The 67,856-nt window shown below is 41.2% G+C and overlaps 1 protein-coding gene across 1 annotated transcript; it reads left to right on the forward strand.

Annotated features, from left to right (window-relative positions):
* The first annotated feature begins 14,799 nt into the window (after positions 1 to 14,799).
* Positions 14,800 to 52,613, forward strand: MEP1A (meprin A subunit alpha). The gene is made up of 14 exons (XM_004424442.2): positions 14,800 to 14,868; positions 14,955 to 14,979; positions 15,072 to 15,122; positions 20,030 to 20,070; positions 20,592 to 20,667; positions 30,304 to 30,421; positions 34,230 to 34,405; positions 38,760 to 38,981; positions 40,193 to 40,342; positions 43,597 to 43,812; positions 47,658 to 48,131; positions 49,367 to 49,540; positions 50,061 to 50,361; positions 52,423 to 52,613. The coding sequence occupies exons 1-14, from the start codon at positions 14,800 to 14,802 to the stop codon at positions 52,577 to 52,579; spliced, it is 2,250 nt and encodes a 749-aa protein (XP_004424499.1). The 3' UTR covers positions 52,580 to 52,613.
* Positions 52,614 to 67,856: the final 15,243 nt, after the last annotated feature.

A 67,856-nucleotide genomic window follows, 5' to 3' on the forward strand; every position in this document is an offset into this window, starting at 1 on the left:
ATACCTCTTGTCAGGCCATGCTGTAGTGGCGTCCCATATAAAGTAGAGGAAGATGGACGCGGATGTTAGCCCAGGGCCAATCTTCCTCAACAAAAAGAGGAGGATTGACAGTGGATGTTAGCTCAGAGCTAATCTTTCTCTCACACACACACAAACACAAACACACACACAAAGGAAGGAAATCCTCTCATACTCGGTGACATGGATGAACCTCAAGGACATTATGCTAAGTGAAATAAGCCAGTTGCAGAAAGACAAATACTGCATGATTCCACTTATATGAGATATATAAAATAGCCAAACGCATTGAAGCAGAGAATAGAATGGCTGTTGTGAGGGGCTGGGGTGAGGTAGAAATGGGGAGTTACTGTTCAACGGGAATAAATTTCACTTATGCAAGATGAATAAATTCTAAAGGTCTACTGTACATCACATCTATGGTTAACAATACTGCGCTGTACACTGAAAAATCCATTAAAAATATAGATCTAATGTTAAATATTCTTATTGAAATAAAATAAAACTCTACAATGAATATTGGGTACACAACTTTTTACTTACACATATTTTCACTTCTTTTTGGTAAACACCTAGGAGTGGAATTGCTTGGACACAGGGTGGGTGTATGTTAAACTTCATCAGAGTTTTATTTTTAATTTAGTTATCCTGCATGGAAAGCCACAAAAGCCTTTCGCTAGGTGTGTGCACTTAAGGACTTTGATCATCACACCTTAGATGGAGAACAACTCGTAGTGATAATAAAGAAAATGAAAATGATGATGAAGAGGAGGAGGAGAGGAGGCTCATGGTGATGCTTGTGTTTTGTCGTACTTGCTATGGGCGGCTTTATACATATTAAGTTATTAAATCTTTACACAATACAGAGAGGTAGGTATTATCATCCTCATTTCACAACTGAAGAAACCGAGGCTCAGAGACATTAACCAATGTTCTCAAGGTAACTCAAACCCATATTGCAAAAGCCCATCCTCTTTCTACTAATTCTACAACCTCATATAAGAAGCCCTTCTCGTGCCAGGCCCATGGCTTAGCGTTTAATTGCGCACGCTCCGCTGCTGGCGGCCCGGGTTCAGATCCCGGGCGCTCATCGACGCACCGCTTCTCCGGCCATGCTGAGGCCACGTCCCACATACAGCAACTAGAAGGATGTGCAGCTATGACATACAACTATCTACTGGGGCTTTGGGGGAAAATAAATAAATAAATAAAATTAAAAAAAAAAAAAAAAGAAGCCCTTCTTGTGGACATCATCTCTCATATCTTCTAGTGATGCCCTGACCAGCCTTCTGGGGGGCTGATTTGCCATTTATGAGACTTTTTGAGTCCTCCTGGTGTCCAGTTTGCTTGACAGCTGCTCTCTGGTATCAGAAGTGCTGACCTAATACCCATCTGCCAACAGGGTCCTTGTGATTATCAGTTTATTTGGCGCCCTCCCGCCCCCTCCACTAAATCTCTCAACTCCTTTCTCTTCCCTTCCCTTATCCCTATCAACTTTGCCCCACCTCCTTCATCATCACCACCAGCTCCATCACCAAACTCCATTATAATTTATCTAAAGCCCACAAATGTGCATCCTTGAATCTCTTCTCTCAGTGGTTAGAAGAATCTTCTTTCCAAACTGCTTATTTACTCTCCAAAACATTTTGTAGTTTTTGTGAAGAGTTGTGCCCAGAATCATTTTTATAATGAAAACATTTGACCTAATGGCCTTACTTTGATAAAGCCACCATGTAGCATAAAAAGTATGATGCTGTTGAGTGCAGACATGCTATTTACGTGGGTACCTTTCTTCTATTTGATGGGAATTTCAAGTAAATACATTTCAGAAGAAAAAGTGGATCTTTTTATGATTTCATTTGACCTTTTTTCTCCTACAAATATCCAACTATAATTAAGATAATTAACACACATCCTGAGTCCTGATTTTTCAGCAATAAACTCCTTCCCAATAACAATAGCCTACATTTAGATTGTATTTCAAATCATTTTCATGTACTTTAAATTAATCTCTATAAAGTCCTCTGAGGTAAATCAAGCAGAAGTGATGGGGAAGTACAGCCATTAAGTAGGAATTTGGTAAGTTAAGAAATTGGGGATTCTCTACAGTGTTGAATAGAACCTCAGGTCTAGCTCCACCAAATGCCATATATTTTGATGGGGTTCAGGGCAGGCCGCCCCAAGATGTGCCACTCTGGTATGAAGATTATTTCGAGCTGAAGACTCAAAGACTCAGAAAGAAACTTTGACATCCCCCTCCCACTAAATGCCTAAAAGGATTTAAGATAGAAGTCCATCACCATAGATAACTCTGGGCATGGATAGACTGGGAGGGTCCTTGCTAAGCCCATTCTTATCAAAATTCTGTTTACCAAACATTTACATTTGTAAGGGAAATCTCCATTTGTAAAGGTATCTCCCTCTCTGTACTGGGAAGAAGCAGGGATGACCTCATCTCCAGTAACTTATCAATGCAGAAGACAGGCTGCATAATCTTACTGTGCTTTTCCAGTAATCTCCCATAACTGACTCCCCCCACCCCCAACATCCTCCTTTGTCTTTACCTAAATCTATTTAAGAAGAGAACCTCTGCCATTTTGTCGAGTTCCCCTGTTTTTCCGGATCTCTCCCATGTATACATTTTATAAAGCTTTGTTTGATTTTCTCCTGTTATTCTGTCTCATGTCAATCTAATTTGTAGCCTGGCCAGAAAGGCCCCAGAGTGGGTAGAAGATAGTCTCCTGTCCTTCAATTTCATCACCCCAATATCATGAGCAAAATCACAAATCCACCCCCTTTGTGGAGACACTCTTTTTAAAAGAATTGAAATAAATTTTTACTAATAATTATCTTTTGAAATAACTAAATAAATTACAAGTGCAGTTTAAATTGCCGATCATCCTGTGCTTGCTGGAATTTCCCTAAGTTTAAGAGAATGATTTCTGCGACACCAAGGCTTTCATGTCCAGTTTGCTAGAAAATAGGCGCCCTCTTGTGGACCATATAGTACTAAAGAAAGACATTTCAGTCAGGAAGTATTCAACAGTAGAAAGACAGTAGCCCTCACCAATGTACACACTGAATCCCTAGCTTTGAATTATAGAAGCAAATGAAATCTTAGAAGTGGATGGTAAGTTTATTCAAAGCATCATAGAACCTTAGAATTTGAGATGTTACATCATCAAGGTGTGACATCATTTTATAGATAAGGAAACCAAAACTCAAAGAAGTTGAGTGACTTGTCCTCAAACCACAAAACATCACAAATCTGAGATTCCGCTAAGAATTTATGACCTTTCATGAAAACAGCGTTAAATGCTAAATGTCCATAAAAGACCATGTAGAGATAAGTGTCAAGAGGAAAACGTATATGTGGTATGGCAAATATAAAAACTTTTAGCAATACCTTACTGTTCTGCATTCCTTGAACGTTCTTGAAGTCTCTGACCCTACATAGAGTGAATTGGTGGGGAGGCTGGTTGGGAGGCTGATGCAGTTGTAGAAGGGAGGGGCGATGCTGACCTGTGATGGGATAGGAGCTGTTGGGAAGCGTGTTAAGTGGAGTTTTGAGAGTTGGTTATGAGGATTAACCCACAGAATTTACTGAGATTAATTGCCATGAGAGGGAAGAGGCAGGGATGGTTCCTAAGTTTCTGGTTTGGGGCAGTTGGGTGGATGGTAACTGAGGTAGGGGATATAAGAGCAAGAGTAGGCTTAAATGAATAAATGATGGCCAAAAAGGTTAATAGCAGAATTGTCTACATGTTTTGTAGGACTGAGACACATAGTCTGAAATCTTGTGTGTGTGTGTGTGTGCGCGCATGTGTGTGTGTGAGTCCACATGGATATTTAACTGATAGCAAGTGGGTGGGAGAAAGTCCACACCCGGCTTGCAAGTGTTGATGAGGCTCAAAAAAGTCAAAGGCATAATGGAAGCTTTGTTCTTCTCTGTCTTATTCTTGCCAGTAAACTTTCATAAAGCCCCTGTTTTAAGATGTAATTACAATAAAATTAAATTAGCTCTAAACTACATAATAATGACATTAGGTTTTAATTATGATCACTTATTGATTCAAGCCTCCTACTTGACATTTGTTTGCCATGTAATTGCAATGGTGGGCAACAGGTTAGGCCTGGCTGGTCTCCTTATTCACAGTCTAAATGATTAGACACATGTTCTGAAAATTCAGATGGGCTGTACCTTTGGAGAGGGGGCTACATGTCTGATTCCTTGGCTTAAAATATTATTCTTTCAAGAGTTTCAGGATTTTATAGGGGTTCCGAAAAAAAGGGAGAAGACTTTGGAACACTGGGCAAAGATTCTTTAATGGTGGATTTTTTAGGAACTGAAACAGATGATAAAGGACATGTCTTGGGGCCTAGAAGGGCCAAATAGAGTGTCTCAAATTACACTTGAAAGACAGTCACCAATTTTCCCTCTTTGTAGAGTCAGGGAGATAAAGCAGATGGAACATGGGCTGTGACAGCAGACTGAGGTGAATTTAAAAGCTGATTACCCACCTACTGTGTGACTCTAAACAAATTAGTAATCTCTCTCAGTCAAGGTTTTCTCATCTATAACAGATGATGGTGATAATGCCCACGTGGTATTAGCCTGCTTGGGCTGCTATAACAAAATGCCATAGACGGGGTGGCTTAAATAACAGAAATTTATTTTCTCATAGCTCTGAAGCCTGGGAAGTCTAAGATCAAGGTGCTGGAAAATTCGGTTTCTGATGAGAGCCCTCTTCCTGACTTGTATACGGCTGCCTTCTTGCTGTCTCCTCACATGGCCTTTCCTTGACGGATACATGTGGACAGAGAGAGTGAGCTCCTGGTGTCTCTTATGAGAATCAGGGCCCCACCCTTATGACCTCATTTAACCTTAATTACTTCTTTAGAGGCCCCATGTCCAAATACAGCCACACTGGGGTTTAGGGCTTCAACATATGAATTGAGGTGTGGGGGGTACAAACATTCAGTCTATAATGCACATCAAAGGGCATGAGTGAAGATTAAGTGATATAATGATGTAAACACTGGCTCTGTTCCGGTTGTAGCATACAGACAACAAAAGTTGACTTCCTTTGCCCCTTAAAAGACTTGTCACATCTATTGTGTTCATAACCATTATCCCATATGAAGCGTCTGTTATAGGAAACATATTTTGCTACTCTTGCTAAATATATTATTACTTGTTTCAAACCATCTAACAAAGAGTGGAAGAATGACTTTGCTTTTTCCATGTTATTAGCCCTAATATTTCTCACTTTTGTGTTGCCTTTTGTAAGCCACCAAACCATAGTAAAATTACTGTGTTTCTGTCTTAAAAGAGTTAATTCCTGCGTTCTTAGGGTCTTTAGCTAAAGGAGTTCAAACTACCTTCACCTTTCCGTGACATGCTTTCAGAGGGTGGGGGAATTGAAGATCTTTTGTAATCACATTCCTTTAAAAAAAATAAAACAACTCGGTACATTTTGACTCAGCAATTCCCCTTATTGGAATTTGTTCTAAGGCAATAATCTGAGGTACATACAATGCAAATGCAAGGATATTGATTGTAGTGTTGTCTGTGCTAAGCAAAATCAACTGAAAGTGACCTTTACATCCACAACACAGGCTTGGTTAGTTAAATCCAGTATATCCATTCAGTGGAATTACATGTAGTCACTGACAAGCATGTTGTTGAGGAATATCTATCAATGTGGGGAAACATTTGCAAGCAAGGCTATAAATCTAATGTAACTAAAACATTTTTATGAAGAAAAATAAGCACGGGGAAAATCTAGGACATACACCAAGATGCTAGCAGTGGTTATTTTGGGTAGTGGGATTAAAGTTAGCATTTTCCTACTGTATTTTCCAGTTTTTTGATTGAATAACTGTTAATTGTGATTATTGGAAAACTTAATAAACATTAGTTTTTAAAAAGCGGAGTCATTCGAGGACCTACAGTGTTTTTGGTGGGCTCTGCACTGGTGAGAGCTTGCTGGGGGAGGACTGAGCACTGATGAGCATTCCTCGAGAAGGATAATTTAGGAAAACTAAAAGACATTCTAACTCAATGACTTCTTGAAAGCGTTAGGGGCCAAAATGTAAGTGGACAAAAATTTATATTATTACAAAATATATATTTGTAAATAGTAAAAAAATGGAAGGAAAGGGATTATGTGTCAAGAGTGGGATTCATGGTGATTTTTCTGTTTTTACATATTTTTTAATTTTAAAAATATTCCATAATGGACGTGTTTTAATGTTATAAACTTCTTTTTTTTCTGACCCAGTAAATGAAGAGGCTGAACTCTCAGGAAAAGTTAAATGTAAAGGTCTTGAGTACAAGAAACATGTAATATTCTTCTTCGTTTCCCCCTCAGCATCCAGCATGGCTCCAAGTGTGTTTTGGTGACTGGATCAAATACTGGCTGGATGGTTAATATGTCAAGATGGATTATCTGTGCTACTCATGCTCCTTCTTAGTGTGACTAGTTTCAAAATTAGTGACATATTGAACTGTAAAATGAGTAAATTAAAATAAAAATTTGTGGCATAAGAACTGCTTTCAGAATTGAGAAGAAAGTAGTTCTGCTTCTTCAGGAAAATAGCCAGCACTAAAGAGATAAATCCCTGGATGAGAATCAAGGAGTTTTCTAAACACACGGCCAACCATCAGTTGCTTATTTTGTTCTGTGATCAGGCTCCATGGGTCCACCCTCAGCATTTGTCTCCCATCCAGCCGGACGGGGGACACAGACTTGTTAATTATGTAGGGATGTGTGGTCATTGGCAAAAAACTTCAGAAGATGATGTTTCCATCTGCTCAGTCATTTGATGGTCCAACTACAAAGCAGATGGCCAGGTCTTCTCTAAAACATGCTGACACAGGACTAGGAAGCCCCATCTCAGCCTCTGAGGCTGCCCTTCTTACAAGAAGATCAAAAACCAAAATGTTATGAAACTTATCTAATTAAATTCACTCTAGGCCGCTGAGAATTGAGACAGGTGGTCTGTCAGTGAGGGAACAATAAAAGTAAGTTACATATTTACATAGCATTTAATACATAGTAAAGCTTTTCTCCTGCACATTTGAAATTCTCTTGACCTAGTAATAAAAGAGGCAGAACAGCTCTCATTAGCCCCATATTATAAAAGAAGAAATCAAAACATATGTTCAGTGTTTTGACCAATGTCATCTGGTATGTTCAGTGGAAGAGGTGGGATGCGGACCCCGGGGTTTCTATTTTTTTTGTCAGCTTTATTGAGGTGTAACTTACATGCAATAAAATTCACCAATTTTAAGTGTACAATTCCTTGAGTTTTGACAAATTTATACAGTTGCATAACCACCAACATAATCAAGATATAGAATATTTCCATTACCCACAAAAGTTTCCTCTTGCTCATTGTAGTCAATCTCCTTCTACTCCCAACCTTGGCCCCTGGCAACTGCTGATCTGGATTCTATTACTATAGTTTTCCCTTTTCTAATATTTTATATAAGTGGAATCATACAGCATATGGTCTTGTATCTGGCTTCTTTCACTTAGCATAATCCTTTTGAGATTTGTTCATGTTGTTGTATGTATCAGTAGTTCAATTCTTTTTCATTGTTGAGTAGTATTCTGTGGTGACAGTATTCTACTGTGTATTCTATTCTATTCTAGCAGGAGTCTATCGTGATCTGCGAATATATCACAATTTATTCATCTATTTACCTGTTGATCTATCTTTACTTTGAGATCTACCAAAATGCTGGTGGACACATGCCTTCCCATGATGTTCAGCGCTATCTAAGCTCCCTGAAGGCAGGGGCGGTGTCAGTGTCTGTCTGGTTTGTGGCTGTCTCTGCAGTGCCTAACACAATGCCTGGCACAGGGGATGCACTCAATAAAAATTTTATGGATGAATGCAGGGACGAACAAATGAGTGAACGAATATGATATATCAGTATAGCTAATCAACTGAGAATAGAATGGAGACTGCCCTGGAAAGGGAACCACATCATTACACTCATTTCTCTATTTTGATCTTTCTCAGGTTCTGGGTACTATATACAACCTCTCTGAGCTCAGTCTTTTATAAAATGAGGGCAACAATTCTTACCTTAAGGGATTATTATGAGAATTAAATGAAATAGCTTATGTAAAGCATTTTACACAGTGCCTGCCAGGTAATAAGTGTGTGATAAGTCAACTGGTTATCATAATAATTGTTATTATTTGAATAAGAAGAAATGCCATTCAAGGTAGAGAACTTGGTAGAGGGTTAGTAAACTGCTCTTCCCAGAAATTCAACTGAAACACCAAGGCGTGGTTGGTTTTCTTCCTTTCCTGGTGTGTAGTGACTTAGCCCATCTACTCACAGGTTATCAGTGACTGCCATTCCTGTTTGCATGTCTGTGCAAAGCTGTCCTATTAGTGTGTGATATGTGGCATTGCTTTGGGAAGTGACTGCCACTGTAGTCTTCCCCACTGGTAATGAGAAGATCAACTTATGTTTAAAATTTTGATTCCACATATGAACATAAAGAGACCCGCTACTAGTTCAGGAAGCTTCCTTAGCTAGTCTATTTACTTGAGCCAATTACCCTTAGAATTTCCAATAATGCCCCCCACAGGCCCTCCTCATACCTTCCCCTTGTGTTAACTCAGATTCCTGTTGAAGTATCAGATAATGCAAGTGGCCCTGAACAGAGCTGCTGGCCACTTGCATAAAAGAATCAGTTGCACCAAAAACAATTTTGTGGTTTTCGAAGGGAAATGGGATAACAATTCCCATTTGTTTTCTAAGAGGGCTGAGCTGCTTGTTCTCTGGATCAAGTTACATATGGGACTTACCGCCATCTTGCTTCCATTAAATGACCTCAACACTGAATGACTTCTCCCAGGACAAAGAAAAAGCCCCAAACCAAGCCCCACCTATTCTTTCTCCAACACCATCTCTCTGAAGAATTTCATCTGTCCACGCTTGCCTCACCGCCAGCCTACAGCTTTGGCATTATTCTCTATGACTAACACTGTCTCCCTCCTTAAGACACTTTAGAGTCCAAGAATCCTCAGATGACCAGGAAAGTCTTTGTATCTAACAATTAAGTGTCCCTTTTGCAATTTAAGCATGTTTCCTTGTACCCTAACTTCAGGGCAGAGTAGTGTTGAAATAAATTTCTAGGCCCACGATGCAGCCACTCCTGTCTGGGGTACCATGTCAACAAACCAAACTTTCATGTTCCTGTAAATGCTCCCCTTGACCAGAAATGCAGTATATCCAGTATATACATAGCCAATCCCCGAATGCCAAGCCAACTATGGGCTCTATACTTACTTCCTTGTTCCTTGATCTTTCTAAATAAGGTTGGATATGCAACCCCAGCCAATCTCACCTTGTTTCCCTGTTGCCTCTTCTAACGCTCTATTAAACTCACTCTTGCCCCATGTTCTTGGGAACAGGGCTCCATTGCTCGTGAGGCACTAGACTCCCCCAATCCATGGATTGTTTTCCTTTGAATAAAGGACATCAACCTTGTTACTAAATTGTGTTAGTTTTATCATTTGACAGTAAACAGCTAGACTTCTTCCTCTTTAGAATCACATTTCCTTTCAGAGACTAGCCCATCCCAATTATGTCTTCCCTTTACTCAACTATTCCCACGTGTTCAGTCTTTCCTCTCAAATGCCATGGTCCAACTTGGCCTTTGGACAGCAGTAACTCTTGTAATTAGCAGATGTTAGAGACTTTTCCTGAAATCAGGGGACAATCTTGTAGCTCTCAGCGGAGTCTGCTTCAATATCAAGTACTCTAGGGGGGTTCAATAGGTAGGAAGAGAATTGGCAAAAAATGAAGTAAGCCTCTTGTCTGATTCTCCCCCACACCATGAAAGATGGGCCACAATGTGTTCTTTAGGTCCCATAGAGGAGGAAAAGCTGAATCCAAACCCACTGAATGCCCACCTGGACATGGAGAGTAGCTTATCAGGGACCTCAGTGCCTGGGAGAATAAGAAGTCTCTGCTTGGCTCTCCAGTGGGGCCCATGGGCACAATGGGGTCTTCGCATAGCCCAAAGCAGAGTTTTCTGCAAAGGTCAGTGGGTCTCACATTTTCCATATAGGATTCACTCCCACACTCATTAAAAATGCAGGTTCTCAAGCCATCTCCAGAGAGGCTGTTCCTGGAGGTGTTCTGAAGTGGATTTCTGCATGGAAGATCTCTCTAAGTCTTAATACCTGATATGTCCCCACTAGGAAACTGGAGGCTGCTGTGGTCTTTTGAGTTTCTTATAAAAAGAAGCTATCTAGTATCTATCTAGGTATCTATCTATCTAGTATCTATCTAGCTATCTAGGGGGAAGCTATCTAGTAACCATAATGGGAGTGGAAGCATCCGGTTAACATAAATTCCCTAGAGCCTTGTTTATCAAAGCGTATTCCACAGACTACTTGCATTGGTATCACGGGGGTGCTCATTAAAAACGCAGATTCCTGGCTCTCACTCTCCGACCTGAATCAAAATTTCCGAATTCCAGGCCCAGGAATCTGTACTTTCACAAGCTTCCTAGGGGATTTTGAAAGACTCTGTAGCTTGGGAACTGTTTTCCTAGAAGCTAAGTCTTCTTAGTAAACTGTTGGAGATGGAACCGTGTGGAACATGGGGCCCTGCATGCTGTAGCTTGATGATGGAGGCCTCACCCCTAGGCTGCCGGGGCCACTCCTAGGTAGAGAAAGCTGCGTCTCGGGTGGTATTCTAGGAGCATTGCCAGGAGCTGTGTGACCTTGGGCAGGTTTCTTAATCTTTCTGTGTCTCCATTTCTTAATCTGTAAAATGGGGATGATAGTAGTGCCTACTTCAAATAATTATTGTGAGGATGAAATGAGTAATTACGCTCTAGATCCTTAGAACAGTGCCCGGCCCACAGTAAGAACCATGTACATGTCGGTTGCTGCTGCTACTCCTGTTACAGTTATTACTATCTCAATCTCCACCATCTGGGGGGGGTCAAGTCTCTAAAACCCAGGGTCAGCGAACTGTGACCCTTTACCTGTTTTTGTAAATAAAGCCTTATTGGAACACAGCCACACTCTTTCCTTTAGTTACTGTCTATGAGTGCTTTCCTGCTGCAGCAGCAGACCTAAAAAGTTGAGACAGGGACCCTATGGTCTGCAAAGCCTAAAATATTTACTCTTTGACCCTTCGTAGAAAAAGTTTGCCAACTCTTACTCTAATCGCCTTTGAGTCCCTGTTAATATGTTGATTGCCCAGAGGAACAGCAAAGGCAGTTAGTTTTGTTAGAGGTTAACAGTTGAGAGCAGAGCTCTGTGAATGAAGCAGAAGGACGGGTGTCTTGAAAGAGGGTAGAAGTGGAGGAAGCAGAGAGTAAGGAACAGCCCCAAGAAGAGGTTGTGGGGAGAGGACTTCGCCAGCCTCCTAGCTCAGTCCCGAGTGGGTCCTGGCCTGGGCTGGAGAGTGCCCTACAACAGTTAGGGGAGAGTTTTCCCTCGTCCCACCTGCCAATGGCTTTTTCTTCCAATCTTCACGCTGCCAATCTTCAGTTTATAAAATGCTCTCACTGACATCAAAGCAAGTCACTGCATCCAATACCTTCAAAGAAAATTAGATTTTACTGTATTTCATCCAACATGATCTCTAACTGCCTACTATGCGCCAGACACTGGGGGAGATACAGAAAATAAAACGTGGACCTTGCCCAGCAGAGTGCATAATCTACCTTGTAACTACAAAGCCATAAACCCTTCAAACCTAGGATTTAAGTCTCCAGCCTCACTCACTTGATACCCTGGGACATGAAGTGCCTAGGATTGCAAATAACTGGTAACTAATTAACACCCACAATCAAGATCATAAAAGGAAAATCACCAGGGGCAAGTTGTGTCTGCTGAAGATCTATGCTCCCGTCAGCAGGGTTCGCTGAGCAAGGAGCGTGCTGAGATCTGAGTTCTTATTGCCTGTCCTTTGCTAGGAGGTAGTGTGCTTGGATAGAAGGAGCTATAGTTTATTGAGTGCGTCCTGTGTTTCCGGTACCTGTGGTTTACATACGTTACCCCATTGGATCCTTACATTAGCCCCATGAAGTAGGCACCGCTATCCATTTTACACATGGAAAGCAGATGCTCAAAATGTGACAGGTAGTCAACGGTAGAAGGATTTCAATTCCTGTCTATCTGACTCCAAAGCCATCATTATATTATATTGTTCAGATAAGTTTAAGAAGGAAGGGAAAGACAAAAACAGATCTGGCTGGAGGCAGGGGAGGGTGGAAAGAATTAAACAGCCCTACTACTACCTGTTTGATCCTAACGTCTGAGATTAGTAGAGAGCAATACCAAAACCCTTTCTTAAGAAAACAAAGTAACGGAGTCCTAAACCCCTACTTCTTGGCCTCCAAAATTAACAAATATTCATTTTTGTCACCATTGTTTCATAATTTGAGAAAAACCAAACAGTACATTCAAGAAATAAAGGTCTCCTGTGTTTTCCTCCCCTATACTTAGAGCCAATTATTCTCATTAAGTTCATGTTTATCAAGTCCCTCCCACCCATGTTTTAATCATATAGATTGTATTTGCTAACCTAAGCCCTTTTAGCTGTTGAGCAAGTTCAGTTCTTTTTGGAAAACACTGGTGGCTTCCAGTGGTTAGACAGGCTGGGAGATGACTCTATACCTTCTCTTACAACCTCACTGTCAATAGCTGTGGTAAAATGGAAGCAAGCTGCAGAAGCTGGCCCCCTGCTGTCACGCCTCCTGTTTCGTAGCGCAGGAAGCCCCACTCTCTGCCTCCGGAAATGCTTTTCTGACAGGATATACTCTTCTGACATCAGGACTAGTCCACTTGCCCTAGTAGTTGGTCTGAGGTGGAGACATGCAGGCTCTAGATCTTGAGGATTGCCCCTTACCAAGGTGCCTTCACCCCATGCATACAACAGAAGGAGGGTGTGCAAACATATGCAGTCCTGTGCTTGGGCAGGTAGAGCCCACGGTGCACATCTCTTCCCAGCACTGCGTTCAGTGATGTAGTGTTGGTAGCTTGAAATTGACCGTGGTGCAGTATTTATAGCCTGGAAATCAGCAAACACTACAAAGAAGGGCTTGTTTTTTTAGAGATCTAGTTGTTAAACATGCATGACTGCATATATTCCATAGTTTATTTTTTCTTCTAGTATAAACACATTTTTCCAGTTCTTTACTATTACAAAAAAATACTGCAATGAATATATTATATGGTACTTTGTGTACATATGTGTGCATTTCTGTGGGTATATACCTAGAAGTGGAATTTCTAGCTTATAAATTATGCACATTTTAGCATTCTAGCATCGAATTGCTGTCCCACCCGCACCGTGTAAGATTTCCTGTTCCCTTACGCTCCTGTCGACACTTGGTATTGTCAGACCTCTTCCTTTAGGCCAAATTGAGCTTGAGGCAGCGTTTCATTGTTGTTTGAATTGATAATTTTCTAATTACTTGTGAAGTTGAGTATCTTTTTATGTGTTTATTGGCCATTTGGGTTTTCTTTCTCGTGAATTTCGTGTTCATATTTTTTGTCCATTTTTCTTTTAGATCACGTCTCTTTTTTTTATTGATTTGTAGGAATTCCTTTACAAACCCTGGGTAACTTACTCTTATTCAATTATATGCAGTATCAATATCTTCTTCCATCTGTGGCTTGTCTTTTAACTATATTGTTGTGTCTTTTGTCACCAAGAAGTTTACTTTTTGATATAGTCAAATTTATTATGATTTCTGTGATTTTTTTTCTTGTTAAAGCAATCTTTTCTGACCTCAAAGTTAAAGGTGTTTTCCTAAGTTTTCTTTTTCAAAGTTTAGATTTTCATATTTACATCTTTAATCCATCCAGAGTTTATTTTTGTGAATGGTGTAAGAATTTAATTTTTTCCTCATATGGAAATGCTATTGTGCCAACATCATTATGGAAAAGACAAAAGTTTTCCTATTGATTTTTTGGCTCCTCTCCTATATGAAATCCCCATATATGCTTGCATCTGTTTTGATATTTTCTATTCTAGTCTATAGACCCATTGTTCGTTCTTTTTTGGCAATATCACACTGTCTACCATAACTATAAAAATTTTTGATATTTTGCTAGGGCAGTTCTTTTCTTCTTGTTCTTCCTTTTCAGAATTTTCTCATCTATTTTTGGAGGTTTACTCTTTCATGTGAATTTCAGAAAGAATTTGTCAGTTTGTCAACTTCCACAAAAACCCTGTTAAGATTTTTATTGGAATAACATTGAATTTATAGACTAATACCTACGTAAAGACCATCTTTATTATACTGAGTCTTTCCATCCATGAATATTGCATATCTATAAATATATATGTATATATGTGTATAGACACACAGATTTTTTATGTCCTTCGATAATTGCTTTATATCACTTCCATAAAACTCTAATTCAGTTTTTATTAGATTTAAGTACTTTATAATCATTTTATAGATTGTTTTTATTTCTACTGTGAAATGGATCTTTTATCTGTTATATTATATGAGCAGTTATTGCTGGTGTATGGGAATGTTATTGATTTTTATATGCTCATCTCAGTATTAACTTTTTCAAACTTTTCCCTGATCCCTGGAACTTGAGCTTTTATGTTAAGTTTAGTATCTGTCCTCAAAAGGATCAATGACATTTTGACTACTTTTTTTTAATGCTACATGTATGGAAGGGTCAAAGTTCTAATATGCCAACCAGGGCAAGGTCCAAATGGTATTTATCACAAGGTGTCTTTGCTAAAATCTATTCACTCGCAACAATGGTTTGGAGTAGAGCTACTTGCATTCTCTCTTTCATCTTGCTTTTTGCCCACATAGCAGCTGTATCGGTAAGTTGAGTTCTGCTCTTCAGGGTATTTAGAAATATTAATACTAGTATACACGATCCATTTTCTGTCTATTTATTTCCTTTCAGATTAAGCATCTTTCTAAAGGAAATGGTAAGAATCAATTGAAATGCATAGAGAGTGTTTCTGAATTTTTTCTCTTTTGTTCAGCAAGACTAATAACAATTTTTTCCTACTTTTACCAGTCCATGAGACAGATTTTGATGAACAGAAGGATATTTCAGAAATCAATTTAGGTGGGTTCAATTTTTACATTATTAATGCCTTGAAATAATTTTAAATTATGTGATAGAATTGCTGAAAAACTCTTACCTTCATAATATGGTATTGGGTAACTTTAGCGGAGAAATATTTGTTGGTGCTTTATTAGAATTTGCAGAGTTTCTGAAAAGTGGAAATGTGGAAAGAGAATGATGGTTAGACCAAATTTTCTAGGAGAACTAATTAGTGCTCAATCGATCTAGAAATATATAACGAGATATTTGTTTATGAAAATTTCATTTTTTCAGTTTCCATTTTGAAAAACAGGGAAAAAATGGATGATTATTCTTCTTTCTAAAGAAAAATATAAGGAATATGCCTTTGGTTATACTTAGGTGGGAAAAAACCCCAGCATCTCTACCGGCCCATCATAGGCACTAACAACTGCTCGCTCGGAACTTAGAGAAAATCGTTCTAAAGGTGGTTCCGTTTCGACATCTTGTCCACAAACACGTTTCTTGAGGAAATCTTCATCATCGAGAGGAAAGAGAAGCTGAGTTATCATCTCTCTTTTCCATCTCTTATCTTGCTTCTAAAAGGAGAGAAAAACCTCTACATTCTGGGTGTCTTTGGTTAGGATTGGTGGGAAACAAAAGTATTCATGACCATAAACACCTTATAGTTTACAAAAGCTTTCAAATCCAATTGCATATTTATTTGTCAAATCCTGTAGTGGAGTAAGTACCATGTCATTTTGCAGGAAGGAACGGGAGGCTCTTTTTAATTAACGTGACTCACCCAAAATCACAGATGGCAGAGACGGGGCTCACCTCCAGGTCTCCTGATTCATAGCTCAATAGCTCAGTGCTATTTGAAGACTACAAAACTATAAAACCCCATACCTAAGAGTTAAATTCCTCTGGCTTTGTCGCATTTATAGGAAAGGCAGGCTAGTTGATATTTAATTGGAAGAGCTTGAGAATGGCTGCATGGGCAGAGTAGAAATAGTTTAGCAGGGTAAATGGGTGACTTCAGAACCAGGCATCAAATTATCTCTCTTTAGAGTCAGACAGTCAAGGTATATGTAATTCAGAGGATCTGCTGTACTTTAAAGGTCCTGAGGCAGGAAAGCCTTGGTGTCGGATTAGTGCTTCCCAAACTTGAGCATCAGAATCTCCTGGACATCTTGTTAGGCACAGATTAGATTAAATTATTTCCCCTGGATTAGGCCTGGATTTTCCTAGTCTCATCCTTATTTATCTAGTAAAAATTAAATCTTTTGTCTTAGAGCCATTTCTTACTCTTCAGCTCTGCCACCATCCCTGAACTGAGACCCCAGTGAAGAAAATTGACCGTGTGGATCCATTCTCTTTTGAGGTCATTCCAACCAAGCTACCAGGATTGATTGGGTTAGACACATAGTGAGACTCTAAATCACAAATTGATGGGGGAAATCATACAGAGAAAGTTGTCACGTTTTTCTATCTTCTCTCCATGCCTTACCATGCTGATTTAACCTTTCGACCCCAGACCTGCTCCTCTCAATCTTTTTCATTTCAGTAAATGCAGCTCCTTCTAGCTCTTTATCTCAGAACCTCAGAGCTACCCCTAACACTTGTGTTTCTCTCACACTTTACACACAATCTGTCAGCAAATGCTATTAGATCTAGCATCAAATTATATACAAGTTGTGACTTTCCAGCGCTTTCTCTTCTCCTCCCATGGTCCACACCGCCTCCTCTCTGGCCTGGTCCCTGCAGTGGCCTCATAACTGCTCCTCCCTTTCTGCCCTCACCCTGTACACGCTATTCTTCACAAAGTAGACAAAGAGCTCCTTTTGATACCATACAGACCATGTCACTTCTCTGATCCAATCTTCCAATGACTTCTTATCCAACACAAACTAAAGGCCATAGAGCCTTGATTCTCAGTGTGGTCCACAGGCCAACATCACGTGTACCATCCAAGAGCTGTCTTAACAATGCAGCATCTTGGGCCCCACTCCAGACCTACAGAACCAGCATCTCCATTTTGAGAGACCCCAGTTGATTCCTAGGCACATTAAAGTTGAGATGATCTGACGCCAGCCACCTCTCAGACCTATTTTTTATTACTCAACTCCTTACTTACTCAAGCTCTCCAGCCACCCTGACCTCATGGCTATTCCTCTACAAAAGTGTTTCACAATGTGTGGTTGCCCAACCAGCATCATCAGGGAACTTGTTAGAAATGAAAATTCTCAGGCCCCACGCCAGACTTACTGACTCAGAAACCTTGGGGGTCCGGCTGAGCAATCTGTGTTGAACAAGCCCTCCAGGGGATTCTGAGGCTGAAGTCTGGGAAGCACTGCTCTAGGACATCAAGGCTTTCCTGCCCCAGGACATTTCTATTGGCTGTTGCCTCTGCCTTCAATACTTTCTTCATTCCCATTCCATTGGATTTCGGCTTAAATGCCACCTCCTCAGAGAGATCTTCCCTGACTACCTTTTATAAAAGATCAACCCTCCCACACCTCCGCACTCTTTTTCTCCTTACCTTATGTTTTTCTTTTCAATTTTACTTTTCACCATCTGTCATACTCTATATTTATTTATTTGTCTCCCTTCCCTCCCAATTCAAGAGTGTCATCTCCCTGAGGGCTTTGTTTTAGTCTCTGCTATGACCCTGGCATCTAGAACAATGCCTAGGACACATTAGGCATTTAATAGGGATATGCTGCATGAAAAAATTGGGTAGTGAATAGAGTGAGGCTTGCTTTCAATGGATTTGTACTTCTTTGTGAAGTGCTCTCCTGCTGCACTCTCTCACCCTCTGTGACCCCATCCATGCTGTCCAACCACTGGGGCCATGGTCAGGTGGCCTTTTCTACATAGCTCTGGAAGACCCCTCCCCAGACCCCCATCCTTAATCCAGGCCAGGTGTCAGGAAATGCATACTTTTTTTTCATGACAAGCCTAGGTAAGAGTGTGGATGGACCAGCACATAGTACACCTACTGAAAATACAATTCAACACCCAGGTCCTAGTGCCAGTGGGCCAGTGGTATCATTGTGTTGTTGTTTAATTGTGCTGTTACCATAGGAATAGGTTAGGGTTATGGAAGTTAAGCAAATCTAGGAAATGTGTGCATGAGGAAGGGGGTGATGCAGGGACAGCCTTAGTTAGTCATTAGCAAGTGAAACCAGGATGCCTTCTAAAACCTGACACCTCCATGATGTCATTTACAGAGACTGAACCCAGCTCCTGAATGAACCATAGGCTTTGCAAATGGGACCTGTTACCACGTGAGGCTGTGGTGATCATTCTCTAGCTTGATTTCCCAGCTGGAAATCAGGGGCTGTCCTCAGAATGAAGTACAATCCAATGATCCTGTCTGGACTTGTTTGTGTTTTATAGGGGAGGGTGCTTATCACACATGAGGGTTGTGATAAGAAGTGACATTTTTCAATGCTCCTCAAGTTTTCCCACAAGGATCTTCCCTATTAAGGACCTTATTTTCAGAACCGTATGAGGCCAGAATTAAGGAATGACATCAAGGAGAATGTATATTCTGCTAAGCTCCTGACAGCAGATGTTTGGAGATCCAAGTCTGAATGGATCTCTCTATATTTGCCTGGTCTTTATTACAAAGGCAGCCCCTTGAATTTGGCTTTGGAGGGTACCACTGCTTTTCCATGGGAAAGAGCAAAATCAACCCGTTTACCTAGGGTCAGGAGGCAGGATGGTACAATGGCAAGAAGGGTCCTGGATGGGAAGTCAGGAGTTCTAATGCTCGCTCTGCCACTGACCACCTAGTACATCACTTCCTGCCTCAGGACTCCGTTTCGTCCCCTGAAGTATGAGAGGTTTGAAGTCAATGATCAATAAGATCCCTTCTTTTTTTTTTTTTGACAATAAGATGATCAAATTTTTATTGAATTCTAGAATTTTTCTGGCTGCAAATTTAGCATCACCAACCCCTACGAAAGATTCTTTCTTTCTTTTTTTTATTGCCATAACATTGGTTTATAACATCATATAAATTTCAGGTATACATCATTATATTTCGATTTCTGTGTAGATTCCATCATGTTCACCACCCAAAGATTAATTACAATCCATCACCACACACACGTGCGTAATCGTCCCTTTTGCCCTCCTCCCTCCCCCCTTCCCCTCTGGTAACCACCAATCCAATCTCTGTCTCTATGTGATTGTTTGTTGTTGTTTTTATCTTCTACTTATAAGTGAGATCATATGGTATTTGACTTGCTCCCTCTGACTTATTTCACTTAGCATAATACCCTCAGTGTCCATCCATGATGTCACAAATGGCTGGATTTCATCATTTCTTACAGCTGAGTAGTATTCCATTGTGTATATATACCACATCTTCTTTATCCATTCATCCCTCGATGGTACCTAGGTTGCTTCCAAGTCTTGGCTATTGTGAATAATACTGCAATGAACTCAGGGGTGCATGTATCTTTACACATATGTGTTTTCATGTTCTTTGGATAAATACCCAGCAGTGGAATAGCTGGATCACATGGTAGTTCTATTCTTAATTTTTTTGAGGAATCTCTGTACTGTTTTCCATAGTGGCTGCACCCACTTTGCATTCCCACCAGCAGTGTATGTGAGTTCCCTTCTCTCCACATCCTCTCCAACACTTCTTGTTCCCTGTCTTGTTAATAAGATCCCTTCTAACTCATCTCTGACTTCTGAGATTCTTGGACAAAGTTTCTTGTTCCAAAGGTGAAGACAGAGGATGTGACAATATATGATGTCTATGGCTATTTACATTCACTCGATTAGAGGGAATTTTTGCGTTATTTCAAAACGAGTTTCGCCACATAACGATTAACAATGAAAGATTTACAATGGAAAAGATTAATTTTATTACGAGAGATACCTTTTATTAACACTCATTCAAATATTTCTTTTTAAAAATCCATGTCTAGCTGCGGGCTTGGACCTGTTTCAAGGGGACATCCTCCTGCGGGTGAGTAGCTGCCAATGACACAACAGTGATCTTTAGGACCGGATGTGTCATAGGGTTGTGAGCCTCCGCTCTGTGTCCGGCCCTGAGGTGGGCACTGTGAAGGAGATGAAGAATCTAATCTACAATCTGTACCCACAAGAACGCCCACCGTGGTTGGTCATGACAAAAACAGATGAAAAAATTAGAAACAGTACAAAAGAGTCTATAATTATTACTTTGCTTGTCCACCCAATTTTCCTAACGTGAAGAATGAGAGAGAAGGAAATGCACCAATATGTTTAAAGTGTCTATCTCAGTTTTTAGGAACTGCAAGTCTCTTTTATTTTGTTGTTAATAATTCCTCTAAATTTTCCAAATTGCCTATAATCAACTTTCATCACCCTTATAATCAGAAGACAAATGCTATGAAATTGTTTGAATTGTGTGACAGGTTGCTCGTGGTGTGAGAGTCTAGCGAAGGAGGAGGCCAAGGAGACCTCGAGGATCAGCCTTCCCAGTCATCTTTGCCTTTGTTTCTACAGAAATCCAGAAACGCCCTGAGAGACCCTGACGCCAGATGGAGCTTCCCCATTCCTTACATTCTGGCTGACAATCTGGGTAATATTAACTGTTTTAATTAGGAACTTTGGGCTTAACTCTTCTCTCTTCCCCCTCCTCTTATTCATCAGCTTCAGATTGAGAGTAATTACCAATGTAAAAAGGGTTTCCAAGCCCTGACGATTCTTTATCTCATGGAATGAAAGGCATAACTTTACATGGAAACCAGGGCTGCTCAACCAGTCTGAGATACAGAGTATCAAATAATAATTTTAAAAATGCAGAACACATTAACATGTTAATAAGACCAGGAGCAACAGAAAGAACAAAAACACAAGGAAAGATAATTTGACATCGTAGCAATGAAAAATTTGCACTTTATTTATTTATTTTTTTAAAATTTTATTTAGTTTCATAGCAATGAAAAATTTGCACTTTATTTATTTTTTTTCCCCCAAAACCCCGGTAGATAGTTGTATGTCATAGCTGCACATCCTTCTAGTTGCTGTATGTGGGACGCGTCCTCAGCATGGCCGGAGAAACGGTGCATGGGTGCGTGTCCGGGATCCGAACCGGGGCCGCCAGCAGCGGAGCGCACGCACTTAACCGCTAAGCCACGGGGCGGCCCCGCACTTTAAACAATAGTTTGTTTAGGTGCATCTAAATATGGTGCGAGGATACTATTTTCAGCATATTAATTTCTTCGTTTTTTGTTACAAGACAAATCTGCCACACTTTTGAGAAATAGAAGTCTATATTTCACATGTTCCTAGTCCTTGTTCCTCAGTATTAATAATTTATATTCTTTTCACTCTCAAGATAAAGGAGTGAATAAGTTATATTTTACTCATTGTTGGAAATAATGAAATATTAGCAGCCACGTGTGGACACTGGCTGACCTCAAGCAGCTGACTGACAGCTGAGCAGCCACGATGACGCAGTGCCTGCGAGGCCCATCTGTGTACACAGAGGAAGATGAGAGAGGAGAGGGGAAGCTAGGACAAGGTTGCTCAATCTTCATGGGCTGTTAGCTGCTCCCGCTCTGAGGAGGCGTAGATTATGTTTCAATATTTTCCGTCACTGTTATCAGGGTTGCCTCCAATCTCTATTCTGGAGAAGAGCTAGATATAAACCAATGCTGTTGTTCTGTTATTTCACAGAAAATTGAGCTGCTGTTTTTCCGCAGTGTTGGCCAGCACACTTGCAAATTCATGGAGCACTCATATTTATTGCAACATGATTTAAGAAACATCAACTTTAAAAATGTTATTTTGCCATGACAATTTTTCTTCCTGTTTGTCACACCGGTGTGCCCCTCCCATCAAGACATAGATAGCTTATTGAATCTCTATTATATGCCAAGCACGGTGCCTTCACTTGACATTGTATTTACCCTTCACTGTGCCTCTGTGAGGTGTACTAGTGCTCCTCAGACTTTAATGGGCATGAGGGTCCCGGAAGATCTCGTTAAAATGCAGGGGAGATCAGAGGCTGGGCTTGAAATTCTGCAAGTCTAACAATTCCCCAGGGCATGTTGATGCTGTTGGTCTGCTGACCACACCTTGAGTAGCAAGGTCTCTTTAGCTGCAAAGTAGGTGAAAGATTAACAGAGAGCAAGACTAAAGACAGGTGGCCTGAAATAAGACAGCAGCAGTAAGGATTCAGAGGCAGTTCTCAAGCAGCACCATGTAAGAATCAACTTTATAAATTTGTGTTTGTTTGTTTGTTTTGTTTTTTGTTGATTCGACATTGCTGTATGACATACAGGAAAGTTGTTAAGAGAGTAAATCCTAAGTATTTTCATCACAAGGAGAAAATTCTTTTCCTTTTTGTTGTATCTATTTGAGAAGATGGACGTTAGCTGAACCTATTGTGGTAATCATCACAATATATGTAAATCAAACCACCACGCTGTACACTTTAAACTTATACAGTGATGTATGTCAATTATTTTTCAATAAAACTGGAAAAAAATTAAAAAAAAAAAAAGGGAATCGCCTTTAGAGTTGAATTCAGATACCTGGGCCCATACTATTGAGAAAAGTAAACATGCTAATTAGAGTTCAATATTTGTACACAATTCCTTTATTAAAGTTAAATTTACATAGAGTGAAATACACAAATCAGCATACAGGTCAATGGCTTTTGATAAATCCATAAACTTATGTAACCCACACTTCCAACACTCCAGAAAGTTCTCGTGTGTTTTTTTCCAGCCAATCCCCATCCCACTCCTCAAGAGACAACTACCATTCTAATTTTTTCCCTATAGATCAGTTTTACTTCATTTACAACTGATTTACACTTACAGGGAATCACATAGTGTGTGCTCTTTTGTATCTGGCTTCTTTTGCTCAGCTTTGAAGTTTCTCCACATTGTTGTGGGTCAGTAGTTAATTTTTTTTTTACTACTCAGTAATATTCCTTTGTATGAATATGTTGCAACTTGTTTATCCATTTTTCTGTTGATGGACATTGGGTTCTTTCAAGTTTGGGACTGTTGTGAAAAAAGCCACTGTGATCGTTCTTGTATAAGTCTGGGTGGATAGATATTTTTTTATTTATCTTGAGTAAATGTCTAGGGATAGAATTGCTTGATCATTTGGAAAATGTATGTTTAACTTTATAGGAGAATGCCAAATAATTTTCCAAAGTGGCTGTGTCATTTTTCGCTTTCACTAACAATGTATCAGTGTCCTATATGCTCTGTATTTTCTCTAACATTGGTGGTGTTACTTTTAATTGTAGTCATTTTAGTGGTTGTGAAATGGTATCTCACTGTGACTTTAATTTGCATTTCCCTAATGACTAAAGATATTTAGCAGCTTTTCACGTGCTGTTGGCCATTTGTGTAACTTCTTTCATGAAATATCTGTTCAACTCTTTCATGATTTTTCTTTTTATTGTATTGCTTGTCTTTTCATTATTTGTAGAACTTTATATATTATGGATAAAGTCTTCTGTCAGATATACACAGTGAATATTTTCTCCCAGTCTGTGACTTGCCTTTTTTGTTTGTTTTTTAAGCAGTGTGTTAAACTTTTGACTTATTTATTTTGTCTTGCTTCTCTGCTTTTCATTTTGTTGCTTTCTGCTCTTATCTTTATTATTTCCTTTTTTCTACTTCAGATTTAATTTGCTCTTTTTTTTGTATTTAAGTTAGAAGTTTATATCATTGCTTTTAAATCATCTTTCTAATATAATATTATAAGATAGCATCTAAAGCAATAAATTTTATTTGAAGCACTGCTTCTACTGCTTTCCACAAATTTTGAGGTGTTGTATTTTTATTAAAATTTAGTTTAGATATTTTCTAATTTCTGTTGTGATTTTTTAAATTCCATGGGTCAATTAGAAGTGTGTTTTTAAGTTTCCAAATATTCAGAGCTCTTCTAGATATTCTGTTTTTGATTTCTAGTTTAATTTTGTTGAGGTCAGAGAACATATTCTATAAGATTTCAATCTTTTGAAATTTACTGAGACATGTTTTGTGGTCTAGATAGACTTATGGTCTTATCTTGGTGAATGTTCCACGTGCACTCGAAAAGAACTTGTATTCTGCAGTTTGGGGGCATATTATTCTACCCATATCACATAGGTCAAGGTGATCGTTGGCGTTGTTCAAATATTAATATCTGTATTGATTTTTTGACTAATTGTCTTATCAATTACTGAAAGAGAGGTATTAAATCTTGAACTATAATTGTGCGTTTATTTCTTCCTTTAGCACTTTCATGACGCTCTGTTATTTGTGCAAACACATTGTTATACCAGCTTGAGAAACTGACTATTTTATCAATTAAAGACATTTCCCTTTATGTCTGGTAATACTCTTTGTTTTGAAGTCTACTTAAATTAAATACAGCCGCACCAGCTTTTTAATACTAACTGTTTGCATTGTGTATGTTTTCCCATTTTTTACCTCCAAGCTATTAATGTCTTTATATTTAAAGTGTATCTCTTTTAGACAGTATATATATTTGGGTCTCACTTTTTAATCCAGTTTATCAACCTCTGAATTTCAATTGGAGTGTTTAGTCTATTTATAATTAATGTAATTATTGGTATAGTTTGATTTAAAACTATCATTTTTGTTACTTATCTTCTATTTGTTCTTTTTTTCTTCCTGTTTTCCTCCTTTCTTTGGTTAAATCCAATATTTTAATGTTTCATTTTGATTCTTGTTTTGGCTTTTTAGTTCAACCCATTTGTACTTTTTTGTGAGACTTTGCTCTAGGGATTACAATATGCATCCTTAACACATGACAGTCTCGTTAGACTTAATATTGTGTCATTTTGCACAAAATGCAAGCATTTTATGACAATATAATTCCATTTATACCCCTGCTTTTTGTGCTATTGTTGGTTTATACTTTTCAACTATATACGTTATAAACCTCACAAGAGTATTATAATTTTTGCTTTAATCAGTCAGTTGTCTTTTAAAGTAATTTATAAATTTGTAATTTATAAATTATATATAAATGTATATATTTATATATAAAGTATATAAAGTATATTAAAAATGATATACAAATATAGATTTAATAAATAGATAAAATATGTATAGAATTACACATACAAAAATTTTATAAAATATATAGAAGTAATTTATAATTTTAAAGTAATCAATAAAAAAATAATCTTTATAGTTACTTCTATACTTGCAATTTCTGATGCTCTTCAATCCTCCTGTAGATCTGAATTCCTATCTGGTGTCATTTCTCTTCAGTCTGAAGAACTTCCTTTAGCATTTCTTGCAGAGCAAATCTGTTGGTGACAAATTCTCTTCTTTCTTCAAAACAGCCTCTATTTTGCCTTCATTTTTTTTTTTTTTTGGTGAGGATGATCAGCCCTGAGCTAACGTCCATGCCAATCCTCCTCTTTTTTTTGCTGAGGAAGACTGGCCCTGGGCTAACATCCATGTCCACCTTCCTCTACTTTGTATGAGATGCCGCCACAGCATGGCTTGTCAAGCAGTGCCTCAGTGCTCGCCGGAGATCCAAAGCCAGGCCACCAGCAGTGGAGCTCGAGCACCTAACCGCCATGCCATGGGGCCATCCCCTGTTTTGCCTTCATTTTGAAGGATATTTTTACTGGAAATAGAATTTAGGTTGGCAGCTTTTTTCTTTCAGCATTTTAAAAGTTATAATCCATTGTCTCTTTTCAATATTTTATTAAGAAAAATTTTAAATATACAAAAAGCTAAAAGTATTATAGTGAACACTCATATGCTCACCACCTACATTTGCTTTATCTCATCTACCCATCCTGTTCATCCTTCCAGCCATCTAGCAATCCATTCTATTTTTGGTGCATCTCAGAGTAATTTGCAGGTACCAATATGCTTTACCCCAAACACCTTAGCATGCATATCTTTAACTAGATTTCAATATTTGTTATGGTTCTTTTTTACATAAAATGTACATAGAGTAAAATGCAGGAGTCTTATACGTACAGTTCAATGAGTTTTAAAATATTTATATATTTCTGTGATTTATATAATATATTTCATTTATACAATGTACAAACATTTACACAACTCCTATCAAGATATGGAGCATTTTTGTCATCCCAGAAAGTTCTCTCTTGCTCCTTCATAGTTACGCTCACCCTTCCAGAAACAGCTACTCTTCTTTTTTGTTGTTGTTGTTTTAATCATAGATTAGTTTTGCCTGTTCTAGAATTTCATACAAATGGAAGCTTTTTTGATTAAGGCTTCTTTTATTCAGTAAAATGTTTTTGAGATGCATCAGTGTTGTTACGTGTATCAACAGTTTGTTTCATTTTATTACTGACTGTCATTCCATTGTATGAATACAAGATATCACAGCTTGTTTAATCATCCTCCTGGTGATAGACCCCTGAATTGATTCTGTGTTTGGGCTATTATGAATAACACTACTATGAATATTCTTGTACATATCTTTTTTGAATATATGCTTTCATATTCATCTGTCTGGTGTAAATACCTAAGAGTGCAATTGCTGGGATTTAATATTGATGTAGGTTTACTGTTGGACCTCTTTCAAATGGCTTGTACCATTTTACACTTGCACAAACAATGAATAGAGTTTGTTTACTCCACATCCTTGCCAACATTTTGTGTTGCCATTCTTTTTAATTTTGGTGGGGATGTAGTGGTATTTTATTGTGGCTTTAGTTTGCATTTCCATGATGACTAATGATGTTGACCCCCTTTGCGTTTATTCATTGGTCATCTGTATATCTTCTCTTGTGAAATATTCATTCAAAGAGTTTACTCATTTTAAAAATCAAGTCATTTGTCTGTTTATTATTGAGTTGTAAGAGTTCTTTACATATTCTGGAGACAAGTCTTTTGTTGGATATGTATTTTGCAAATATTTTGCCCCAGTTACATCATCTCTGGTTTCCAGTGTTTACTGATGAGAGATTAGCTACTTTTCATATTGTTGTTCCCCTGTAGTAACATGTCTATTTTTCTTTGCCTGTTTTCAATATTTTCTCTTTCTGTTTGTTTTTTTAACATTTTGACTATGATATGCTTATGTTGGTTTTCTTTGTGTTTATGCTGCTTAGGTTCACCAAGCTTTTTAGATCTGTAAGGTAATTTTTTAGATAACCAAATCTGAGAAATCTTGGGCCATTAGTTTCTCAAACATTTTTTCTGTGCTTCTCCTGTCCCTCAAAGACTAATTGTACATATGTTAGACTGCTTGGTATTTTTCCCATTGGTCACTAAAACTCTCTTTATTTTTCTCAATGTTTTTCTCTCTGACTCTTTTACCGTCTCCAGTCTGCTATTAAACTCATCCAGTAAATTTTTCATTTTGGATATAATACTGACAGAATTTTCATTTGGTTCTTTTATATAATTTCCATTTCTCTGCAGAGATTCTTTGCATGTTCATATTTTTTCTTTAAATCCTTGAACAAATGTATAATAACACTTTAAAGTCTCTGTCTGTGAATTATAACATACAGGTCATCTTCAAGTCTGTTCTCATTCTACTGACTGCTTTTGCTGTTGTCTACAGATTACTCTTTTCTGTTTTTTCACAGGTTCAGTAATTTTTGGTTGTATATTAGACATTGTAGCTATTACATTGTAGAGATTTTACATTCTGTTATTTTCCTCTAACTAGTGTTAACTTTTGTTAGAGTAGTTAAATTACTGTTTGATCATATTGGATTTATGAAGGCTTTATTTTGGTTTTGTCCTTAGTTCGAAGTAAATCCCTTAGTGCTGGGACATAGTCTTTACTCCTAAGACGCAACCTCTCTGGGGTTCCAGTGGAATGCCCAAGAGTTTTCTCAGCCCTTCTAATTGACATGACTCAAACTTCAAATTCTCTCCTCACTATGGTGGGCAGCAGCTGAGATATCTCTTCAATTTAATCAGCCTTCCCCCTGCTCCTTTCCACTAAGCTCCTTGGAGTCTTCTCCCATCCAGGCAAAGTTCATGGGTCAGACAAAAGATTGGAGAGGTGTTTATACACAGATTTTGGAACCACTAGCCCTCAGCCTCCTAATCAGTCATGGCTCTTTCCTTTGCAGGATTTCCTCCCTTGATTTTCAGCCACTCAGGCAATCCCAAACTCTTCCCTGTGATACATCAAGAAAATACAACCGCAGATTTATGCTTGAGTTCTCTCTTCCTTGCACTGAAAACATTGGGGGTGCCTGCATGCAAAAAGCTGTATAAATGTGAATCTTAACCAATAAAATTTCCTTCTTTCAAGGATAAATTCTCCTCCAGATTCTGCCTGTTTTAGCCATTTTCTAGGGCGTCAAAGAATTTATTTTCTTAATTTTTCCCAAAGTTTATCATTGTTATCTGTGGGAGGATTAGTCAGATTCAAGCTCCTCCACAATTAGCAGAATCAGAAACTCTCTCAAAGGATTCTTAGACTGAATGGAGTTAGCCTTCCTATGCTCATCCTCCAATATGTAGAGTCATTGGTGTCTGACCTTAACTCTTCTTATGTTATTTGATCCAAGGTTAAAGAGGGCTAGTGGTGTTCAAAACTAACATGATTGTTCAAGACAGAGCTATGTAAAACTTACTATGCCAAGGCAAAGTAAAGAATTAGGAATACAATAAGGCAAAAGATAAGCTCCTTCCTCTCAAGGAGCCAACAGTGTCCTGAGTGGATCAGACCTCCTACATAAAGAGAGCACACAAACATCAAGTGTGGCTTTCAGAGGAGGTGCACTCAGGGTTGGCTTCATGGTGAAGAAGGAGGCTTCATTTCCACTTTTTTTTCTTTTGAATGATGTTGGGACACTTTTTACAAAATTATTACAAGGTTGTTTAGTTCCTTTTCTACAACTTATTCAGGTGTGGGGAGGGCAGAAGAGCTGTGATTTTAAAATTAACCACTCTCAGAACTCCCACCATTTGGCTTGAGGATAGCAAAAGCAACCTAACCTTATAGACAGCTTGACTTTAGTATAATCAAACTTTTTTTCTTACACTTTTGTGATGACCAAGCTGTCTTGTGTACATATCTTCTACTACAGATGTCACTAAGTAAGAGTAGGTAAAAGTCCATGAAAACCAGCCAGTAGGTTTAATGGATGATCTTGCTGTTGTTATCTTGTTTTCACGATTAATTTACTGATTATTTCAATGACTATTTCTTTAGTGACGTTGATATGATCTTATGACATCTGAACTGTGGAATCTCCAACTTGGTAGTTTGTTAAATGAAATAAGGGCCAAGAAAACATGAGATAAGGACTTGGTAAACTGCCAAGAATTATAAACTCTTTGAGAGAATGCACAAAATCAAATGTGCAAGAAATATAATTTTGTGTAACTTAGCTTGATTTTTAACTTAGAGACCTACCTTCAATGAGTTGATAGAAGAAAAAAATATACACACACAAAGAAAAACATAATCTCTGTTCCTCTGGAGTATGTTTCTTCTCCACCCCATCCTTGCCTTATGCAATACTAAGGTGTATGCATGTTAGATGAAAGAAAAGACGTTTGATCTTTGGTCATTGGTCCACACAGGTTATGAGAAGGCATCTATTGTTCTTACGCCTTCAAGTCCATTAGGCTTCTGCTGCATTGGTTCCAAACTTGGGTTACAGAAATCTTTTCTAAGGCTGTCTGCGGTGCTGCTTGTCTAGCTTTGCCATCTCCCCAGGGGTCTTGTAAGGAAGCAAGGTAAAATACCACAGGGGCTTGTTATGCTTTCAGAACCCACAAACCTCTCTAAGCTCTGCTCTCTTCCTCCAGTACAAGGCGATGTTTTTTTAGACTGGAATAAGGAACACCACACTGCTTCTCTCCAAGATAGTTTACCTATTTATCCAGAAGACAGAAATGGCTTGCAGTCACTTCTGTCTTCTGCTCTGCCATGTGAGTCTCCTGAGGCAGTGCACTGAGAATCTCTGCATGAATGGGTAAACAGGAAAGGGAGAAAGTGGGAAAATTATTTTGTGATTTTATTCAGCCACACACACACACACACACGTGTATTTTTATTTTTTAGTTATATTTACATTACGTTTTTAAAGTATACACTTATTGTTTATATCCACAACTAATTTTTTAGTTTTCAAGGAATCTATTTACCACCAAAAACATCTATAATAGACCTCTGTGGATTTTATGCAGTGGCATGATTTTCTCTAAACTATGTTATGTATATTATCCTAGAGCTAAATAACGCTCATTGATATTTTTACTGATTTCTGCAGGGCTGAACGCCAAAGGAGCCATTCTCTATGCCTTTGAAATGTTCCGCCTCAAGTCCTGTGTGGATTTCAAGCCCTATGAAGGAGAGAGCTCGTATATCATCTTTCAGCAGTTTAGTGGGTTAGTATGAAATTTTAGAGTGTGAAAATCATGCATCCTTTGGTTTATAAAAAATGACACATCTCTTTCAAAGGCTAAAAGAAGAAATTGGAAAGAAACTAAAAGCAAAATCAAATTTTTCACTGTGGATTTTTAAATCACATAACGTTTTTTTTTTTTTTTTTTTTTTTAATTTTTTTATTTATTTTATTTTTTTCCCCCAAAACCCCAGTAGATAGTTGTATGTCATAGTTGCACAGCCTTCTAGGTGCTGTATGTGGGACTTGGCCTCATCGTGGCCGGAGAAGCGGTGCGTCGGTGCGCGCCCGGGATCCGAACCCGGGCCGCCAGCAGCGGAGTGCCCGCACTTAACCGCTAAGCCACGGGGCCGGCCCCACATAACGTTTTTAATGTATTATGTAGAGAATGAGTTGTCTGGATACTTGTGGGCCCGAGGGACATTTATCTTAATTCTTTTTCTAGGTTTAGGTCGTGTTTTAAATTACAGTAGTTTTTTCAAGTCAGGTTTATTAAAGTATAAATTACTTTATGGTACTATTTTATGGTACTATTTTAAATTATGGTACTCTGCCTGGATCTCTTTAAGAAGTTCTAGATGTAAATTTGCTTTTCACAGTTATTTATTTCCAAGAATAAATAAATGGTATATCAAGAAAGAAGCCCTTTTTTTCCAGTGGTGTTTATGTCAACCAACCTGGGTTGATGAGGTTGGGAAGTGAAGCTACCCTCTGCCCTGCCTCTATGTTTGTGTCTTCGAGCCCAGCCTGGAGGTATTTCTTCTCGCTGCATTTCCCATCACTGCCTCTAGGTGTCGCCTGGATTTGGTGGTTCAGTTCTGACGGTGGGGTTTTTGTTAATCATGGATGGATAACAGATGAAGGAAGTTAGCACATGATTCAGGCTCTTAAGAAAAAAGTATGCAACAATTAGCAGTGGGAAAAAAAGTAAAATTCGGATGACTACTTAGATACAAGTTAAGTGCCTTACTTACCTTAGTTATTTTCTTAGCTCATAATTTTATTAAAAAAGAAATTTATGAACACCTACTATATGCCAGGAAGCTTGCTAGTCTGTAGGTACAAAGAAGCATGAGACACAGTCTAGACCTCACAAGGTTTAGAGGCAGCAGGTGAGGGTGATGGAGAAACAAGTAAATAGTTATATTACGCTATGGTGAGTGTCGTGGGCTCTAGGAGGACAGAAGCAGTTATGAGGTGAAGCTTCAGGAAGAGCCAATCTGAGTGTTAGGGAGATGGAGAAGGGAGAGGACATCGAGGCAGAGGCGAGGAAAAGGACAAACGCAGGGGTGGGAAGAGAGTGGGAGCAGGAGAGAAGTGGGGAGGAAGAAGAAGAAGAAGAGAGAAAGGGAAGAAGAAAGAGAAGAGAAGAGCGCAAACATGAGTAGAAATCTGGCTTACTTGGAGAATTCATTGAGGTCAGTATGTCTGAAGCTTTGCGTGTAAGGGGGCAGAATGATGAGTAACGGAGCCAGGACGATAAACAGGAGCCTGGCAATAGAGAATACTGTGTAAGGGAATCTACTGTTTTGTGCAAGATTCATTATATGTTCAGTTTTCCGTTTTAGAAAGATTACTCTAGCAATAGTGGATAAAGAATTGAAGTTGAGAAAGACACATGGCAGGAGACCAATTAAAGGATATTCCAATCCTCCAGGAGAGAAGTGAAAGGGACCTACACTAAAGAAGAGGCAGTTGAAATACAGAAGAGGGAATAGATTTCAAAACTATGTAAGGAGGCGGACTTATCGGAACCTGGTGATTAGTTGATGTGAGGGATTAGAAAGAGAGAGGAATCAAGGATGTCTCCCAGATTTTTTATTTGGATGACTGGTGAGTAGTAACTTCATTCCCTGAGTTTGGAAATATTGCCAGAAGAGTTGCTTTAGAGATAAGACAGTGAATTTGTTTCTGGACATGTGCTTTATTGTTTGAAGTTCTGGTAGGTCATGAATGGAGGTTACCAATGGTATTTGGACAGTTTCTTCTTATGTGAAGGGAAAACATGTAAAGTATACCTCAGACCTTGCCAAGAACACAGATTGTAGAGGTCCTCTGCTTTTGACTTCCTCACCTTGTCCCTTGGCAATCTCTGAGCTTCCAGAAAGCCCCAAAGCCTTTAATCATTTATTAAAAATTTCAGGAATAAATTTCATTTTCTAAACGCTTTTATTTCCATTTTTTAACTACTACTTTTTTTTTTTGAAGTTGTCTCCCTTAAAAATAAAACAAAGTTGATCTGATTACCTTCCAAGAGTTGTCCCTTTTCCAGTAAAATTCTCTTGGCTTCTTTTCATTTTGCAACTCAGTCCCCAGGTACCTGATGAAGGGGTGGGCCAACTTGGAGGGACATTTTCTGTAAAACCTGAATCTGGGGGACTCGTATAGCCTGGGCCAGGAGGTGTCTCTGTTACATTTAAGTTAGGGGAAGAGAAAAGGAGGTAGTTTTGGAGAAGCGGCTGGACCAAAATGTCCCAAACACTTCAGGGCCTTGGTCCCCTGAAGCTGGAGGTTAGCGGAGCTCTTTCAGAAAGACAAGGCAGAAGATTCACAGAGTGGCAGAGTTACAGTATTTTTGCAACTTATACCTTTCTGTTAGAGAGAGATGTTAAAAAAAAAAAGATAATAAATAAATGCTTCCTCTGGATGGTGGATATTTTGCAGAGTAAACTCTGATTCGGTAATGAAATGCTACTGTCAGAGAGGTAAGGTGATCATGATGATGTTTGCACAACTCGGTAAATTTACTAAAGATCACTGAATTGTATACTTAAAATTGATGAATTTTATGGTATGTAAATTATACCTTAATAAAGTTGTTAGAAAATAATTCAGATCCATCTTTGAATAGAAATCAAATCCATTAGCATTTGAAAATATTTGATGTTAGCAATCTCAGGGAAACAATGGCAGGTAAGACAACATGATTTTTACCAAGGAACTTGCAATTTGTTGGTTGTGTTTAGAACTATCGGCAGATGTCTTATCCTGCTGAGCATGGATTAGAGTCTAGATTCTTGTTCCTCACCTTAAAGCTGGTAAGGAGACAATTTGTGGAAAACTTTGAGTTTGCTAATAGAGGTGGAAAATTGGATTTATGAGAAAAGACAAAAATAGTTGGGGAAAAGAGGGCAAGAGTTTAACACCATGAGGAATTTAGAGTCTCTGCCAACAGTTTCTGAGTCCACTGTTTCCGGAGGGAAGTTACGTGTTCTCCTTCAGGAGTAAGTTGGGCAGCCTGCTCTGTGCTATCATCATGCTACAGATCGGCTTACATCCAAAGAAATGGACTTGATTAACTTGCTTTTTTAAGGAAGTTCTTTTTCATGAGCATAAAACATATACCTGCTCATTAAAGAAAATTTGGAAATTCATTCAAGTATAAAGGAGAAAATTTATATCGACCACAGCCACCACTCAGAGACAACTTAATATTGTGGTATAAAAGCGATAGCATTATTCTTTGGAATGCCTTATGGGTTTGTGAAGGTGAGGAAGAATGCCAATTTTTACTTCTTTCTACCTGATGCATTATTAGGATTAATTTGCCTCTGCGTCTGTACCACTATTTTGGTGGACCATCACTTTTAAAGTCTGCATAACATTCCCTCCAGGGAATATTGCTTATTTAACCAGTCCCCTATGTTGAACCATTAGCCTATGAGAATGCTATTGATAATTTCTTTTTTTCATTGAACTTAACTTCCTTTCAATTTGTGTTCTGGAATCTTCTGAATTACAACCTCTTAAGAATTCTCTAGAAGAAAATTTCCCTCTTCTCCTCTTTAAAGGTGCTGGTCTGAGGTTGGTGACCAACATGTGGGACAGAATATTTCCATTGGCCAGGGATGTGACTATAAGGCTATCATTGAACATGAGATCCTGCATGCTTTGGGATTTTACCATGAGCAGTCAAGGACTGACCGAGATGATTACGTGAACATCTGGTGGGATGAAATCATTTCAGGTGTGTATGAACCCAAGGTGGTTGGGTGGGATTTGCTAATATCTTTATCGCTTGCTGAGATCAACCCTGGGATGACCTGGCCAAATCTGTGTGTGGATGGGGGCTTCAGCTTCTCGAGTGGGAACATACAATAGGAAGAGGGTATGATTTCTTGGCTTCTCTTGTGGACTATATTGATCTAATCATAACTGATCCCAAATAAAGGTCTCAGGGAATGGTGTATGTTGGTTAACTCAATGTGGGGGTTAACTGAAAGTTAATGAGAAGGTTTTGCTTTGTTTCAGTGTTTTTGCTGAAAATCTATCTAAAATGCTGTCTATTTTCCTGTCTTAGTGAGTCAAGTGAATTAAGTCTCTGAGGATGTCGGGGTCATTTCTCGGGATGTGAAATCTTATGTAGCTCTAGGAGACTCCATGAGGTTTAGCTGACTGTAAGATGACTCTAAAACACACTCAAGAATTTTTTTGGTGCTTTACCAAGTCAATGATAGGTTTTAAAAAAACAAAACAAAACAACAGAAATGAATACTTTTATCTGAAATTGTACCCCTAATTATGTTAATTCTGGCTAATAGTCTGAGTTCTAGTTAATCAAAATGTTCTGGTCCTTTCTTTCTCTTTCCTGAGCACCTCTCTTCTGCCCCCAGCCTATACTATGCAAAGGATGACCAGTTTTATTTCACATATTATTATGCAGTTGTGTTATTCGCACAATTTCCATGTTCTTTAGTTTTGTTAGACTTCCCTGGACACTACCCTCCTTAATTGTTTGCGGAACTAAGTCGAGTGTTTTCGAGCACACTAAAACATTATTTGTCGAATACTTTCCCAGTGTGCTGGGGGAAAAGTCAATGCCGTGTTTCTGAAAACATCTAATTTTTAATTAGAAATTAGTTTAGGGAGTGGAAAAGCATTATTTTTGGCAGTAATAGATTAATGAAATTTTAGTATATCAGAAATGCCTTTATTATCACACGTGGTTTTTGTAAGGCAAATAATTGCGTTGTAATTATCTGTTTTATTTGGATCCCAATATCATATATGGATTCATGTACTGTAGCGTATCTCTAATAATTTTACCTTTAGGGACTTGGAAGAACTGGCCATATTTTAAAATTAAATATGAATCCCAAAAGACTTCTGCCTGAACTAGCTCATTTTGGAGTGAGGTGGATCAATGGTTCTCACGTGAGTTAGAGGTGGGGATGGCTGATCATATCAAAATCACCTATGGGTTTCTCAGTCTCTGTTCATCGCAGTACCTCATAGTCTGATATTCCTGTGAATATGGAGTGCTGGCGAAAGGAGGAAACTGTGTGGTTTGTAAGCCTAATACATCACCAGAATTAGACCTACACACACACTTCCACCCCTCCGACCATCCAACCACTGAGCTAGAGGCCAAGTCATTTCTTCTTTGCCTCCCAGTCCAATCTTGAGAAGTCTTAGAGAGTATTCACTCAGATATGAAATAACAGATCAAAATTTAATGTATTTGTCTTCCAGTGGTAATAGCTGGGTCTGTGTAGAGGGGAAAGGAGAGAGGGGGTCATAGGTCAAAGATCAAATCTCTGCTTGTGAGACTCAGGGCACTCTAGGACTTTGTCTATATTTGCCTAGAGGCCTGAATTTCTTACCTTCCCGTATACATACTTGCCTCTGCTGAAAATTACACGAGGAAGTGGAAAACATCCACATTTTTAAGTATCGAAGAACACAATGCTTAGTGCTTTTCAGATGGTTTTAGGTCAAATGAGGTTCCCTTTCTCAGAGGGAGCCGACACATTTCGCCAGGGTAGTTTGCAGACTTGCTTCAGTCCTGGGTTGAGCATGGGTTACTCAACACATTTGCTCATCACCTGTCTATATTTTCATCAGGCATAATTCCATATCTCTAAATTGCCTGCAATCACTGGAGAATGGTTCTCAAATGAGACATCAAATACAATAAAATCATAAGCAAGGGCAGTATTATTGCTCAGGGTAATTTATGACTTTTTTTGCATCTCGTCTTCAGATGACAATCTTATTGCTTAACCTAAGAACATACTGTACTGGCAGTGTGCTTCTCTCCCCAAATCCGTCTCCATTTGTTAAGTCAGAATTGTGTTTTCTGGATCTGTTTCCTCCCACTAAGGAAGAAATTCAACTTCTGAAGTCTAGGAGGGTTCTGCAACTACAGCCCATGGGCCATATCCACTTGCTTTTGTAAACAAAGTTTTGTGGGAACACAGCCATGCCCATTTGTTTATGTATCGTCCGTGGCTGCTTTTGTGCTACATGGCAGAGTTGAGTAGCTGTGACAGAGACCATATGACCTGCAAAGCCAAAAATATTTGCTATCTGACCCTTTACACGAAAGGTTTGCCGACTGACCTCTGGTTTACAAGACCACTCCGTCTTCAAGGCTCTCAGCTGTGAGTTGCCTGAAGGCAGGACCATGCCTGTTCTATTCACTGCCGGGGCCACCTCCTACCTAGCACAGCTTCCAGTAGAGATTAGGCATGACAAAAATGTATTGAATAAATTTTTTAAAATTATTCAAAACATTAATGGGGTAAAGCATTCTGGTAAGAATCCTTGAATAATAAAGAATAAAATAATCTATTCTAACTTGATGATTTTATTGAAAGTTAAAGAAAACACATCCAGTGAGTTGAAAGTGCTTTGCTTAAGGTGCCACCAAGAGTCACCAGGAGATTCCAGACCCAAGCCCCAGCCCTCACACCACCTTGAAGCTCTTTATAATTCTACCCCTCAAATGACATCCTAGGACCAAATGATCCGGAAGGAGTTACTTTCCTCCTTCCCTGTTTGGGTCATTTATTTCTTTCAGTCCTGTCCCACCTATGAAAATGCTTTGATCCCTATCCCCATAAAATCCCCACGAGGTGGGAGGATGCAAGATCAGTCTTCTCATTTTATAGTTAGAGCAAGGTCTTGCTCCAAGGGCTTCATTGGCTTTTCCAAACGCATTTGGAGACTCTGTCTGGCACATGCTGGACCCTCACGAGGTTGCCCCACACTTCTTCAATTCTAAATGTACCCACGTTGAAGTCTTTGAAAGATGGTTACATTTTCTTCTCTCTAATTGTTAAAAACAACTGGATGGGAGCTAGAGAGGAGAAGAACACGAGGACGGGAAGTTAGCAGAAGAGTTATGAGCATTCTCATTCAGTTTTTTGTGTGTGTGTGTGAGGAAGATCAGCCCTGAGCTAACATCCATGCCAATCCTCCTCTTTTTGCTGAGGAAAACTAGCTCTGAGCTAACATCTATTGCCAATCCTCCTCCTTTTTTTTCCCCAAAGCCCCAGTAGATAGTTGTATGTCATAGTTGCATATCCTGCTAGTTGCTGTATGTGGGACTCAGCCTCAGCATGGTTGGACAAGCGGTGCCTTGGTGTGCGCCCGGGATCCGAACCCCGGGCCGCCAGTATCGGAGCGTGCACACTTAACTGCTAAGCCACAGGGCCGGCCCCTCTCATTCAGTTTTCCTGTCACTGCCCAAGAAGGAAATTAAAAATCTGTGAACTTCCCATTATTGCAGCTGAAACAGTACATTTCCGGTGGCTAGCAGGTGAAAAGAGCATCTGTCCAGCTTCTCATTTCAGCATTCCACATTGCAATACATATTAGCTCACTTGCACTAATCTCGTGAAAATGGTTTCCTTTTCTATTTTGATAGGAAAATAAATTTTCTTCTTCCTGTTTTATTTTTGTCTCCATGGGGCTATTTCTGGAACAGAAGAATATGAGCCTTGATTGACAGGATGCCCTTTTCTTGCCAGCTGCTTACCTTTCCCTCTGCCCCTCAGATTACCTTTCTCTAATCCGTGGAAGAACTGGCCAGGTACAGCTCTTGGTGGCTGAGGTACTTGACTGTTAGCAAGATGTGTCAATCCTGAATATTTTCCTGAATTCACAAATTCTTGCCATTTGGAATATCTGCCTCCACTTGGATATTTTATCTTCTCTTTCTGAAAGTCTTATACATATACATTCACACAGATATATAATGAATCTTCTATTTCAATAAATACATACATTAAATAATATATAATGTGTATATATTTATATATTAATTATAACATGTATTTTTATACTCATTATAATAATTTTATATACTATTATATAGTATATTAATATCATAGTATTAATCAGTTAATAGTGATTAATATGTATTAATTTTATATACCTTATGCTAATTATAAATACATTAAATATGTAAATACATTTAAATCAAAGATACATTGTCTCCCTTTTTTTTTTGATCTCTGCTTGAGAACCTGGTCAAAGAGGGTAGGACAGGGGAAATGATGTGACCGAACAGGACCTGTGGACTCTCTCCCTGACAGGATACGAGCACAACTTTGACACCTATGATGATGACATCATCACAGACCTCAACACGCCCTATGATTACCAGTCTGTGATGCACTACGGGCCTTACTCATTTAACAAGAATGCAAGTGTCCCTACCATTACAGCCAAGATCCCTGAGTTTGACTCCATCATCGGGCAGCGCCTTGATTTCAGTGCCATCGATTTGGAGAGGCTAAACCGAATGTATAACTGCAGTGAGTACCTCTGGGTATGAGGACTGGGTATACGAGTCCCCACAGAGAGTCCTCCAGCCTTATCGATTTCCTATACATTTCTTTTCCTCTTCGTTCGTGTTCTAGTTAAGGGAAATGAACAAACTACATAGCCCTAGTTTCTCTGTCTCTGGAGTAGAAAAAATTACAACACCCACCTCATAGGATGGTTATGAAAATCAATTGTGTGGTTGTGTTTTGTAAAGTGAAAGTATTGGGCCAATGTAAGGAGCTGTAGTTGTCTCACTTCTTTAGCTTCCTTTTGAAGGATGCTTCACTATGTAAAGCTCAGGGTCGGTGATAGGCTTGAAGGTGTTTTGTATCTTGCCAAATTCTTTACCCAGGTTAGTTGTTCCTAGAGTAACCTAATGCTCTGGGACGGCATATTTTCTCAGATGACCCCATGTTGGAGGAGGTCATAGAAAGGATGTGATCGCCCGTTGACCTTTGAGCTAGACCTGGGCACTCTGAGGCTTCTCACCCCTCCCCTGTCCTTAAAGTGTACATTCCACCCACCATTCCCACAGCCAGAGCCATTTTCAAGGACGCAGCCTTGAGAGAGCAATGTGTTGGTGAGACCGTGTGGATGGTATATGTCACTGAACCCAGTCAAGGCCTCTATATAAACCTTCAAGAATCTAGTGGGTGAGTGTGGAGATCTACTCATCATGAGGCTCCCAAGACAAGCCTCATGTGTAAGTTCCCTTGCTTATTAAACCTGCCACCTACCAATCTGGAGTGGTCTGCCTCTTTCTTCAGTCTCTCCCTGCCTTGGATCAGATCTCACCTGGGAAACTCCCACAGTTGTGAACCAACAACCCGCTAGTCTTCAGAGACACATTGTTTAATTCTGTTCAGTATGTATGTACAGAAGACCTACTAAATACAAAGCCCAGTATCTAGGTACCTCGTTCTTGATCTAAAGGAGTTCATGGTTGGCATTTACATACCAAAGCATGATTCTCTTTATCATGTGACTCTGTGACTCTGTGAGGTAGGTAGGGCTGCATATATGTTGGCAAGTCTAAGATCTAATGGATGAGAGTAGGATTTGCATTTGCGAAAAAGTCAAGACAATGAAAGGCTCATGATTCTACTGTATGTGAACAATGAGGTCTTAGGTACTTAGGTATTAAGTATTTGAAATGAGATGACTTAACTTTTTAACCAGGTGACAAAAATATCATTTGCAGCCACAACGCACACCCTTTTGGATCACTGTGCATTTGAGAAGACAAACATCTGTGGGATGATTCAGGGTACCAGAGACGATGCTGACTGGGTCCATGAGGACAGCACTCAGCCTGGACAAGTGGATCACACCTTGGTGGGACAATGTACAGGTTGGTGAAGGTAGAACATGAACACATTGAGTTGGTTCACCAGGTTCAACTAGGTGATGGCTGTCAGCATGTTTTGCCTCCATTGGAATGCTAGTTATCAAACCTGGAAGTCTGAAAAGGACAAAGAACATTTCTCATATCTTATTTATTAACTCAATGAAAAGAATTCAGGTTCTGGGCATGCAAAAGAAATATGCATGTAAGCAATTATGAAACTGATACAGACAAATGGTTGATCAGACATGACTTTGCAAATAAGGGTGATGTATCTAGAGCAGTGCCCTCCATAGAACTATAATGCAAGCCACATATGTAATGTCAAATTTTCTAACAGCCACATAAAAAAGAAACAAAGAAAATTCTCTTTAAAAATATATTTTATCGGGGCCGGCCCTGTGGCGTAGGGGTTAATTGCGCGTGCTCCGCTGCTGGCAGCCCGGGTTCAGATCCCGGGCGCGCACCGACATACTGCTTGTCAGGCCATGCTGTGGTGGCGTCCCTAGAGGAAGATGGTCATGGATGTTAGCTCAGGGCTGGTCTTCCTCAGCAAAAAGAGGAGGATTGGCAGATGTTAGCTCAGGGCTGATCTTCCTCACAAAAAAATATATATGTATATTTTATCTAACCCACTATATCCAAAATATTTCAACATGTAATCAATATTAAAATTATTAATGAGATACTCCACACTTCTGTATACTAGGTATTTGAAATCTGGTGTGCATTTTACCCTTCCAGCACATCTTGGTTTGGACTGGCTACAATTCAAGTGCCCAAAAGCCACATATGTTTTGTAGCTGCCATATTGGATAGCACAGCTTCAGATAGTTCAAATATGGTTTGTGTGGTGAAAAAGCCATCAAGTCAGACAGACCTGGGTTTGAAATCGGGCTCCACCACTTGCTAACTGTGACCACAGGAAGTTGTTTTTATTGTTACTTTTTAAGTCTTTGCTTTTACAAGCCTCTCTGACCATCAAGAAATTGATACTTCACAGTGAGGATGGAAGGAGATAATGCATGCAGAGCTTCCAGCTGCAGACCAGCAACTTCACTCCGTAGTTTTTCCCCATGTTCTGTTTCTCTCCAGAGGTTCCATTTATTTTTTATTTCTATTTTGATATCCTTTTATTATGTGCCTGTCATTGAAATCATCTCAACCCTATTTGGAAGCAGGTGGGGTTATAGATTATAATTGCTTTTTTTTTTTCTTTTGGTGAGGAAGATTGGCCCTGAGCTAACATCTGTACCAGTCTTCCTCTATTTTGCATGTGGGATGCTACCACAGCATGGCTTGATGAGTGGTGTATAGGTCCGTGCCCGAGATCCAAACCCTCGAACTCCCGGCTGCAGAAGCAGAGCATGCAAACTTAACCACTATGCCCCCTGGCTGGCCCCTATAATTGCTTTTTAAAGACTGGACTATTATGAAGTCCTTTAGTCTATGCCTGTGTGAGAGTTGGTTAGAGTTCCTTCATAGAAGGAACCCACCTTGTCACTCAGATCCCAGGCCACCAGGGAGAAGAATATCAGAGGTCATAAAACACTGCCACTGTTCCTCTGGCCCTTGCGAAGGGTGAAAGTCTCTGTCACACATCAGATTATTAAAGATATAATCTTAAGTGTCCAAAGGGTGATCCAAGCCTGAAGTTCTCTCTAAATTTCCATCATAGCTTCTATTCCAATCTCTCCTGTGAGATTGCTGCTAGGCTAATATACAATTTCCAGCTAAACAGAAAGGTGATCTTCATGTGAGAGGAACCTGCTGGAACAATGTTCTAGCACCTTAATAGGAAAGGAAAGAATCACACCCCAGAAGAGACATCTAGAAAAGCTTTATCAGGTTACCTTGACCAGCCATTATGCTTCTTCCACAGGAGGCGCTTGATGGGACCGTGTTCCCTCTGCTAGAGAGCACTGGCATTGTTTAGCAGATGCATAGACTTGAAGAGCTTGAAGGATAGATTTCCCATTCGAAATCCAGAGAGATGAAGAACACCTAGTTAGTGGCAGAGCCAGGGCAAGAATTCAGGTCTCCTGACTCCCAGGCCTGAGTTGTTGGACTTTCACTTCCCATTTCCAAGTCCACTTGGGTGGAATTCCTGAGCAAAGACCACCCGGAGACCTTATTGGCCGTGTGAGTTCTTGTTTTCTTTAAGCCAAGCACTCAGTAATTCATAATGCAGAGGTCTCAGGCTACTAAGTTCAAGTATTGAGAAGAACATGCGAGAAAATATAATTTTTCCAGGTGTAACATTAGAGCTCTTACGATATTTTTAAGCTTTGTGGAAAGCTTATTTAAACATTGATGCTCGTTGCCAACAAGGAAGGCACACACCCTGTGTGTGAGGCAGGATGGAGCAGAGAAGCATGCTGCCATAATATCTAGAACTGTACTAGACACTAACATCATCTTTACTTTGAGAAATGTTTCGAGTGGAGCATTTGGTAAGAGATTGAGTACTGGAGCAAGTTTAAATGGCTTCTTTACATGCAAGACCTGTTCATTGTGCTTGACTTTGGAAAGTGTGCTGGTTTTCCAAGTGATGTATCCGTATAGCTGCCAACTTGTTTTTGGAGAGAGAGTTTTGAGATTTCTGACTTGGGCAAAACCAAGCTCTGGCACAAATGTAGCACCTCCCCCCTCTTTTTCAGTGTTCTTTCAAAGATTTCCTTACATTCAGGAGAAATCCTCAGTTAGTCCCTAGTATGCCTTGAATGCCCCTTCTTATGACGTGGTAAAGATGATTCTTTACCACTGATAATACACCCAGTTATTAGGCTAGAAACAGGTAAAATTGAACCTTTATCATTGTGAATATTTAAACCCCAATTCCTAAACCTTTGATCCCACAGTTTCTTATACAACTAGGAGGCTAGCTCTTTTTCTCAGAGTGAGTCTCTAGTTTAAACAATGACATCAGTGAGGAAAATGGAATTCATCTCACAGATGCTAAATTCCATCAAACTTTACTTGAAGCCCGTATTTCCTTAAGTTGGAGGTACACATTTTACAAGCTTGGGAACAAAGACAGTCAAAAGCAGAGCTGGGTTATGGCTTTAGCCAGCGAGTCTGTCCATGGAGACAAACAGAATATTTACTGACAAACAACCTTCTTTTTGTTTTCCCCAGAAGAGTTCTAGCTTTTGTTTCCTGGAAATGGCTGTTCACATTTTCACTTGGCCGGGTCGAGGGTACCCGGGGTCGAGGGTGTGGGCAGCCAGCGATGGGACGTTGGGGTGCTCTCTCCACAGGTGCCGGCTACTTCATGCACCTCAGCACCAGCTCAGGGTCGGCAGAAGAGGCAGCCCTGTTGGAGTCTAGGATTCTTTACCCAAAGAGGAATCAGCAGTGCCTGCAGTTTTTCTACAAAATGACAGGAAGCCCTTCAGATAGACTCGTCGTCTGGGTCAGGAGGGATGACAGCACGGGCAACGTTCGAAAGCTGGTCAAGGTGAAGACCTTTCAAGGTACTTAGAGGCATCCGTGCAAGGACTGGTTTGGCTTAAAATCTGAGATCCTGATCCTCTCCTTTCCCTTCCCCTCCCTTTTCACCCTTCGCCCCTCCCTTCTCCTTCTCCTCCTCCCACTCTGCTTCCTCCCTTGTCCTCCACCTCCCTTCTTCCTCTTCTAAATGCATAATGCTGGTATGTTTCAACCACTCAATGAATGTTTTTACCCCTCAGAAATTAGAAGCAGCATCCAGGGTTTAGATGAGGCTGAAATACACTTTGGTAAGAAGCCAATGAGAATATACAAATTCAGTTTTCACTAGAACTTTGGAGAAAGTGAGGGCAGAGAAAATTGATGACTCAGGGGTGCAGTTTGGAACGTAAAAGGGAAGCCGGGAGTAATGCTGCTGGAGACCATAAGTCTTCCGGCGTCTGTTTCACACAACCAAATGATACCGTTATTTAATTCACTGAAGTAACTTGAAGCCTACTTGTGAAGTTGATGGGAAATAAGCCATTTGTATATATTAGTTCCATTATAATCATTTACGTATTCCTAAGTGATACTTTCTGTATTTCTATAAGAGATTCAGCATGAAAACCTTAAAATGCTACAGTAAGCAGTTTGATGTGAGGGTAGGCTGGCTGTAAATCAAGATGCAAGGTTATAAAGCTAAGTATTTACATTCTTTTGTTGTGGTGGTGGTTCATTCATGAGTAGGAAAAGAGAGACATGCTTTCCTATTTTTCCATTCAACAAAGAATTTCTCAGTTAAGATGAGTCCCAATAAAGGAAGCATTCTTTGTGAACGTCTAGATGAAGCCGCTGCTCCTGAAGGGTGGAAGCTTCCTTAGAAGCCATTTATAAGAACAGGTGCCCAATTGCCTCCCCCGGGCCACTCTGTGGGCTCCCTGGGAACACTACAGAAAGGGTTTCGAGGGGTTCACTTTTCTGGCTGAAATGTACAGAGCATCTTTATCAAGTGGAGGGATGACAGCTAGGTGCCCTTTAAGAGTTGAGAATTTGCTGTTACCAAGGATTGGAAATATTTAATGAGAAAATCAGAGTCTCAATAATATTGGTGGGATCTATTATTGCTCACTTTCATATAAAGCTTCAATATTATCCTCGTAAGCATAAAATCAACCAAGCAAACTTCTCATGCTTTCTTAGCTCCTTACACAGGTATGCTTTGAGTTCCACTGAATTCAAAGTGTGTCTCTGTAAGTTCCCTGGAAGTGTCATATGAATGGATTTTTTTTTTTGGTGAGGAAGATCAGCCCTGAACTAACATCCATGCCAATCCTCCTCTTTTTGCTGAGGAAGACCGGCTCTGAGCTAACATCTATTGCCAATCCTCTTCCTTTTTTTCCCCAAAGCCCCAGTAGATAGTTGTATGTCACAGATGCACATCCTTCTAGTTGCTGTATGTGGGACACGGCCTCAGCATGGCTGGAGAAGTGGTGCGTCGGTGCATGCCCGGGATCCAAACCCGGGCCGCCAGTAGCGGAGTGAGCACACTTAACCACTAAGCCACAGGGCCGGCCCCTGAATGGATTTTTTTTTTTTTAATTTTTTGTTTATTGCAGTAACATTGGTTTATAACATTGTAAAAATTTCAGGTGTACATCATTGTACTTCTGCATAGATTACATCATGTTCACCACCAAAATACTAATTACAACCCATCACCACACACATGTACCAAATTATCCCTTTCACCCTCCTCCCTCCCCCCTTCCCCTCCGGTAACCACCAATCCAATCTCTGTCCCTATGTGTTTGTTTATTGTTGTTATTATCTACTACTTAATGAAGGAAATCATGCGGTATTTGACCTTCTCCCTCTGACTTATTTCACTTTGCATTATACCCTCAATGTCCATCCATGTTGTCACAAAATGAATGGATTTTTAAAGTAGTACATTCTGATACTGACTTGTCGATGACACTTTTGTAAAAGTTTAGTTGAATATCATTTAGTCTTCATGCGTTATTCAACTTAAGAGAGTTGCAACCGTTTTTGAATAGCTTTTGACTTTTGCAAAATGTATTTTTTAACCGAAATGCTTACATACAAAATATGTTTCTGTGTGTGTATGTATATATGTATGCTTATATGCCAACTTACATGCAAAATTCTTACACACAAATATGTGTATGTACACATACACACACACACACACTTATGTTTTTAGTGAGGCCAGGATCCCCGTAAGGATGACAATTCTGAACTAACAGGGATGAGCTTTGTCTTCTCAAACAATCTCAGTACCGTTTATTGCCTGCCTGATTCACAGCTGCTCTGTGGGAGCATGTAAATGGAACCTTCTTAATGACTTTGTAGAGGAGTCACTGCCCATCTGGTAATGGCCCCTCAGGTCTTCCTCTCAGTACTGTGTTCCCACATTTCAACCTCATGGTCAACCCATATGAAGAAAAAAAAGCACTTAGTCATTAGCAAGAAAGGGATTCTTGTTCTCTTTTCAGAATTCCCATGATCTATAACTCTGCTGATTAAGTAGTTCAAATCTTATGTATCTGTCCCTATTCTGGACTTTCTGACACCATTACATTTCAAGTCCACGTGGCCTCCACTTGGCCGCACTCCTGTCCCCAGGAGATGGCAGTTAGATCAGTTCGTATGTTATAGACATGGTCGCTATACCTTCTCCATCTCTCTCCTATGTGTACATGTAACCCGACTACACAGGCCACAACCAGCTCCACCTCAGGAAAAAACCTTGTTAGACCTGTCCCTTGGAGACAATCACCGAGAACAGAGGGAGATAAAAGGGCTCTTCAGTTTTGGGGAAAGTACAGCTCTGTAAGTAGGTTACCGGTTACAACACACAGAAAGGGGATAAAAGACCCTTTCAAAGCCCTCTGGTCAATTGTATTTCAGGTTAAACTTCTGTAACACTCATCTGTGTGGATTCATTTTAGGCAGCATCATTCCCTCTTGTGATGTCACATGTTTCTTCTCCTCTCTCAGCCCTAGGGCACACCCTGGGCACAATCCCGAAGATCTTTGGGGAACTCTGAGTTGCTGGCCTGGCAGCTTCTTCTCCCCAGATGCTCCAGCTCCTTTCTGGCTTCTTATGCTGTCCAGCCCGGGGTCTCATGATCTAGAACAAGCTTCTCCCTCCTACCTCGGCTCTTTAGTCAAAATTTCCACTTCCCCTTCAGTTTCAGGAAAAAAGCAGGTAGATCTAATTTTCACTGCACTGTGCGTATCTAGATAGTGGTAACTCTATTGGGATTATTTGTTTTTTAAAAGAGGAGGGATCTCCTACTTGGCGGAATTTCAGATAATATGAGGAAGATAAAAAATTGGATGTTAGAGAATGAGTCAGTTTTGTGCAGAGGAGATCCAGCTGGTCTTGCAAGTTATCTACTCTAGAGCCTGCCATATATCTCTCTGGCATTAAGTCGTTGCTCGGACTCTATGAAATTGCCATTATTTGACTTTTGGCTTACAAAATGACTATTTTCTATGGTTCAGCCTAATTCTTGGGTATTCAGGTCTAACATTTGGAGGTGAGGTGCATTTATGCCATCAAACCCAGGAGGAAACCCAGATCCTGTGGAATTAAATGATAATGGAAAACAAATTCATGATTAAGTTGGAATACGAATTTTAAAATGTCATAATGTGTCATTTCTTTTAGCTATTTTCCCTTACTAGATATGTCACTTTGGAAAAGTCCCTTAACCAGTTTATAACAGTACCTGTCTCCTAGGGCCGTTGTGAGGACTACATGAGATGATTCATGGAAAGCCCTTGGCATGGTACCGGGATCATAGTAAGTGCTCAATAACTGTTGGCCACAGTTGTCACCCTCCTTATTCTGTGTCCTCAGGAGACAGTGACCAAAATTGGAAAATTGCCCATGTGACACTCAGCGAGGAAAAGAAGTTTCGCTACCTTTTCCAGGGCACAAAAGGTGATCCCCAGAACTCGAATGGGGGAATTTACCTGGATGACATCACTCTGACGGAAACCGCCTGCCCCACAGGGGTTTGGACAGTACGGAATTTCTCCCAGGTCCTTCAAAACACGGTTAAAGGGGACAGCCTCCTGAGCCCTCGATTCTATAATTCAGAGGGATACGGTTTTGGGTTGATCTTATACCCTCATGGTGCAATAAGCTCCAGTAGCTCTGGCTACACAGGACTTGCATTTCACCTATGCAGTGGGGAGAATGATGCTATCCTGGAGTGGCCAGCGGAAAACAGACAAGTGATAATGACAATACTCGACCAGGAACCCGATGTCAGGAATAGAATGTCCTCAAGCATGGTGTTCACTACCTCCACGTCCCAGACATCTTCAGGTAGGTGGTTGTAAGATCTGCCCCTCAACCTGGAAGGGCCAACAGACGTGATTCTTCTCTGCGTAAGAGAGATTAATGCTCCTCTCCGTTAACATTTCCTCTGTGGGCTTATCAACAACACAGCCACGTTGGAGCATTAAGTTAAAATTTTCAATGTCATCTGGTCTTCCTTATCTTTTCTGAATTCATTCATCAAGCATTTTTAAGGACTTGCAATATGTCAAACTCTATGCTAGGCACTTAGAATAAAAGCAAATCAGGCAGCTTCTCCTTTACGGAGCTCAGTCTAAATGAGAAGACAGATACTGCTAACCATTTATCAAATACTCAGGATTTGCTTGGCTCTGTGCAGAACTAATGCACTGACTCCTAAAATATTGTTACCACCCCAAAAGGGGGTTTGTCTGCCTGCCGCAAGACATGCCAATAGTCAAGAGGCAAGGTAGTCGGAGAGAAAGGACTATTTATTACAGCTTGCTAGCAAAGGGGAAGATGGCTACCTAATGTCCAAAAAAAACCATCTTTCCGAACAAAGATTACAGGCCAGTTATATAGGGGACTGGTCTCCAGGTGGAGGCAGACATCTAGTCTTAGTTCCTGATAGTCTTTTGTTTTACCTGATATGCGTCAGATACTGGGGCAACACCCTATACCCTGATCTTTCAGTTGTCATTGATGACGGCTATCAGCATAGACTCTCTGCCCAGGGGTCATGACATTCCTAAGAAAACCAAAGAACAAAGTTATCAACTTACAACAGCTGGGAGGGGCCGTAAAACCTATAGAGCATGTCTGAGTTAGTTAAACAGAGGTCATTCAAAGTTACAATAGGGTTTCTTTTCTACGATATGGCTTCCCTTATGTCAACCTTGCGTTGAGCTGGTATCAATATTACTGATCATCAGTATGTTCATGAAACAAACTTGCATCGATAAAGAAATGGGCAGACTATTTTTTTTTTCAAATAAAGAGCCTTGAGACTTAAGCCTATAGATGTTCCTCCCTCTTCTTTGAGGAGGTCACTCAGGAGTGGACAATTGACCATTCAGAGCTGTGGTTCTCTGTGTCTCCACCCTTCCAATTCTGAGTTTTAATTCTCCCGGAAAGAGTAATTAACCTGATTTTTTCCAACATAATTTTTTCTGAATAACAAAGCTCTATATACTCATTAAAGACAAATTGGAAAGTGAAGTATAAAGACATAATGTGATTTGATGCTACCTATAACTTTGCAGCAATAAATAACTCCGTCATCTGGGACAGGCCATCCACTGTGGGATCCTATTATGACGACTGTGATTGTTTTAGAAGCATTGGCTGGGGCTGGAGTAGTTTCATCTCCCACCAAATGCTAACAAGGAGGAATTTTCTTAAAAATGATGACCTTATACTTCTTGTGGATTTTGAAGGTACTTTTGCTGGTCTTCCTGAATAAATAATCCTATGCTTTGGGTGTTCTACTGATTTTGCACTGATTTTTAAACAATTCATGGAGGGTGGGGGTATTTTTTGAGGACTAGCTTGAAAAAAAGATGTGTTCTAAGAGAACCACATTTTACTCTATTGCTCAAGGATTCACATCTTTACTTTAACTTTCCTTGGGAGAAACTAAAATGTTATTGTCACCTTTTTCGATAATTTATCAAACATGACAGTTCACTGACTTCAATCTAGTTTCAATCAATCTATTTATGCTTACTTTGTGCTTCTTTTTTCAAGTTAAATAAAAATGTGATTGGACTACTTTAAAAATAAAAATAGCTAGCATTATGAGACTCAGCTGGATTCAAAGCCACTTTTCCATGTCACTAAAGGTGATGTCCATGAGGGATAGAGGTGGCCCAGGGAACTTTCTCCATAAGTGGAAGTGAAGTGTATTCAGATATTAATTGTAGATCTTCCTCACCATCCTTTGTCCGTTTCCTCAAGATATCACCCACCTTAGCCAGACTGAAGTTCAGACTACTGGAAGAAGTGTGATTTCCCAAGGCCTCATTCTCCAAGGCCAGGAGCAGCAGGCCTCAGAAGAAGGCTCAGAAAAGGCCTTGTTAGAGGAAGCCCTACCTGGCAGCCCGGGCCAGGAGCAGCCCAGCCGACAGAAGCGGTCAGTGGAGAACACGGGCCCCCTGGAGGACCACAACTGGCCACAGTACTTCAGAGACCCGTGTGACCCAAACCCGTGCCAAAATGAAGGCATCTGTATGAACGTGAAGGGGGTGGCGAGCTGCAGGTAGGCTCTGTGGCTGGGGGAGGCAGGTGGTGGGGCAGCAGACGTGAGCCGATTATTTGTGTAACCCTGGTAATAGGCGCTGCTTTCAGGTTGGGGCAAAGACCCCATCAGATGGTCTACTGGATGTGGCTGTCCCTGACTCCACAAGGCTGTGCCCTGAGTCAGTGGGCTTATGCTGTCAGGGCAGAGCAGGGGTCTTGCCAGGGCAGAGGGGTCCCAAATCACCTGTCTCATGACTTTTATCCCTTTCCCACCTGTGGGGCATTGTCAACCACATCTTCAATCCTGTTAGGATTTCAAACTCCACCGCAGTGCTCAGAAAAGACCCAGAGCTTTTAGCCGAAGGACTTTCTACTCCATGACCTGCCACAGGGGGACTCAGGACCAAGCTTCCACCTTCACTGACTGCTGATGTTATCTTTGGTTATTAATTATTATTTTTATTGTCCAGTAGTTCTGTTGTACTATTATTATAGTTATATTTTCAATAATAGTAATAAGAATATCTGATATTTTTTTACTGTTTGCTATGTGTCATATGCTCTCCTGAGCAGTATACATGCACGATCTAAGTTATTCCCCACAGTCACCCTATGACATAAGGGTCCTTCTTATCCTCATTTAGTATATTAGGAAGTTGAAGCTTAGAGAGGTTAAGTAATTTGTCTAAAATTACCCAGATGGTAAATACTGGAGCTGGAACTTACATCCAGTTCTGTCTGTCTGCACGACTCACTATATTTAATAGTTCTTTTTATAATGTTTGTCATTTGCTTAAAAATATTTCATAAAAAGATGTATGTGATGACAGAAGCATCAGTTACATTTGACAGAATAGCAACAGACGGAGAAACCACTCTGCTTGGCTCAAAATATCTATATTTCATCTGAGTTCTTTTCGATCTCCACTCTCTTTCTTCTTTTTTAACTTTTATTTTGAAGCAATTTTGGATTTACGGATACATTGCAAAAATACTACAGAGTTCTCTTATCCTAATGTTAACATCTTACATAACCATAGTACAATTAGCAAAGCCAAGAAATGAACATTAACTAAACTAAATACTATTAGCAAGTATTAACTAAACTACAGATCTTATTTAGATTTCCCAGTTTTTCCAGAAAACATCAGTTTTCTGTTCTAGGATCCAATTCTGGACCCCACATTACATTTAGTTGTCATGTTGTCTGGTTTTCTCCAATTTCTCTAAGACTAGAGAATATAATCAAACTCTTTTTGGAGGGACTGGGCCAGAAAAAATTGAACAATTCTTGCTATTACTCACTGGTTTTTAAGAAGCCAATTCCTAGACTAGAGATGAGACTTTTAAAGGTAAAATAGTTCCAGGATTCATAAAAGGAGGCTTTGACTTTTAATCATCTCATTCTGCTCTGTGAGTAGACTCTGTGATAGGAACATTGTTCGAAACAAAGGCTAGAATTGTTCTAATGGAAGGGATGAAACACTGCACTCAATGCCTTGGTTCTGAGATTAGTTGATCTCTATACCAAATAACATTTATAAAAAGGAACACCAGCGCATAGCCATTGTGTGCCAGCTGTGTGCAAAACACCACGTGATAGACACAATGTGCTCATTATCTACGAGAACTTCAGGCCAACCTGCGAGATAGGTGGCAGTATGCTCATCTGACGGTAACATTTTAATTGATACTGTCTAGAAGTTTCCAAGCTCCAGCTAATCCACTGAGTCAGACTCGATCTGGAGAATTTCCCCTGTGGCTTATAGTCTGAGCCAGTGTCAGGCGACATGTTCTTTGAGTGCCCCAGACCTTTCTTCTGGACGTTGCACATGGTGGGCAAGAGTGCAGAGTCTGGAGACAGACCTCCGGGGATTAGACTTCAAGTGTGAAACACTTACGAACCGTGTGACCTTGAGCAAGTTATTTAACCTTTCTGTGAAATGAGGATGATGAGAATGACCTGGTAGTAACGACCACCTCAAAGGGTGGTTACAGGATTGCCGTGTTGGTGCTTGTCACTGGGAAGCGCTCGAGGCTCAGGTGGGTCTCACACTCCCTCTGTGTCCTGTTCCCCCAGGTGCATCTCCGACCACACCTTCTTCTACACAGGGGAGCGCTGTCAGGCCACGCAGGTGCACAGCAGCATCCTGGGCCTGATGGTTGGAGGCATGGCCAGCGTGGTCTTCTTGACCTTCGCCATCATCTTCATCCTTCCCCGAAGGCCATGGCAGTGACCCACCTGCTGACATGGGCCAAACCGCAGAAGCACCTCCTCCACTCAGACTGGTTTGGAGTGGTTCCTATGAGCCTTGCCTTGAATAGGCCTCTGAGGACCAAGGCCATCAGCCTCGTGTGTGACCATAATTGTTTTTCTTCCCTGCTATGGTTCTGTTACCCTGTGACATGCTCAGAATGTATTTAGTGTGGCCTGTGACAACATTCATTGCGCTTCTTTGTAAATCACTTATCCAATCATCTGTCTTTCCCATAGACTGTAAGCTCCACGTGGTCAGGTCCTCACTTACCACACTAGACCCAGGGCTGGAAGCATGCCCAGCTGGCGCGTGTGGGCTCTCAATACAAGTGAATGAATGAACCAATAATTGAATGAATAACTAAGATAGAGAAACTCTCTCATTTCTACTGCAGATAAGATACACACAATGAAACTCATATGTTGTCTGTAACAGAATCAAATACTTGTTTTTCACCAGACACAATAGTGCTATTACTCTTTGAAGGTCTTGTGTGTTAAAGGATTTCAAATAAAGACTCCTCCTGGCAGCGGGACTTCATGGCATTTGCTTTCCTTCTCCTCTGATTCTAAGGAAAGGTCTTTAATAAATTCAGTAAATATTTAGTCAGTACCTTCTATGTGTCCAGCATTGTGTGTAAGTTTGTGTGTTTGTGGAGGGGGGAGGAGGAGAGTTGTCCAAAAGCTCTTTCTCAGATCTTTTTGAGTTTTAAAGTATATTTTATATGCTATTTGTGTATAAAATTATTATATCAACAAACTGGAAGTATCTGGTAGAAAAGAATCTTGAAGAAGTATGTTTAGATACACTTTCTTTCCCAAGGAGATAAAATCTGGCTGGGGCAAGAAAGGTCCAAGATAGATCAAGTCAAAGGAAAGCTGAGGTTCCCATACCCACTCAGCACAAACCCCACAAGAGCTGGCTCTGGAATTTTACTAAAAGGAAATGTTTCAAAGAGCCTGAGCAGTCCAGGCTTTAGGTAACCAGCTTCCTAAATATATACTTTATGGCCATTCTGGAAACAAATATGAGGGATTAAGAAGAGTCCCTTTAATGCAAAGGTGTGAGAAGAGTTTGTAGCAGGTACCAACAATACCCCAATGGGCTGACTCTCAAGCCTGAGGTGCATCAGTATCCTCTGGAGGGCTGGTTAAAACACAGATGGAGGGCCGGCCCCATGGCTTAGCGGTTAAATGTGCACACTCTGCTGCTGGCGGCCCGGCTTTGGATTCTGGGCGCACACCGACGCACCGCTTCTCCGGCCATGCTGAGGCCGCGTCCCACATACAGCAACTAGCAGGATGTGCAGCTATGACATATGACATACAACTATCTACTGGGGCTTTGGGGAAAGAAAAAGAGGAGGATTGGCAATAGATGTTAGCTCAGAGCTGGTCTTCCTCAGCAAAAAGAGAGGGATTAGCATAGATGTTAGCTCAGGGCTGATCTTCCTCACAAAAAAAAAAAAAAACAACCAAAAAAAAAAAACCACTGATGGAGGGCACCACCCCTAGAGTTTCTGATTCAGTAGTTCTGGGTTGGGGTCTTGGTTGTTAGGTGTCATCAAGTCAACGCCAACTCCTGGCGACCCTATGAATGAGTGATGTCACACTGTCCTGTCTTCAACAGCTCTACTCAGCTCCTGTAGACTCATACCTATGGCGTCCTTTATGGAGTCAATCCGTCTCATATTTGGTCTTCCTCTTTTCCTACTCTTTTGCAGTGTTATCATCTTTTCCAAAGAATCCTGCCTTCTCATGATATGCCCAAAGTAGGACAGCCTCAGTGTTATCATTTTTGCCTCAGTTTAGGCTTAATTTCAGGCTTAAGTTCAGGCTTAATTTGCTCTAGGACCCACTTGCTCGTCTTTTTGGCAGTCCAGGGTATCCGTAGAGCTCTCCTCCAACACCATTTCTCAAATGAATCAATTTCTTTCCTGTCAGCCTTCTTCACCATCCAGCTTTCGCATCCGTACATAGCAATTGGGAATACGAGGGTGTGGAAAATCTTGGCCTTGGTCTCTAATGACTCTTCCTTAGCCTTGATGATCTTTCCTAATTCTTACATTGTTGCCCTTCAGAGTCTCAGTCTTCTCTTGATTTCTTGGCTGCAGTCTCCATTTAAATTGATGACTGAACCAAGGTAAACGAAATCTTCAACAATTTCAATGTTTTCGTTGCCTACATTAAGGTTGCGTAGTTCCTCTTAGTCCTAATTTTTGTCTTGATGCTCAAATGCAGTCCTGCTTTGGCGCTTTCTTCTTTCACTTGCATCACAGGTCGTTTCAAGTCACTGCTGCTTTCTGCCAGTAAGAGGTGTCATCTGCATGTCTTAGACTGTTGATATTTCTTCCAATTTTCACTCCGCCTTCCTCTGAGTCAAGCCCAGCTTTTTGTCTGATACGTTCTGTGTACAGATTAAACAGATAGGGAAATAACATGCACCCTTGTCTGACACCTTTGCCCGTAGGAAACCATTCTGTCTCTCCATATTCTGTCCTGACCGTGGCTTCTTGTTACTCATCAGATACTCATCAGGATGATCAAATGCTGAGGCACGCCCATTTCTTTCAGAGCAGCCCATAGCTTTTCACGATCCACGCGGTCAAGGGCTTTATTATAGGCTATAAAACATAGACTAACCTTCTGAGATTCTTTGGAGCACTCCAGTAGCCAACGAATAATCACAATTAGGTCTTGTGGGCCTCTCCTTTTTCGAAATCCAGCTTGGACACCAGGCATTTCTTGCTCCGTATAAGGTAAAAGCCTTTGTTGTAGCACCTTGAGCGTCCCTTTACTTGCATGGGTCTAAGAATTTGCATTTCTAACAAGTTCCCAGGTGATGCTGATGCCGCTGGACCCAGACCATACTCTAGAACCACTGCTCTAGTGGATGGAAAATGGGTGTGGAAGTCAGGCGCCCTGGCTGCAGGCTTGGACTGACCATCTAACTAGCTGTGCAACTTTAGTAAAATCACTTCAGCTCTTGGTCTTAGTTTACTAATTTGTCAAATGGAAGTAACAGTTGACCCCTTCCTCCCACCTCACATTAACACCTACACAGTTGCAGGGTAATAAAATAGGATCATGGGTAAGAACGTATTATATAGTTAAAAATGTGTGCAAATATTGTTGGTAAATTTTCAGCCTAGATGAGAAGCTGTACAGCCACCAGCCTGGTCTTCTATCTCCAAAGACCAAATTGGAAATAAACTCCAGCTTTGCTTCCCCATGTGCTTCACAGCCCTGTAAACCCACAACCCACTTCACAACGAGGCCTGGAGAAGATCCTTCGCTCCACACTCTCTCCGTGTCTTACCTCGGAAGGGAGCTCCAGGCGTTACTGTTACTGCTGTTGTTTCCCTTTTGTTTTATTAGAAGGAAAGGTGCTCTTGGCTCTGCCTAGTTTAGACCTGGTCCAGCTCAGAGGGAGAGGCCCCCATCCCAAACCAAGGACAACATTCCTTGTACACTTGAGCTCTCTCTAGAGGAAGCAGAAGCCCAAATTTCAAGGGTAACCTAGTATTTTGATCTAGTACTATAATTAAAACTGCTAGGTCAAAATAATGCTAAGGAGGTAGCAGACCAAGGGTAACACATTTTGATATTTCTCTGTAGGTTCTCAGCTCCTGCACCATCCTTACCACGTAGGCGCATCTCTGTTGATAATTGATGGTCATTTCTGTTGATTCATTAAGAATCTGGCTCACCATAGATCAGACATCGTATTTAGCTTTTGTTTGAGTCTGAAGTCCTTAATCCTTCCAGGAGGATTTGCAGATACTTTATTCTTTTGAGGTGTTGAGGTGGTGATGGAGGAGTAGGCATGTGTGATGGGGAGGGGGTAGAGAAATAAGCATTCCATCTTCTCCAGGCAGTGTGGGATTTTGGCTTTAGATGAGCAACACGAAGAAGTGGGAAATTCTCTCTGCATCTCAGTGCTTGGATTCCTTGGTCTTACATACTGGGAATGAGTCAGGGTAGTCTGAAAGTCTGAAAATGTCTCACGCCTCCTCCCACCCTATCCTTTATCCTTCCCCCTCTGGCTCATTTCCTTCTGTGAACTTACCTGAGCCAATCTGGCCACTCACAAATGTCAAGTTCTTTAGGTAATATCCAGAGCCTGTGATAGTTAGAAGTGGGTGGGAACTATAAGCCCTCTCCCACAATGTTAAAACGAATCAAGATTCTAAATTCTGCCACACATTTATATATATTGAGCCCCCCAAAAGTCATCCAGCCTGTTTTGTAAATGTACTGAAGTCTCTGCTCTGTGATTTTAGAGTCTCCAGCAAACTTCTTAGATTAAAGGTTCATTCCAGGCATGTGCAAACTAATAATCTGAAGGCCAGGATCAGACAACTATCTACCCCAGGGTCTCACAACCTCAGCACCATTGATATTTTGAACCAGATATTCTTTGTGGTAGGGACTGCTCTGTGCATTGTAGGATATTAGCAGCACCCTGGCCTCTGCTCGCTAGATGACAGTAGCACCACCTCTCTGGTTTTTTTTTTTTTTTTTTTTGCAAGGAGGACTAGCCCTGAGCTAACATCCGATGCCAGTCCTCGCCTTTTTTTTTCTTGAGGAAGACTGGCCCTGGGCTAACATCCGTGCCCGTCTTCCTCTACTTTATATGGGACGCCGCCACAGCACGGCTTAGCAAGGGGTGTGTCAGTGTGCGCCCTGGAGCCGAACCTGCGAACCCCGGGCCGCCACAGCGGAGCGCGCACACTCAACCGCTGCGCCACCAGGCCAGCTCCTTTTTTTTTTAAGTTTTTTTTTTTTTTTTTTTTTTTTGTGAGGAAGATCAGCCCTGAGCTAACATCTGCCAATCCTCCTCTTTTTGCTCAGGAAGACTGGCCCTGGGCTAACATCCGTGCCCGTCTTCCTCCACTTTATATGGGACGCCGCCACAACATGACTTGGCAAGTGGTGCGCGGCCGGGATTGGAACCGGCGAACCCCTGGCCGCGGCAGCGGAGCGCGCGCACTTAACCCCTTGTGCCACCAGGCCGGACCCCCACCTCTCTGGTTTTGAGAACCAAAAATGTTTCTGGATGTTGCCAAATATCCCCTGGGGGCAAAGTGATCCCTGGTTGAGTACCACTGATCTAATTGGATCAGCCAATGCAATAATCTATTAAGTGAGGGAGACCAGGACCAAATAGAGTTCTAGTCGAAGATTCTACCCTTCCCTAAAAAAGTTAGTCCACTGGGCCTGCTAAAGTTTTGTACCTATAGCTGTTTGATAATGCCATTTCACCAAAGCAAAGATGATTTCTAGCATCCTTTACCCTAATAAACCCTCTAGTGTGGCTTGAGATAGCAATATTTAAAAGTTTTTGGCATAGGAATTTCTGCAGTACAGACTTTTGATTAGAATCCTTCAGTGCTAACTACCATAGCAGTGTTTCAGAGGACTTTGGCTACTATCTAACATCTGGGTGTGGATTCCAATCAACCTGCACACTGTATCCAGTGTAATAGTGATATTGATGTATTTATAAACAAATTACAGACAATCTAACACCTCCCCTTCTCAAGCTCCTCCTTCCTGGTGAATTACATCATCTGCTTTACTGCTTAAGAAAACTTAGGGATCCTGAAGCTCAACTCTGGTATTTGAGTAAACTGAGGAGATTCTAAAGAGAACAGGCACCTTAGGCAGGTCAAAGAGCCACTGAATAGCAGAGTCTGTTACCCTCTTCTGGCTGCCAGGGACGCGTGATAAGATCAGGGATTTCGTTGAGGGGACAACGAAATGGAAGCTAATCTACATCTAATGCTATATAAAGGTCTTTTCTGCTTGTTTTTCTTTGTTATGGATATCATTTTATGTCTCACAAGTTGCCTAACCGCATTTCCATGTGTTTATGAATATGGCTAAAACAACTTTGCTATGATAGTTTTAATATAAACATAATGTATTTTTTCCAAAATCGTCAAGCAAAATTAATTTTCAAAAAGATGCATTGTGTTTATCCTATAGCTCTTAGTACTGTTTAGCAAACTATCACAAACCCTAATGGGTGGGTGATGGGAGACAGTGGAGTGGGATGGTGGTAACCCGTCATGAGTACTGATGTGGAAAAAATGACAGAAAAGATTTGACATGGGTAGGGCAGCCCAACAGGGTTCGTGTGTGTGTGTGTGTGAGTGTGTATGTACACATGTGAGTGTGTGTAAGGGATGGGGCTAAAAGTGAGATGGATCAAGATAGTGAAGACAAGACCCATATCTCTCTACCTTTCACAATTTTGGCAAGGGCTGGCCCTGGAATCCCAGAATAGATTGAGACATGGCCTCATCTGGGTCACAGCTTCCCTCAGGGCCTAGACAAATTTAGGACAATGTGACCCAGGTGTGACTCAACAGCTCAATGGAAATCATCCGTAAAATTTAAAGATTTTTGTCTGGTCAGGAGAATAAAAGGAGAGTAGAAAAGTGGGGTCATGAGAAAGGTATAAGGAGGGAATGGGAGACGGGGCAGATATTCAGATTATCAGCCCCTAGGCAAAAATGGTCACCAATATCCGTTCTCCTTCTATCCATTCTCAGTAATGGACTCTCTAAACCCTAGCTGGTGGAATGGCTACCCAGAATAGAGTTTACATTCTCCCCTTCCCTTGCAGGTAGGTGGGGCTGTGTGATCATTACTGGCCAACGGAAGAGAAGCAGAAATGTTGCATGACAGCTTCTAGAAAACTTTCTTTAAAAAGCCTTGGTGCACGCCCCCTTAGTCCCTTCTTCTGTGCTAATGACTGATAAGGGGACGTGATGGCCAGAGTGGGAAGTGCCATGTGGGGCTATGTGGTGACCATGGGAAGAGCAGAACCGAAAGATAGAAAGCACCTGGATCCCTGAGAACTCTGTGAAGCTAAGCCTACAATACCAATCTAGACTGCTTATCTACACACTTTTATGTGCTACCGAAATACATTCGTATGTTGTCACTATTGTATTGAATCTTTGTTGCTCACAGAAAGCATAATCCTTACTGATCCAATGGTTTCTGCAGAGTGGGCACATGACTCAGACTAAGTCAGTCACGATGTCTTGCACTGCCGTAGATACACGTACTGATGGGCAAGAAAAGAGTGGCTCTTCCTTTTAGATCTCAATCTATGGTCCAGAGGCCTCATAGATTTCTTTCCCTGAAGCTCTGTCTTGGAATGAGATAAAAACACAGAGGGAGGCAGAGACGTAAAAGGCAAAGCAGAAACTCTGAGAACACCATTTGAGCCCCTGAATCCAGCTGCACCTGAAGGTGTACAGTCCTGTATCTTTCCCAATCACAAGAGCTAATAAATGTCAGTTCTCGCTTAAACCAGTTTGAGCTGTGGTTCTGGTACCCGTAACAGAAAGAGCGTTAACTGACTTACTGATAGCACACGATTGGCTCATCTGTAAAGAGGAGAAATAACGGGATTAGTTTAAAGATTAAATAAAATCCTGTATTACATAAGATAACCAAAGGTGAATTGAGATGCAGACACTGGGAAGTTAACCAGGCTGACTCATTTAAGTGGTTATTTTTCCCTTCAGTCTTCATAATGGGTGTGATTTAAGCTCAACCTTGGTAAAATGATGATTTACGATGTCGCGTATCTTCAGGGTCGCTTTCAAAGACTCCTAATCATGAATCAAATGCAAAAATGTGGAGTGTGTATATATTTTGATTCTAAGTAGAGATTGTGTCTAAATCTGAGTTCTGTGTGTGTGTGCATAATTTTTACACACACACACACACACACACACAGTATGCTACAAAATGATAATGGCTAACTGCATTCAGCAGTCACTGTGTGTCAGATACTGTTCTATGGGCATTATAAGAAGCAACTCTTCACAACAGCCTCTGAGATCTGTACCCTTATTATCCCCTGTTACATTGTGGAAATTGAGTCACCAGAGAGTTACTTTACCCAAGGTCACAAAGCTAAGAAGTTGTGGACTGCCCATTGGAAAGCCAAGGTCTGGCTGTGGAACCCTCGCTCTTAACGGCCACTCTACTTTAGCTCAACCAGCTATCAATCAGAGCTGAAGACAGCCTGGTGCATCCACCCAAGCAAAGGGACGCAGAGAACCCAAATGATTCTAGTAGCAAGTCAGCTGCTGCTTCAGTCTGGATAGCACAAGGGCAATCATGATGTAGCCAAGTTTATTATTATTATTATTATTATTATTATTATTATTGTCTCAACTCTCCACTTGTGTTTAAACACAGCCTTAGAAACACTTCATTTCTGGAAAGCATATTTTCCTCCTATGTATCTAAATAACATCCAACACCCTGAGAATGCTTGATAGATCTCTGGCAAGAATAAGAATACCACCACCGGAGACTGGAGCGTCAAGGAAGCTCATGTGGATGAAGACTAAAGACGAAAACGGCACGTGCAGTCCAGCTGCTCCATCTGGGGAGCCCACGAGGTGGCTAATGTGAGACCTTCTCTCAGTGGAGCAGCACAGCAGGAGTGAAGCACTCCAGCAGAGACTGGAAAGGGAAGTGGACCAGCTCTCAAGTTTGCCCGGAACACCAGTCATTATGTTCTGGGTTGCCCCTAGGTGAAATTAGAGAGTGAGATGAAGGTTGGAGATGCCTTAACTTCTCCACCCTTTCTGTCACCACTGTTATCCTGCTCTCTTGTGTACTCAGAACTCTCCCCACTATGGGAGTCAACCTACATCAGGTTGCACCGAGAAACACTGGCATCAGGTTGCACCAAGAAGCAATAGAGTGAGGTGGTGACGTGCACACGTTCTAGGTCAGACACTCTGCATTCAACACCTGGCTCTACCATTCTTGAGCTGTGTGACCTCGGGTAACTTATTAACCTCTCCGTGCTTAGTTTATTCATCTGTAAAATAAAAAGGATATGTACTCAATCCAGTGTTGCTGTAAGGTTTAAATGAGATTACATGCACAAAGAGCTTAGGACCAAATACAGGGTAAGAACCCAATACACGTTAGTTAACATAGTTAAATAGTTATCAGCCATTTTCGCTGGAGGGGAAATTTCATGTCATCTGCTGTGTACCTCTCCCAGAGGTTTTTGCATGTTAAGCCCCCTCTCTCCTTGAAATTTTGTTTCCTGTTAGAGGAATGTCCAACAAAAGGCAGAAGGTGTGCGAGCTATTCTGAGGGGGTACGAGCAGTGTCCCAAGGCATGTGACATTCTCCCGCAGTCAGAAGCAGTCTGCCACATCATGCAAGGCCAGGTCAGCTTGTCCCCCTTCTCCAAGGGCCAGCCCTCTGGGCGGCCTGTGCTGTTTATTCTCCTGGGTCTTCCTGGATCACACTTTGGCTGGCAGAGCCGGCAGCCTCCTCTTCTGTGTGTGTCCAGAAGCTCGAGCTGGCCTCCGCTGCCCGCTGGTGTGTCAGGCAGCCCTGGGACAGCCGCTGATTCAATGTGGGTTGAAAATGGAAATCCAGCCCTGCAGTGGTTTTCTACGGATGAATTAGAAAAGGAATAGGACCATCCCAGTTCGTCCTTTTGAAGGCATAATGATAGAAAAAGTGTTCCTGTGCCGTGAAACATGGAAGGCACCCATTTGGCTTCCTCCAACTACCTTCCAGACCCTGGTCTGGAATGGGGGACCAGGTGATTTCTGCCGCTGCTTTTAGCCTTGTCTTTGGTTCCGTAAATAAGATTCAGTCAGTGAGGGAGGAAAGAGAGAGGCAGCTATCCTGGCTAGTACATCTCAGAAATGTACACCTGCCTGCAAATCCATCCTCACACTGAAATGATGTGACTGGAACGTTCGCTCCCCCCATACCTTACTCGCCTTTCTGGCTGCTTTTTCCTCCGCAAGGATCGTAATACAAGAGCGTTAGGAGGTGTGGAGTGAGGGTGATTCTTTCATTGCTGGTTTCTATCATCCGGTAAGCGTTGATTCCACCTTCACTCTGTTCATAAGCCCCAAATTTTACTCTTCCTCTGTGGCTTGCCCATGAGGCTTGTCATCCACAGCCCTAACGCCGTGCGCCCTGGAGGTTCTACCGCCGGGGACCCAGAAAACGCACCTCCTCTAACGACCACCAGGTGGCGACCAAGCCTCAGGAGAAGCCCGCGGGCTGCTGCGGAGACCAGGCGCTGGAAGGCAGCTGTCACTCATTAGGCCAGCTGGAGATGCTGTCAGGACAGCTTTGACTAGGACAGCCCTGAGAGCTCCTCCAGGCGTGGGAAACGCTCACAGTTCCAGGAAAGCAGTAGATAGATGTAAGATTTTCTTCGGTTAATCAAAATAAAACCCTTCTTTCCACCATTACTGGGGGTGAGGGCTCTCTGGCAGGATGGAGGACAGAGGATGGTACCAATCAAAATTGGGTCCACAAAAGGCAGGGCCTCACATCATTCTTGGATTGTACTGTTGAATGTCAGAAGTGGGCTGGAAAATAGCAATCTTCCCATGACTTGCCCAGTCAGTTCCTGTTGCTTTTCATGCTGAGAAAAAGCTTTTTTTTCTGGGCTCCCGGGCTTGTTCTGTTTGGTTTTTAGCAGTCACACTTCATTTGAGACTTGGCTTTGCATTAAAGAATAAAATCCCTGGGGTGCAAATGGGCTCACAAATCCCCTACCCATGGTTCATCTGTGCAGAGGGACACTCGTGACCTTTCAACTCTTCATCGGAAAGTTTAAAGGTGAAAGGGAAAGAATGGACGTCTATAAAGTCATTTAAAAATAGACAAGATGACCGTACTGTATCTAAATCGTAGGAGACTATGCCCACCCCACAAAGGAAAATGGTGTTGGGAGATGAACAACACGGGGAGCACAGGGTGGGCTTCAGGAATTGTGCCCATCTTTCCTTCTTTCTTCTTCTGTCCACTCCATATTTGCTGAGAGTAGAAAACTTACGACAACTGTTTCCTCTCTAGAATGTGCTAGAGGATAAACTTAGACATCCATCTGTACCGAATATAAGGAAGGATGCTGGAGGGTAGGACCCTAGCCATCTGAGGAGGGTAAATGGAAGTAATTAGGTGCTTCACCACTGCCCACTCCTTTAGGACCACTGATGGGAACAGAGAGAAGGGCTGGCTACATCCCGGGCCAGGCCCAGGGGACCAACTCCATTCTCTTGTTTTGGCCCATTGCTTGGCATCTGCAGAGATGAGGGGTAATTCGATATGAGCCTCCAGAGAGGCAGGGTGGTGTTTGAATGATGCTTCTGCTGGCTGTCCCTGGAAGGAAGGGGCACCAGACAGTCTGCCACGTGGACCCATTTGATGCTGGGAAGGCATTACTCAGAGCAGGCCTCCCCTGAGAACCCACTAATCACAACTGCGAGCGAGGCTTTCCCACTTCCCCAGACTTTCATCCTCTGGACCATCTGGTCTCCAGGCCTGAGGGAGAAGGGCCCTGAAGTAGTTGCAGCCAGAAGCTGATCACCAGGGGCTCCCCATCCCTCAAAGGGGTTCTGAGGCACCTGGGGTTGTGGGACATGTCTGGGCCTCTGACGGTTCTCCCCACACCATTGGGCAACAAGGGTCCAATACTTGCCCGCTGGGCTGTGTGCTCGGGGCTGAGTCATGCCCAGTGACTCAGCATCCGAGGCAAGGGAGGGGGCTGGACTCTTCTGGGGAGCACAGGGCCAGCGTGAAGACATGTCTTTGGGCATCATTGTTAAACTCTGTCCATCTGCACACGTGCTTTGGGGCCTTGTAAGAAAAGTCGTCTTGTCACATTAGCTTGAAGGAAATCTTATAAGTCAATAATGTTTTTGGTACTGCCTCACTCCCTCATGGGTACCTGATGAACTGGGCCCACCCTTCCCGATTCAGTGCCCTTCTGATGACCCCTGACACACCCAGGGCTTAGAATGCCCCTGGAATCTCATTAGGATCACCTGAGTTATTGCCCCCTCCCCAAAGCTCCCCTGTGTCAGCCTTCTCTGCCTTTAAAAGAGATATACAAATAATCTTTTATTTGCATACTGCTTGACAGTTTACAAAACATGTTCATATAAACCATGCTTTTTGAGCCACACAACAGACTTAAGAGGTAATTAAGATAATCTCCATTTTTCAGATGAGCAAACTAAGGATGAGCGAGGTTTAGTGAAGGGCCCAGGTGAGTGAGGAAAGGCATCTTTCTGTTCTAGGAATCATGTTCTTTCTGCTACACTACACCAGTGAGACAGAAAGCTCGTTCTCTAAGAAAGAAGGCTGATGGGGATCCCCAGGCACTTCCTCCTTCCCGGGGAAGATGTGAAGCTGTGATTTTCTGGGGCCAATGCCCCGTGCTTGTCAGCAATCTCTGAGGAGAGTTTGTAACTGTGGCTTTCAGGCCAGCCTGGAGGGGCAGGAGTTACATGGAACAGAGGCATTTGGGGCCTTCTGGATTTCTGGCCCCCACACCCACCACCACCATGTGCGGAGCCGCTGCATGGACCAGCCCGGATGATGTGGTACAGGCCTTGTCTTAATTTTATTTTCCTACCTGCTGTCAATGCACAAAAGGCAGCAGAAGTACGGAACAGAAAGCGTTAGTCTCTGGTTTATGCTCTAGAGCTGAGTCGTCCAGCACGGTAGCCTCCAGTATGTGTGGCTACTGAGCACTTGAAATGCGGCTGCGGCAACTGAAGTGTGCTGGAAGTGTAAAGTGCACACTGGATTTTGAACACTCAGTACAAAAAATAAAATGTAAAATATCTCATTAATAAGTGTACATTAATTATATTTTGAAATAATATTTTGGACATATTGAGTTAAATAAAATGCATTATTGAAATTAATTTTACCTACTTACTTTTTTTTTTTGTGAGGAAGATCAGCCCTGAGCTAACATCCATGCCAATCCTCCTCTTTTTGCTGAGGAAGACCAGCTCTGAGCTAACATCTATTGCCAATCCTCCTCCTTTTTTTTCCCCCCCAAAGCCCCAATAGATATTTGTACGTCATAGTTGCACATCCTTCTAGTTGCTGTATGTGGGGCGTGGCCTCAGCGTGGCCGGAGAAGCGGTGCATGGGTGCGCGCCCGGGATCCGAACCCAGGCCGCCAGTAGCGGAGCGCGTGCACTTAACCGCTAAGCCACGGGGCCGGCCCATCTACTTACTTTTTCAAGTGTGGCTACTAAAAAATTTAAAATACACGTGATTCACATTATATTCCTACTAGATGATGCAGCTCTCAAGGCTTTACAGAATAGTTCAAAGAAAGCTGCATTTACTCTCACCTAAAGTGTTCATAGGAACGTGCTTTTCTTCCTATTTATGTGAAGGAAGTGTAAACTTCATAAAGCCATGGAAAAATACAAAGTATTTTGTCTTCAAAATACAAAAATAAACATCTTCCTTCTAAATGATGTGTACTTTATCTTACAAAGAATAAAAGTCAGTCCAAGTGAGTGGAAAACTCCAGACAAGCTGCTGTGACCGAGGCAAGCATATCACAGCAGAAGTTTAACCCCATAAGAGAGTCATAAGAGACCCATGGTCTATCAAGGTGTGAAAACTTCCCCAGACCCAGGCATGAGGTGCAGGCTGCAGGTGGCAGCATTTCCTGGGGAGGGTTGAAGGATGAGAAGTGCCCAGCACGAGACTTTATTTTTAAGGACTGGGAGGTCAGATGCACAAAAGCTCAGAGTCCTGGCTGGCACCCGTGTGCTTAGGTCTCTGATCTGTCGGCCTGAATGTCAAGGGCACATTGGCTCCTGGGCGGCTGCACCTGGCATGCCAGACGCACACCGTGCTGGGGAAGGCTGCCAGCTCCCATGCTGCTTTCATCTGGATAAATCAAGCTTTTCCAAACAGCACCCTTTCCCTGAATTTCCACACCGCTGCATGCCAAGCCCTCAGGAAAGGTGACTCCTCTCCTGTTTGCAGATTCAGCAGACAGAACAACACTGTGACGTTTGCAGCACATGAGCTTCATTACTGACACTGCCCGAGAGACCCTTCTGAGTGCGATTACCATTCTGGATAAAGAACTGTTTACAGGTCACATATGCACAGCTAATGCCTCACACAGACTCTGCAGAGCGCTGTCAGGTCCTTAACTTTGTTTGTTTCAATAATCCGATGAAATATCTTGTATAATCCTCTCCCCTTGACTGCGGGGCAGGACCTGTGAATCCGATGAGATGTCACTCCCATGAGTAGATTACATTATATGGCAAAGGTGAGGGGATTTTACTGATGTAATTAAGGTCTCCATTCACCTGGCTTTGAGTTAATCAGAAGGGAGATTATCCCGGATGAGCCTGACCTAATCAGGTGAGTCCTTTAAAAGAGAGTCTAGAGGTCAGAGACTGAAGTCAAAGAGACTCAAAGTAGCACAGAAGCTCTCCTATTGGGCATAAAGAAGCAAACTGCCGTGTTGTGGAGAGGGCCAAATGGCAGGGGACGGCAGGACGCCTCTAGGAGCTGAGGGCCTCAGTTCTATAAGTACAAAGAATGGAACTCTGCCAAACAACCAGTAAACTTGGAGGAGGGCCCCTGCTTTCTGATGAGACCACAGCCTTGGCCGACAACTCGAGTTCAGCCTGGTGAACCCTGAGCAGAGAACCCAGTGAGCCACGTCCAGACTTCTGACCTACAGAAACTGTGCGATAACAAACAGGTGTCGTTTTAAGCCTCTACGTTTGTGGCAATATGTTACACAGCAATAGAAAACGAATACAGGAAATATAGGACCATGTTACAGAAATACCTATTGCTAACAGAACTCCAAAATTCCAACCAAGCCGCACACAAATGTTTAGAATAGGCATTTGTTTATTTGTTTCCCAGACAGTTAGCTCCTAAAAGCTTGACTTCAAGGACCCCTGTTTAAACCCTCTGTAAGCCTCTGAGCTCCACACGCTGAGTGGGAGTGGAGATGGTGTGAGGAAAGATATCAGCTCTGTCAAGCCAACCGAGCTCAGCTGTGAGCTTCTGGCATTGTCCCCTTCCCCACGCCTGGAAAATGGAAGGGCTCATTCACTGTTTGGAGAATGGGGTTAAATTCTGATTGACATAGGGAAGCTGAAACAGCAACAGTAGCATATTGCAAAAGAGCAGACAATTTATATAAAGAAAGCTTCAGAGATCTCGTTAGATATTTTATTGTGATAAGCATGGAAAGGAAACATAGCTGCAAAAGATATGATTTACAACCCCAAGTCATAATTTTAGAAAAATAGCACCTAATTTCAAGGCTAACATCTTTGAAATGATGAGACATTATTTTCATTGACTTTTCAAAAAAAAGTAAGAAAGATACATCCACTGGAAGTCCCTCCTTTATTTTGGACACTCAGGGAATCAGG

This window comes from Ceratotherium simum, chromosome 13 (genome assembly GCF_057802395.1).
Source record: "Ceratotherium simum simum isolate JZ-2026a chromosome 13, ASM5780239v1, whole genome shotgun sequence".
In the NCBI taxonomy this organism is placed as follows: domain Eukaryota; kingdom Metazoa; phylum Chordata; class Mammalia; order Perissodactyla; family Rhinocerotidae; genus Ceratotherium; species Ceratotherium simum.

What these genes read in the sequence shown, in the direction of transcription:
- MEP1A (XM_004424442.2), top strand. Translation starts at nt 14,800, where the DNA reads ATGGTTTGGAGTAGAGCTACTTGCATTCTCTCTTTCATCTTGCTTTTT. An exon ending in AAGGGGACATCCTCCTGCGG is followed by an intron (nt 20,071 to 20,591) that starts GTGAGTAGCTGC and finishes TTGTTTCTACAG; the next exon opens with AAATCCAGAAACGCCCTGAG. An exon ending in CATTCTGGCTGACAATCTGG is followed by an intron (nt 20,668 to 30,303) that starts GTAATATTAACT and finishes TGATTTCTGCAG; the next exon opens with GGCTGAACGCCAAAGGAGCC.